This window comes from Oratosquilla oratoria, chromosome 5 (assembly GCF_046742065.1).
Source record: "Oratosquilla oratoria isolate Oo_2021 chromosome 5, ASM4674206v1, whole genome shotgun sequence".
NCBI lineage: Eukaryota > Metazoa > Arthropoda > Malacostraca > Stomatopoda > Squillidae > Oratosquilla > Oratosquilla oratoria.
In genome coordinates this window covers 1,693,879-1,765,967 of record NC_134781.1, presented here as the reverse complement: position 1 = coordinate 1,765,967, position 72,089 = coordinate 1,693,879, and the positions used below count along the sequence as shown (strand labels likewise).

The following is a 72,089-nucleotide window of genomic DNA, read 5'->3' as shown; positions in this document are numbered from 1 at the left end:
AAATGGATGAAGGATAGGAATGGAATGGGTGGGGGGTGGGTTCATGCATTGGCTGGATACATCCCCCTCACAATAGGGGGAAAGAAGCCTCCCGGTGTGTCACACACACTCACAAACTACTAAGGTCAATGAAAGTGGCATTTGAATACTTGGATGAAGAAATGAGAAATCAAATATTAGTCACATTGATTAGACCAAAACTAGAATCTGCAGCGACACAATGGACACCCATTACTAAAAAGAATATAAGGAAACTAGAAAGAATACAGAGAGCAACAACAAAGTTGGCACCAGCTCTTTCTGAATTAACATACGAATAAAGGTTATCGAAACTAGAACTACCAATATTAGAGCAAAGAAGAGAAAGAGGTGATCTACTGACCATATATAAAATCATGAAAGGAATGGAAATCCTTGACAGAAAAGATTTACTAAAAATGACAATGGAAAAACAAGAGGTCATGAAAAGAAACATGAAAAGGACAACTATAGAAAAGATAAGAACAAGAATAGCTTCCCACATAGAATGATGGATATATGGAATAACTTAGGTGAAAAAACAGTGTGTGCAAATAGTATTCACGATTTTAAGAATAAACTTGCTGAAATATACAGAGGTTACCACGAGCATAGCTCCCTTCCCGTATAATACAGGTAAAAAAAAACAAAAAAACAAGAGGACATGCAATGAAACTCAAAAAGGATAACTACAGAAGAGTCCTGAAAAAGAACAGCTTCCCACATAAGAGTGATAGATGCATATATATATATATATATATATATATATATATATATATATATATATTATTTGGATGATGGAGAACATAAACACAGGGGAAGGCTCGGAACCCTAAACACTCTAGGTTTATGTTCTCCCTCCTCCAAATAATTTGTCTAAAATACTTATCAATCGATATATATATATATATATCTATATATATATCTATATCTATCTATATATATATATATATATATATTCTATGCAGTTTTTCAGGAATCTGTAGCGAAGTATACAGCTCTCTTACGTGTACGAAACTCCATCCAAACAGATTCCGGCTGCTTACCACCACTCGATATGCTGAGGTGTGAAGACAGAATGAGTGGTAGGGTAGATAGTTAGATAGATAGACTTTATTTGGCAATGAATTTATGTACATGAAGTGCAAATAATGACAAGGACACATAGTTCGGAATAATAATTGCAAATTGCCGAGGATAACACAAAAAGCATGTACGCTTATTTCCATTGTGGTGAGTTTAAACGCCAAGAATCCGTTGAAGTTTTATTTCTGACGTTTCGTCCAACTAGGACTACTTCAGAGTATACACAAATAAAACAACGACAACTTATATAATCGCACAGCTCACCCTGTTCCTCCCCGGTGAATGTTGTTGCCATCTCGCTTTCGTCTTGCCCCGTGGATAATTAGGCCGCTTGCTACACTCGCCAACTTGACAAAACCGTCCCGATGATTGCTACATGGGAGTGAGGTAATATACGCTGCCTCAATTGTCCTCCTTTCCTTTTTGTTAAGTCCACTATGGAGGATGGAGTTTCGTACACGTAGGAGAATTGACAGCTGTATACTTCGCTACAGATTCCTGAAAAACTGCATATATATATATATATATATATATATATATATATATATATATATATATATATGTATATATAAACTCCACTTCATCTAATTCTTAATACTCCTTTGTAATAATCTCCACATGATCAGATACCATTTACTACCACGTGCAATAGGTCTTAGTGTATGACAGCACTGAATATTACTGTTAGTACCAGCAGTCTATATCTATATCACAAGGGCTTTCGCTCTTTACTAGAGGGGTAGCTAAGGTCAAAAGGTATATACTCTTTGCTCATTCTCATCTTAGCTCCTCATGGATGACGGGGTTATCCCTGTATCCCGTCCACTGCCCTGGGTCAGAAGCTATGGAGCAATACACAGCACATCAACAGCAAGGCCGCTTCATTTAATTGGCGACCCCCCCACTCTCCGTCCCCTCATTAAAAAAAAAAAAATCCTTCGGGTTGTGTCAAAATATCATTCCCACACAACCACTTCCTAACACCCCCCCTCCCTTCCTTACACGACAGCATCATCTATATAAAAAAAAAAAAAAAAAAAAAAAATGGTGGCCGTAAATAGTAAGCCTAATTGATGACAGAATCGTGGTTCATAAAAAAAAAAGTAAATGTCTGCCCCTGTTAATAATGTGGCCTGGAATACTAAAGACGAAAACGTCAACTGATATAGATAAATGTGCAGAGTCGTTTGGAGAGGAGCCAGTGCAGCAAAAGGCGGGAAGCTCATCCGTTTTACATCGGAGTCTTTCACTGTAGAAGATCTCTGTCAGTGGGTCCTGTCTGTCCTTCAGGTCCTCCTCGACAAAGAGTGCGGTAATTCTTACGAGTTTAAACTTAATATAGGTTACACGTGATAGGATGGAATGTGTGTTTAGGGTTACTCAGTGTTATTTTCCTCCCCCACAAAAATAGGATAATTCCTTACTCCTAATCCTCTCCCCCAATGGTAAAACGGATGTTTATTTACAACCCCCAACCTTTCACTTCAAGATATGGCAGATAAAGATAAGGCAGATATAAAAATGACACGTTAATCCAGGGTTAGTCATGATAATATAACAAAAAGACAAGAGTAAGATATGCAAGATAAGGATTATTACCAAGTTGAATTGCACTAACCTTCTTATTGTCGAACTGAATCTAGAGATTCAAAGTGCAAGGAATAATTGGCACAAGACTTTCAGAAGACTTCGGAAAGATCTGTATCAGAGCAACTAAGAGCATACGAACGAGGCTGGGTAAGCCAGGGCTGGGCAACCTTTCTAAAGTGTGGGTGCCAAAATCAGCCAAGCATATGATACAAATTTTTCTCGCGTGCGAAGTAGAATGATGGGGCCACAAACGTGCATGGGTCCCTTCGTTTCCTTCACCTCCCAGGAGGTCCACAATCCGCCGCCCAGAAGAGCAGACGGTTACCCATGGTCGTACAAAGGAAGCTGGAGAGTTATTAGTTATTTTTTAAGATGAGCTCTGGGTTTCGCGTGTCAGGTTTTGCACGCGTGCCAAGGGTAGCTCTCCCCTGGGGTGGGCTGCGTTTGGTTGGATCTGGAGAAGACTTTCAATAAGATACTTCACAAAAGACGAATGTGGACAGTGCAACATACCGGTGGCGTCGTCATCCATAAAAAAATCACAACACGGGAAATTTCTTTCTATTATTGTGAATCTCTTAAATTCTGATATATCCAACATTTGGAATGAATGGTTACGAAATATGTTTTCGTTTTGAATATTGGAAATTTCTTAATTTGAGTGATCCTAATCGAAAGAGTGCAGTGAATTTATCTACCGACAATATTTTACCATAACCCCCCTAAAAAACAACAACAACAACATAAAATTAAGGAATATAAATTTTGGCGAAACGCTGTTAACACAAACAAGAAAAATGCATACATACGTACATACACCAACGGCTTTTCCCCTTTACAAGAGAGGTAGCCAAAGTCAAAGGTATAAACCACCCCCACCCATTTCATCCCCACATACTCCACTCCCATTCACCACCCCTCCCTCCCTCTTTTCTTGGCTCCTCCTGGATGATAAGTCATCCCTGCATCTCGCCCACTGCCCTGAGTCAGAAGCAATGTAACAAGACACAGCATATCCACAGCAAGGCCGCCTCATTTAATCGGTGACCCCGTCCCCTCATGCAGAAAAAAAGACGGGGAGAAATCCCTTCGGGTTGCGTCAAAATATTGTTCACACATACTCCCTCATCCCACCCCATCCCCCACTCACCCCCTTCCATTCACAACCATTCTCCACTCACCCCTATCTTCTGTCTTCTCACTTCCTTCCTCAACAGACATTCCCCTTTTTTCCCAATGTCCCTTTTACCCCCCTCCATCCATCTCATCTTTGGTCTCCCACTCACGTTCACCTCCCCCACTGCCTTCCACACCTCTTTTACTGACAAAAGTTCATAAACACACACCAAACTATCAACATAGCCGTAAAAAGTGAAAAGTTCAAGAGAGCAAAGTACACATGTACAAGTAACTCGTTTATCTGTTCAGTTTCCTGTCGATTAAACATGACTGGGCACAGGCGCCTTCGCAACCACCAAGCGAGTCACTTTGTGCTGAGGTATAGCTTTATGACGTGCAGCAGTCAGTACCCCTTTTTTATCAATATAATTGTCATTATAATAATAATAATAACTATAATAATAATAATCATAATAATAATAGTAATAACAATAATAATAATAATAATAATAATAATAATACATACATACATACATATACCAAGGCTTTTTCCCCCTTCCAAGGGAGGTAGCCAAAAAGGGAAAGGCATAAAAACACTCCCATCCATTTCATCCCTAAATACACTCCACACCCCTCCCACCCTTCCTCTCATCTGAGCACCTCCTGGATGACGGGTCATCCCTGCACCCTGCCCACCGCCCTGGGTCAGAAGCAGTGTCGCAGGACACAGCACATCCACAGCAAGGCCGCTTCATTTAATCGGCGACCCCCCCTCTCCGTCCCCCCTTGCATATAAGGAGAGGACGGGGAGAAATCCCTTCGGGCTGCGTCAAAACTCACTCACACACACTACCCCCACCCCCCACCCATTTCTCCCCATGCAGTCACAACATCATCCATATACAACCATTCTCCACTCACCTCTGTCTTCCGTCCTCTCCCTTCCTTCCTCAACAGACATTCCCCTCTTCCCCAAAGCCCCCTTCACCCCATCCATCCACCTCATCCTAGGACGTCCCCTCATGTTCACTCCCTCCACATCTGCCTTCCATACCTCTTTTACTAGTCTTTCTTCACTCATTCTTTCCATGTGTCCAAACCATCCTAATATTCTTTCATCAACCCTCTCTCCCAAATCCTTTTTCACCCCTGTTCTCCTCCTCACCTCCTCATTTCTCACTCTATCTAGCCTAGTAACCCCCACCATACTTCTCAGACACCTCATCTCAAACACATTCAAACTCCTTCTCTCTTCTTCTCTTATGTTCCACGTTTCTACCCCATACAGTGCTGTTGGCACAATCACTCCTTCATACAGTCTCCTCTTCACATCCATTCCCAAATGTCTATTTCTCATTACACTCTTTAAACCACCAAGGCATTTACTCGCTTCTCTCAATCTACATTCTACCTCCACCTTCACTCCACCTTTTCCTGCTACACTTGCACCCAAGTATCTAAAACTATCCACTTCCTCCAGTCGCTCTCCCTTAATGTTCACTTCCAGTCTACTGCCACTTTCACCCCTTGTACATCTCATCACCTTACTTTTACCCACATTTATCTTTAGCTTTCTTCTATCACATACTCTCCCAAACTCTGCCACCAGCTTCCTCAATCCCTCCTCCGACCCTGCCACAAGCGCAGTGTCGTCCGCAAACAACAGCTGGCTCACCTCCCACTTTTCTCCATTTTCTTTAACCATCTCCAATCCCTGACTCACTACCCTAGCATTCACCTCTCGCACCACCCCATCCATGTATAAGTTGAACAGCCAGGGCGACATAACGCATCCTTGACGAAGTCCCACCTTTACTTCAAACCACTCACTCTCTCCATTTCCAATCCTAACACATGCTCTACTAATAATAATGATAATAATAATAATAACAACACCAGCAACAATAATAATGATAATAATAATAATAATTCAATGCAGCTTGAAGGGATTTCTTCCCGTCTTTGTTTTTTACGATAAAGTGAAGCGGCCTTACCGTGGATTTACTGTGTCTTACTGCATTCCTTCTGACCCAGGGCACTGGGCGGGAGTCAGGGATAACTCTTCATCCACGAGGAGCTAAGATGCGAGTGTGGAAGGGGTGGTGGATGGGAGTGGAATGGGTGAGAGTGGGTACGTACCTTTTGACGTGGCAACCTCCCTTAATAGGGATGTCGAGGTGTGAAGCCCTTGATATATAGGTAGATTATTATCATTATTATTATTATTATCATTATTATCATCATCATCATCATTATTATTATTATCGTTATGACCCGTCATCCAGGAGGAGCCAAGACGAGAGGGAGCGAGGGAGGGGATGGTGGTAAATGGGAGTGAAATGGGTGGAAGTGGAATTATGCCTCTTGGCTTTGGCTACCTCCCTTGTAAGGGTGAAAAAGCCCTTGGTATATGCATTTATTATCATCATTATTGCCATTGCTGTTATTTTTAGTAGTACCAATGCTATAGAGACAAACTTTCTAAATTTTGTTCTGGGCAATGTTAGAAGATTTCATTCAGTTCGATGTTGCGAGCTTATTTATTTATATATATATATATATATATTATATATATATATATATATATGCATCCGACCTAGTTATGGACCAAAAGGTCTCCTGTCGGCATGCTCTTCCTTTGTAATCCTTTGGAAAGAAAAGGTGTCGGTCGATCGAGCCCAAACTGAAGTGAATGGTCTTGAAGAAGCCAAAACAAACATCCACGAGTATGAAATACGTCGCGCACACATAGAGAATGTGTGTGTATTTCCCTAACTGTAGTATGCAAGAATGGAGCAACGATCGTGGGGCCCCGTATCCTACTCTCGAATTAATCATACCTAGCCTCAGATTCATGCGTGGTTCCTTAATTTTCGATTATCATACTTAGATTTCAATCCATGTATGGTTCTAGCTTGGGTTTTATCACGTGTGTGTATATGCCTGTGTGTGTGATTCACTATGGTCTTGGATCATGTGTTGGACTCGTGATTGACAATTATTTCCCTCCTGGAAGAGAGCTCAGAGCTCATATATGATCGATCTATGGGTACTGCTGTGACTTTTACACGCATACACCCTCCCAACTCCCCGCCCACGAGAGTTGGAGTAACGACCCGTGGCGCAGCGATACTGAAATTATTTCAGCCCTGTTTGTCTATGTTTACCTAATTGTAGTACACTGGAGGGGACTAATGGCCATGGACTCACGTCTCTTTTTTTTTCCACCATACCTAACTTGAAATTAGTCCATGGTTTTAAACTGGGCAGACTATCCCAGGAATTGACGCACCTGTTAAAAAAAGGGATCCTTTAGACGCCAAAGAAACCTATTTATTATCTTTTATATAACCTCGTGACAACATACCAAGATATTATTTTCTGTCTATTTATCCACACTTTTCATAGACCTAAACACCCTCTCACCTCTTTCTCTTCTTTCTTTCAGTGATGGCTAGTCTAGACTCTTGTCCCTCCTCGTGTGGTTTATCTATAAAGCTAGGAACCCATTTGGTCGCTGCTCCTTTATTATTATATTTTTAATTTATACTTTATTATTATAATTTTTATTCATTAGCATTATCATAATTTTATTGTTTATTTATTCATCTATATTCTTATGTCACCCGCCCGGACCTTAACCTTGTGGTGGTTCGGAACAGTTCGCACATGTCCAGAGGAGGTCAGGAAGAGAGAGGGGGCAACCCCTCATCTTCAGGCGGCGCCAGGGGGAGGGCGTGCCCCCAAGAAGCTGAGGGTTGCCTCGGAAGGGGAGAAGGGGAGGTGCCGCGCCACCCATGCCGAGGTGAGTAGCGGGTTGCGATCTAGGCGAAGTATGGCGGAGACTCTTCACTCCAACAGGTAGTGGTAGAGGGGCTGTTGCTCCACCGTTCATATTGTTTGGTTTGTGCAGAGAGCACTTCAAGGCTGCAGATTCCAATCTAGGGTGGATAAGACATTCCACTTTTTTTCATTCCGTTTCTGTTGTGAGAAAACAATTTCAAGGTTGTGAACAAAGTGTGCATCACCAGCGTTCTTGTTGGTGTATGCTGAGTGACTGACAAGTTCTCCGTGCCCAGCCCTCCCACATCTCTCCTGCTTCTGTAACTGTCTCATTTCTCACCGATTAATTAATTGGCCATTTATTTTTTAACTTTTCCCATTTCCAATACTTTGCGTTTTTATATGCCTTAGTGATCACGCGCTGGGCTCATGATCGACAACTATCGCCCCTCCAGTTGAGAGCTTAGAGGTTGTAGATGCAGCGCGCTCGCACACACATACATACATATACCAAGGCTTTTTCAACCTTACAAGGGAGGTAGCCAAAAAGGAAAAGGCATAAAATCATTCCCACCCATTCCATCCCTAAATACACTCCACACCCCATCCACCCTCCCTCTTATCTTAGCACCTCCTGAATGACGGGTCATCCCTGCACCTTGTCCACTGCCCTGGGTCAGAAGCAGTGTCGCAAGACACAGCACATCCACAGCAAGGCTGCTTCATTAAATCGGCGACCCCCCATGCATAAAAGGAGAAGACGGAGAGAAATCCCTTTGAGCTGCGTCAAATTTTGCTCACACATACTACCTCATCCCCCCACCCATTTCACCTCATGCATCACATCATCCATATACAACCATTCTCCATTCACCCCTGTCTTCTGTCCTCTCCCGTCCTTCCTCAACAGATATTCCCCTCTTCCCCAAAGCCCCCTTCACCTCATCCTAGAACGTCTCTTCATGTTCACTCCCTCCACATCTGCTTTCCATATCTCTTTTACTAGCCTTTCTTTACTTATTCTTTCCATGTGTCCAAACCATCCTAATACTCTTTCATCTACCCTATCTACCAACTCCCTTTCCACCCCTGTTCTCCTCCTCACCTCCTCATTTCTCACTCTATCTAGCCTAGTAACCCCCATCATACTTCTCAGACACCTCATCTCAAACACATTCAAACTCTTTCTCTCTTATGTTACATGTTTCTGCCCCATACAGTGCTGTTGGCACAATCACTCCTTCATATAGTCTCCTCTTAGCATCCATTCCCAAATGTCTATTCCTCATTACACTCTTCAATCCACCAAGGCATTTACTTGCTTCTCTCAATCTACATTCTACCTCCACCTTCACTCCACCTTTTCCTGCCACATTTGCACCCAAGTATCTAAAACTATCCACTTCCTCCAGTCTCTCTCCCTTTATGCTCACTTCCAGTCTACTGCCACTTTCACCCCTTGTACATCTCATTACCTTACTTTTACCCACATTTATCTTTAGCTTTCTTCTATCACATACTCTCCCAAACTCTGTCACCAACTTCCTCAATCCCTCCGATCCTGCCACAAGCGCAGTGTCGTCCGCAAACAACAGCTGGCTCACCTCCCACTTTTCTCCATTTTCTTTAACCATCTCCAATCCCTGACCCACTACCCTTGCATTTACCTCTCGCACCACCCCATCCATTTATAAGTTGAACAACCAGGGCGACATAACGCATCCTTGACGAAGTCCCACCTTTACCTCGAACCACTCACTCTCTCCATTTCTAATCCTGACACAAGCTCTACTACTCTCATAAAAACTCTTGACAGCTCCTAGAAGCTTTCCTCCTATCACGTATATCTGCATAACCTCCCACAGTGCCTTTCTGTCTACCCTGTCATAAGCCTTTTCCAGATCCATTTAAGCCAACAAAACATCCTTCCCCTTTCCTATAGCTTTCTCACATATCTGTCTTACCACAAAAATCTGATCTACACAACCTCTGCCCGATCTGAATCCACACTGTTCCTCACCAATTACTCCTTCTGTTCCTCTCCTAATCCTCAATCAAGATCCTCCCATAAGCCTTCCCAACTACACGTAACAAACTAATCCCTCTGAAACTACTACATTCACACTTGTCCCCTTTTCTCTTGTGAAGTGGAACTATACAGGCACTCATCCAGTCCTCCGGCACTCTACCCTCTCTCCAGCAAACATTAAATAACCTCACCAGCCAGTCCACCATCACTGTACCTTTTTTTTTTTTTAGACATTCTGCGTGACATCCATCCAGACCAGGTGCCTTACCTGCTCTCATCATCTTAACTGTCTTCACTTCCTCCTTCCTTATTTCTCCTCAATTTTCCTCACTCATCACTCTCATTTCCTTAGCATTTCCCACTGCAGCTATCTTTCCCTCCCTATCCTCCTTCACATTTAGCAACTCCATAAAATATTCTGCCCATCTTCCCCTTAATGCCTTCTCTTCCATTATCATCTCTCCATCTGCACCTTTTACCTTTTCTTCTCTACTTGATTCACCTCCTCTTCCTCTCTTAATTTCTTTCCAAAACACCTTTTTATTACTTTCAAAATTTTCTGTCATACTCTTATCCCATTTCACATCTGCTCTCCTCTTTGCCTCCTTTACCTTTTGCTTTACTTCTCTTTTCTTTTCTTTGTACCTCTCATATGACTCCCTCGTCCTATTTTGTAACCAAACTGTGAAAGCTCGCTTCTTCTCTTCTACAACCTTCTTTGTCTCATCATCCCATCATTCACTACCCTTCCTTCTATTTCCTCCAGTCCCTCTTGTTCCACACACCATTCTTGCACACTTTGTGGCTCCCTCCTTGAACCATCCCCATTCCTCCTCCACACCTAGCTCTACTCTATCCTTCACTCCCTCCCACTCCTCCTTCAGCTTCTTCTTGTACTCCTTCTCCTTTAAAGAGTTCACTCTAAGCACCTCCCTACATTTTGCCCCTTTCCTCTTTCTCCATCTATCCTCCACTCTCAACTTACCTTCCACCAAAAAATGATCTGATATTCCCCCACCTTCTCCCCTTAGCACATGTACATCCTTAACTCTTCCTATCATAATCCTATTTACCACTACATAATCCATTAACGCTCTATCTACCACCCTTCCATCCACCATTCTCTCCCATGTGTACTTATGCTTGACTTTCTTCCGAAACACTGTATTTGCTATCATCAACTCTCTTTCTAGACACATTTCCACCATCAACTCTCCACTACGATTCTTTCCTGGAACTCCACATTTCCCAACCACTCCATCAATTGGACCATTTCCTACCCTAGCATTAAGGTCTGCCAGTACTATTACATTGACATTTCTCCCTAAATTTTCTATGCACTCATTTAAATCTATCCAAAAGGCCTCCCTTTCTTCAACACATACAAAAAAAAAAAAAAAAAAAAAAAAAAAAAAAAAAAAATACAAACACCGATAAGGCCAAAATTGGAATATGCAGCGATAATATGGTCACCCAGTACAAAAAAGAATATAAGAAAACTAGAAAGAATACAAAGAGCAACGACAAAGATGGCCCCAACACTTTCAAACTTGACATATGAACAAAGACTGGCCATACTGGAATTGCCGACCCTGGAACAAAGAAGAGAACGAGAGGACCTACTAGCCATCTACAGGATTATGAAAAGCAAGGAACGCCTTAATAGAGAACTTATTAAGGTGGGACAGAGGAAAAACAAGAGGACATGCAATAAAATTAAAAAAAAAGGACAGCTACAGAAGAGACCTGAAAAAGAACAGCTTCCCACACAGAGTGATAGATATTTGGAACAAACTGGACGAAAAAATAGTGTGTGCAAACACCATACAAGAATTTAGGAACAAACTTGATCTTCTTAGATACAAAAACAGGTCATCACGAGCATAGCTCCCCTTCCTGTAAAATACAACTAGGTAAATACAAACACACCTGCTCGACGGTGCCGTGGTACCGTTCTCAATCGCTATCTCGGTGATCAGAGTTCGAATCCTGCCCAGGACTGAAATAATTTCAGCATCGCTGCACTACGAGCCAGCACTCCAAATCTGGTGAGCATGGAGTTGGAAGTGCATGTGCTTGAAAGGTCACAGCATTACTCATGGATCGGGCCATATATGCGCTCTGAGCTCTCATTCGGGAGGGTAATAGCTGTCGGTCACGAGTCCAACACGTGGTCTAAGACCATGAGGAATCAAACCCATCTTGCTCATGGGGACAGTAACAGTTGCAGTATTATGTTACTTTCCAAGCCCTGCGTGTGTTCGTACGCGCGCGTTACAAGAATTGTATAATGTGCGTGAGCCTCGGAACATAGCAGGCGGTGCTTCACGATCCGAAAATAAATTAAAAAATATATTGAAAAACGGGGCTCTATAACAATATCTGAAGTACTGTTGGTGAAGCATTTCATGTGACGTGGCAAGCCCTCAGGCGTAGACGTGGCATTTGCTTCTATTGTTATTTCTGTGCAGCGCAAAACTAAAGCCACCCCTTCCATTCTCCAGTTTGATATAAAAGAAAATGGTCAAACGAAGCGTAGACGATAACAATGTAGGTCTTTCAGATTTTACATCCATCGGATCCCCTCCCCCCAAATTTTTGCCTTTAACATCCCAATGTCAGAGAACTATTAGCTATTTTTTTTTTAAACTGACCCTCCTTTTAATATATATCTAACGTATTTCGGATTTAATTTACTGTCCGAAGGCCGAACCGGACCTGCAAGTATTCATATTCATATTATTATTATAGCGTCATGGTGGTGTTGGAGCGTAAGGGTTGATTCACACTATCGGTCCGGTCGCGCTCCGCTCTCGGTTCTGAGGTATTCAGGGTTGATACACACTATCGGTCCGGTCGCGCTCCGCTCTCGGTTGAGGTATTCACACTATCGGTCCGCTCTCGTTCCCGTCATCCCTCCTCCCTCGACACCAGTAGAAGTCTTACCATCAGTTACGAAGGATGTGTGACTTTTCTGATGCCGAGTTGGCAATAATCGCTATTGCACTTGATGAAGAAGAAGGAAAACAAAATAGAAAAAGAAAGAAATTGTAGGTTCATCCTATGTTGCAGGATAGGAAGACTGGAGAATTTCATACTCTATATCCTCGTCTTGTTGATGATGAGAGTAAATTCCACAGCTATTTCAGAATGAACAAAGGAATATTTGAGAAAATACTATCCAAAATTGAGAATGGCCTGAAATGTACAAGAAGATGCTGCACTTCCTGGCACTGATGTGCTTGCACCATACGTTATAGTGGGAGATGAGGCTGAAGAGAAATTTGATGAGGCCCTACCCAGGTTCACAGACTGAACATAAGGTAGAGAACAGGATTTTTAATTATAGATTATCTAGAGCCAGGATGATAGTTGAGTGCACATTTGGTATTCTAGTGAAAACCTTCAGAAAATATTTAAGGAAACATAAAGCTATGCCTTCTGACGCTAATGCAATCATTACAACAACATGCATACTTCACAATCTGATACACCCAAATGCTGTTGCATTACCAGATACTGTTGTCATGCCTCCATCAAACACAGTACGTCCAATGAGAGGAAGAGGGGGAAATGCTACAAAGGAGGCTTTTGGCGTGAGAGAAACACTGAAAGATTATTTCAGCTCCCCAGCTGGTTCAATGCCTTGGCAAACTGATGAAATATAAGTAGACAAACAAACTTGCGTAGGAATATTTGTTGAGTGAGCTAAGGAGATGCATTTCAGCAGTGGATAATAGGTTATTATACATATGGAATTTCTTTCTTCAGTTAATAATGTGTATTTTTTTTCTCTCAGTACCTTGGCAATATGATAAGTATGCAAACATTATTGTATAGGAAAATTGTTTAGTGAGGATAGGAAATGCATTTCCACAGTGGACATTAGGCTATTGTATGGAATTTCTTACCTTCACAACCCAGCTGCCTGCTTATTTCAACACAACTTCTTTTTTTCGCCACGTTATCAATGTAGTGCAGCGAAGTCAGGTTATACAGCTCTGGTTTACCTTTTGACTAATTCTATTATATTTTATTCAGTTGGTGCTTATGTATATCCTCGCTGTACGCATTGTCATTGTATCAGTGATAAATAAAAAGAAAACGTATTTTCATTTTTCTAACTTTTTCATGATCCCATTGTGGTGTTTCCTTTGGATTATCCATGGTTTGGTAGGACAGAAGGTAACACTACTTGCTTATATGAAGGCTGAATCTCGACTGGAGTGGAGCAGGAGGAGCAGGACCGTGGCAACTGAGTTCACACTGGCGCTCACGGTCCGGTCACGCTCCGCTCTCGCTCCAGTAAAAATATCTTTTGACGGAGCCGTGACCGGAGCGAGAGCGCCAATGTGAATGCTTCCATTGAAATTAATGAGACAATATTGGACCGGACCGAGAGCGGAGCGCGACCGGACCGATAGTGTGAATCAAGCCTAATTGATCTTTCGTCGGTTTCAGTTAGAGCATCGTACGATGGCAATGAATGCTGATTGGTCGAGGTGATCTCGTACGATGCTGTAGCACAACGCTGGGAAAGTGGGATGGGAAAACTTGAAGTGGCAATGTGGTACAGAGTGCGAAAGCGTGCGCGTTGTGCGAACGAGAACTCGGTTGTTGCGATAAAAGTGAAAACATTGAAGAAACACCATGGGTCAAAAATGCCTCAACGGCCTTGCGCTGATCGCAGTGTGTAATGGAAATTAAAAAAAAAAAAAAAAAAAAAAAAAAAAAAAAAAAAAAAAAAAAAAAACAGGAGGTTGATGTTTGTGCGACCTATCATCACCAATGTTACAGTATATGAAATACATGAAATGCGGTTAACACTTTCATAGGTTTTTGTTTATATTTATTTTATTTTACTTTTTGCCATACTTGTATTCTACTTTTCAGGAAGAGCCATGTATGTGCGTGTGTATAAAGTTTTTTTTTTTACTATTGCAACCTAATTCATTGACCATTTCCTCAATATACCTTTTCAAATAGTTTAAAAATGCTTCTAAAATTTTTCACATTTCAAATCCCCCAGCTGATTCGGGTCGCTTCTTCGCTCGCTTCCCGCTCATACTGTACATAGTTCAGAGCCCCCCCCCCCCCCCAAAAAAAAAAAAATATATATATATATTCTGGATACGCCAATGACCCTCCCTTAATGGATTCTGGTTTTAATCTTCTGCCAACCCCAACAAATATTAATAAGATTAAATAATGCTACATGTCACCGAAGTCCATGGACTACTTACTGCATAAAAATGATGTAGTAAGTACCCTAGATGTTGGTCCTTTGTATTAGCAAATACAATATACTACCAGTCAGGACAAGAGATTGAAGAGGACTGTGACCTGGACATAAGAGATCTAACCTGATCCATACCTTGAAATCTTGTAAAGTATCATGAGGTGCATAGGTTTTTTTCTGGAGGAATCAACAATACCAACCTCTAACTGGTTGTCCTGTGACTTTAGCAATATCCTTATGGATCCAAGTGACATAGCATTCTTTCATGAATTGAAAATTAATTGCCTCTCAATGAGAAATGCTAATAACTTTTAACTCTCTGACTGACTGATTTGGTTTAATGTCACCAACTCCCCCCCTATCAGGAGGCTAGGACAGTACCCCTTACAGAAGACTTTGTAGTGTGGAATTTAATGAACCTTAATGCCCTTGGTCCAACTCACTGGTGGCAGGGTTCAAACTGCTATCACCTCAACCATCAACACAAGTAATGATGCTTTAACCTGCTCAGCCAACATGCATCCAAAAATCCTACTACTCTCATTAAATCACCATCATTATCTCTTAAATGTATTATTATCCCCAGATTGATGATTATTGACAATAAAATGTAATCTTCCAGAGGAAAAAATACCAGACATTGTTCTACGACATTCTTTATTTCTTAAGATGAACTGTAATCCTTCTGTAAAATAAATGACACCTAAATATGCATCCTTTAACCATCTCCTTTGCAGGGTGACATGCTTTACATATTTTTTTCTTGCTACCACCCCCTGTGGTGGGGGGAAAGAATACTACCACCAAGTATTCCCACTTGAGTTGTAAGAGGCGACAAAAACAGGACTGGGATTAGGACTAGGCATCCTTTTCCCTGTAGCCCCAAAGGGGACATTCCTATAAAAAGTAAAGGCATAAGAGGGCCTAGGAATTTTCCAACCAGTACTGTAAGGTTTGGGTCTTTTAATGTGCATGGATGTGGTACAGATGAGAGTAAAAGGGAAGAGAAAGGCAGTATGTTTGTGAGAAGAAAGATGGATGTGTTGCCATTGAGTGAAACAAGTTGAGAGGGAGGGGGTGAATGTGAGTAGTAAAAAGATAGGTAAGCATGTAGTGGAGTGGAAGGAGGTTTCTTCAAGGTTAATGTGGATGAAGATGAAACTGGGAAGGGAGATATAGGTTTTTGTAAGTGCATATGGGCCTGGTAGTGAAAAGAGTGTGAAGGAGGGGGAGGCTTTTTAGATGGATTTAAATGAGTGTATAGATTGATTAGAGAGAAATGTCAATGTAGTGGTATTGGGAGACCTTAATGCTAGGGAATGAAATGAACCAATAGATGGAGTGGTTGGGAAGTGTGGAGTTCTAGGAAAAAATCGTAGTGGAGAGTTGATGGTGGAGATGTGTCTAGAAAGAGAGTTGATGATAGCAAATACAGCGTTTAGGAAGAAAGTCAAGCCTAAGTACACATGGCAGAGGATGGTTGATGGAAGGGTGGTAGATAGAGTGTTAATGGACTATATAGTGGTAACCAGGAGTTTAGTGGGGGGGAGTTAAGGATGTATATGTTCTAAGGGGAGAGAGTGGGGGAATACCAGATCATTTTTTGGTGGAAGGTGGGTGGAGGGTGGGTGGAGGAGGGACAAGGATGGGGGTGGGGGGTGCTTAAAGTGAACTGCTTGGATGAGAAGGAAAAGGTGAGGGAGTGCAGGAGGAAGCTGAGAGAGGAGTGGGAGGGAATGAAGGGCAGAGTAGAACTAGGAGTGCAGGAGGAATGGTGGTGGTTCAAGGATGGAGTCACAGGGTGTGTGGAGATGGTGTGTGGAACAAGGAGGACAGGAGGAAGTGGAAGAAGGGGTGGTGAGTGGTGGGATGAGAAAGCAAAGAAGGTTGTTGAAGAGAGGAAGCGAGCTTTCACAGATTGGTTATAAAATAGGGTGAGGGAATCATATGAGAGGTGCAAAGAGGAGAAAAGAGAGGTAAAGCATAGGATGGGGGAGGCAAAGAGGAGAGCAGATGTGAAATGGGGTAAGAGTATGACAGAAAATTTTGAAAGTAATAAAAGATGTTTTGGAAAGAAGTTAAGAGAAGAAAAGGAGGCAAATCGGGTAGAGGGGAGGAGGTAGGGGTGCAGATGGGGAGATGATGGTGGGAGGGCAGTGGGAGGAAGATGGATGGAGTATTTTGGGGAATTGCTGGATGTGGAGGAGGATGGGGAGGGGAAGGTAGCTGCAGAGGGAGGTGATAGGAAGGTGACTGTGATGGGTGAGGAAAGTGGAGGAGAAATGAGGAAAGATGAAGTGAAGGCAGTTGTTGAGATAATGAGAGCGGGTGGGGCGCCTGGGTTGAATGGATGTCATGCAGAATGTCTGGACAAGGGAGGTGCAGTGGTGGTGAGCTGGCTGGTGAGGTTATTTAATGTTTGTTTGAGAGAGGGTGGGGTGTCAGAGGACAGAAGGAGTGCCTGTGTGGTTCCACTTTGCAAAGAAAATGGGGACAGGTGTGGGTGTGGTGGTTTCGGAGGAATCAGTTTGTTGAGTGTGGTTGGGAGGGCTTGTGGGAGGGTCTTGATTGAGAGGATTGGGAGAGGAACAGAGGGAGTGATTGGTGGGGAGCAGTGTGGGTTTGGGACAGGTAAGGGTTGTGTAGATTAGATTTTTGTGGTAAGACAGATATGTGAGAGAGCTATAGGAAAAGGTAAGGATGTTTTTTGGGCTTTTATGGATCTGGAAAAGGCATATGACAGGGTGGACAAGTGGGCACTGTGGGAGATATTGCGGATGTATGGGATAGGAGGAAAGCTGTCAAGAGTTTTTACGAGAGTAGTAGAGCCTGTTAGGATTAGAAATGGAGTGAGTGGTTTGAGGTAAAGGTGGGACTTCATCAGGGATGTGTTATGTCATCCTGGCTGTTCAATTTATACATGGATGGAGTGGTACAAGAGGTAAATGCAAGGGTAGTGGGTAGGGGATTGGAGATGGTTAGAGAAAATGGAGAAAAGTGGGAGATAAGCCAGCTGTTGTTTGCTGATGACACTGCTTGTAGTAGGATCAGAGGAGGGATTGAGGAAGTTAGTGACAGAGTTTGGGAAGGTGTGTGAAAGAGGGAAGTTGAAGATAAATGTGGGTAAATGTAAGGTGATGAGATGTACAAGGGAAGAAAGTGGCAGCAGACTGGAAGTGAGTATTAAGGGGAGAGAGACTGGAGGAAGAGGATATTTTTAAATATTTGGGTGCAAATGTGGCAGGAAAGGGAAGAGTGGAGGTGGAGGTAGAATGTAGATTGAGAGAAACAAGTAAATGCCTTGGGGGATTAAAAAGTGTAATGAGAAATACATATTTGGGAATGGAGGCTAAGAGAAGATTGTATGAAGGAGTGATTGTGCTGACAGCATTGTATGGGGCAAAAACATGGAACATAAAGAGATGAAGAGAGGAGTTTGAATGTGTTTGAGATGAGGTGCCTGAGAAGTATGATAAGGGTTACTAGGTTGGATAGAATGAGAAATGAGGAGGTGAGGAGAACAGGGGTGGAAAGGGAGTTAGAAGATAGGGTTGATGAAAGAGTATTGGGATGGTTTGGGCACATGGAAGGAATGAGTGAAGAAAGACTAGTAAAAGAGGTGTGGAAGGCAGAGGTGGAAGGAGTGAACATGAGGGGGCAACCTAGGATGAGATGGATGGATGGGGTAAAAGGGGCATTGGGAAAGAGGGGAATGTCTGTTGAGGAAGGATGGGAGAGGACAAGATAGGGATGAATGAAGAATGGTTGTGCATGGATGATGCTGTGATGCATGAAAGGGAATGGGTGGGGGACGGGAGGGTGAGGAAGTATATTTGTGAAATAAACTGACACAGCCCAAAGGGATTTCTCTCCATCTTCTCCTTTTCTGCATGAAGGGATGGAGAAGGGGGAATCCTGCTTTAATGAAGTGACCTTGCTGTGCATGTGCTGTATCTTGTAACACTGCCTCTGGCCCAGGGCAGTGGGTGAGATGCAGGGATGACCTGTCATCCAGGAGGTGCCAAGATAACAGGGAGGGAAGAGGGTGGAGGGAAGTGGAGTATGTTTAGGAATGGAATGGTTGAGAGTGGTTTTTTATGCCTTTGTTTTTTGGCCACCTCCTTTGTAAGGGGGAAAAAACCTTTGGTATATGCATGTATGTACCCTCCAACAATTTTTTTCAGACTAAGGGACACTACCAATTAATCCATTGCCCATGCAGATGACCCACAGTCTCCAGGAAACCAGCAACAGCCACTGCTGGGATCATAATTCACTTACAGAAGAGATATTGTTGTTGTTGTTTGGGGATTGTTCATGTGGGGCATTACTGTGTGAGGTACTCTATGTCTTCTGTGTGATGGTTGCATCTGGGGCAATTTGAAACTGTGGCCAGGCCTATTCTGTGGGGGTACTGTCTTTATGCCAGGTGTTGTCCTATACACAGGCATGCTAGTGTGGCTCTTGATAGAAGTGGGAGGGTTTTTCTCTGTGGGACACTACAATTTCCAAGGGGTTAAATCAACTGGTAAATCCTTGTGCCTACGACATCATTGTGAGTTATTTCTTCTAATGTTATACTCAGTAATTTCATTATCAATTTTTTTTATTATGTTCAAATGAATCATTTATGATTTGTCTGAATGCTTAAGGAAATTTTTTACCATAGCTTGAAGGTGCTCCTTGAGTAAGGTGACTGTCTTATCTTCAAGTTCAACCTCTTTCCCAAATCCTTCCATGTTCCCCATCTCTCTTTGCTCTTTCTCACCATTTTCTATTACATCAAATGTCTCAACATATCTTGAACCTGTATCAGATCTGCTATGTGCTGCATCTGCCACAAGGGATCCTTTCACCCCTTCACTGTTACCAATGTCCCTATTTACAGAAGAAGTTGCTGAGGAAGATGCAAGTATGTCTGAAAATGTGGAGACTGAAAGATTTTTTGTTTGATTACTGGATACTGGTTCTGGTTCATGCGAGGAACTTGAAAGGCTGATATGTGGTAGTTGTAGTGCTGATATGGTACAATTTGACGAAGATGTAGGAAACAAAGCTGTAGCAAGAGAGATGAGTTCACTGGCAAGGTGATATATTGTTTGTTCTTTCTTTTGGGACTTATTCATTGTTACTTGTACCTGGAAAAAATGCATGGACAAAGGTTAGAAGCACAGGAACAATTACACAATATAAAAAATAATGAGGACAGCAGTAATGATTGTATATATACTATCTACCTACATATCAAGGGCTTCCTCCTCTTATAAAGGAGGTAGCCGAATCAAGAAATGCACTCATTCCACTCCCATCCACCACCCCTTGCTTGAAGAAAAAGTATATACATACATATACCAATAGCTTTTTCCCCCTCACAAGGGAGGTAGCCAAAAAACAAAGGCATAAAATCCACTCCTACACCATCCCCACATACTCTACTCCCATTCACCCCCCTCCCTTCTTCTTATCTGCATCTTGCCCACTGTCCTGGGTCAGAAGCAATGTAGCAAGACACAGCACATCCATGTCATATAATTGGCGACCCCCCATCCCCACATTCAGAAAAAGAGAAGATGGGGAGATATCCCTTCAGGCTGCATCAAAATATCATTCACACATACTCCCTCACCCCTTATCCCCCACCCACTCCCTTCCATGCATTATCCATACACAACCATTCTCCACTCACCCTATCTTCTGTCTTCTCCCTTCCTTCCTCAACAGACATTCCCCTCTTTCCTTTTTCTCATTGCCCGTTTTATCCTATCCATCCATCTCATCCTTGGTTGACCCCTAATGTTCACTCCTTCCACACCTCTTTTACTAATCTTTCTTCACTCATTCTTTCCACCTTGCTCTCCTCCTCATCTCTTCATTTCTCACCCTATTCTGCCCAGTAACCCCTACCATACTTCTCAGGCAATTCATCTTAAACGAAAAATATGAAAAAGATGTCATAGAAAAATGTAAAGATCAACCAAAACTATTTTACAGATTTGTAAACAACAAACTGAAAAACAAACAAGATTTGGAGAAATTAAGACAAGGAGGAGTTGAATACACAGAGGAAATAGAAATGGCGGAAATTATGAACAAGCATTTTAAATCAGTGTTTACAAAGGAGAACATACAACCGGAAGAGATCAAATGGAAAGAGAAAGTCCCCCCTATGAAAGAAATAGAAGTAACAAAGAATGAAATAATGAAACACTTGAGTAATCTTGATGTCAGCAAATCGCATGGACCAGATGAAATAGCAAACTGGATTTTGAAAGAATGCAGGAATGAACTGGCAGACAAAATACATAGCATAATAAATAGTTCCTTGAAAGAAGGAAAAGTTCCAGAAGATTGGAAAAAAGCGAATATAGTACCTATATATAAAGGGGGAAATAAAGAAGACCCTAACAACTATAGACCAGTCTCTCTAACAAGTACAATAGCAAAAATTTGTGAAAGAATTATCAAAAGTAGATGGGTAAAAGATTTAGGAAAAAAAAAAAAAAAAAAAAAAAAAAAGAGCGTGCTAAATCCAAGGCAATTTGGATTCAGACAAGGACGATCATGCGTCACCAATTTAATATGTTTCTATTGAAGGCTAATAGATATAATACAAGAGATGGTTGGGCTGATTGTGCATTTCTAGACCTAAAAAAAGCTTTTGACAAAGTACCACATAAGAAGTTGCTTAAGAAATTAGAAACTGAAGGAGGAATACAGGGCAAACTGCTTAAATGGATGGAAGACTTTTTGCAAGAAAGAAAAATGAGAGTAGTGATAAGAGACAAACGCTCAAAATGGGATGAAGTAATAAGCGGTGTTCCACAAGGAACAGTTCTGGCCCCAATAATGTTTGCTATATATATTAATGATATGGAGGAGGAAATTGAAAGTTATACGAGCTTCTTTGCAGATGATGCAAAACTATTAAAAAAAGTGAACACGAAAGAAGATTGTGAGTCACTACAGAGTGATCTAAATAAAGTATGGGAATGGAGTAGGAAGTGGGAGATGGAGTTCAACACTAAAAAGTGTAGTATAATGGAATTTGGAAAAAGCAAAAACAGAATAGCAGGATCATATAAATTGGGAGAAGGAATAAAAAAAGTAGAAAATGAGAAGGACCTGGGAGTCATTGTTATGAATAATACGTCACCTGAGAAACAAATAAATAAGATTTTTGGAGAAACTTATAATTTAATAAGAACAATCAAAGTGGCATTTATATACCTGGATGAAGAAATGGTGAAGAAAATTCTAATCACTCTGATAAGACCAAGATTGGAATATGCAGCAACGATGTGGTCACCAAGTAAAAAAAAATGTATAAAAAAAACTTGAAAGAATACAAAGAGCAATTACAAAATTGGCACCAACACTCTCAAAACTATCATATGAAGAGAGACTAGCAAAACTTGAACTACAAACACAAGAGCAAAGAAGAGAGAGAGGAGATTTGATAGCTATTTACAGAATCATGAAAGGCATAGAAATTATTGATAGAGAGAATCTGATAAAATGGGATGATAGAAATACAAGAGGACATGGAAAGAAAATCAAGAATGACAGCTATAGAAGAGATCTGAAAAAGAACAGCTTTCCTCACAGAGTAATAGACAGTTGGAACAAGTTAGATGAGAAAGTGGTGTGTGCAAAAACAATGCATGAATTTAAAAATAGTTTAGATAAAATGAGATATGAAGACGGGACACCATGAGCATAGCTCCCCTTCCCATAAAATACAACTAGGTAAATACATTTAAACTCCTCCTCTCTTATGTTTTATGTTTCTGCCCCATTCAGTGCTGTTGGCACAATCACTACTTCATACATTCTCCTCTTAGCATCCATTCCCAAATGTCTATTTCTCATTACACTTTTCAATCCACCAAGGCATTTGCTTGCTTCTCTCAATCTATATTCTACCTCTACCTCCACTCCTCCCTTTCCCACCACATTCACACCCAAGTATCTAAAGCTATCCACTTCCTCAGTCTCTCTCCCTTAATACTCACTTCCAATTTGCTGCCATAGTCTTCCTTTGTACATCTCATCACCTTACGTTTACCCATATTTATCTTCAACTTCCTTCTTTTCCACACCTTCCCAAGCTCTGTCACTAATTTCCTTAAGCCCTCCTCTGATCCCACCACAAGTGCAGTGTTGTCAGCAAAGAACAACTGGCTTATCTCCCACTTTTCTCCATTTTCTTTCACCCTCTCCAATCCCCGTCCCATTACCCTTGCATTTACCTCTTGTGCCACCCCATCCATGTATAAATTGAACAGCCAAGGCAACATAACATATCCTTGATGAAGTCCCACCTTTACCTCAAACCACTCACTCTCTCCATTTCTAATTCTAACACAGGCTCTACTACTCTCATAAAAACTTTTAACTGCTCTTAAAAGCTTTTCTCCTATCCCATATATCTGCAATACCTCCCACAGTGCATTCCTGTCTACCCTGTCATAAGCCTTTTCCAAATCCATAAAGGCCCAAAAAAACATCCTTACATTTTCCTAAAACTTTCTCACATTACAAACAAAAACAAAAGGATTACAAAGGCGGAGCATGCCGACAGGAGACCTTTTGATCCATATCTAGGTCGGATACAAAAAAAAAAAAAAAAAAAAAAAAAAAAATAATATTAATAATAAATTAAAACTATAATAATGTAAAAATAACAAATAAAATACATAAAGAAATGCATAGGTATAGTTGAATAACAAACAAAAAGGTAAATAGTAAATGATTATAAATTGACATATAACTAATAATAAATCAGACAGACAAATTATAACAAAACAAAAACAAATAATATAACATAAATTATAATCATTACAGCATCTTACTTAGGTATTTATCTAAATGATTCTTAAAGCTTCGAACTGAACTACATTGCACTACCTGTGCAGGAAGTTTATTCCATTCATTAACTACACGGTTGGCAAAGTTGTTTCTACCTACTTCCAAATTGAATCTATTTCCGGACAGTTTGAGACCATTGTTTCTTGTCTGATTCTCATTCAATGTGAAAATTTGGTCACTTTTGATGTTGCCAATTCCCTTTAAAATCTTAAAGACCTGTATCAAGTCACCTCTGAGTCTACGCTTTTTTAGGGAAAACAGATTCATGTGCTTAAGTCGATTTTCGTATGATTTATTTTTGATATTTGGAATCAGTTTTGTGGCTCACCGTTGTACTTTTTCCAGTCTGTCAATGTCTTTAATGAGATTCGGTGACCATACGGAAACAGCATATTCCAAATGTGGACGAACTAACGATTTATATAGCTTGTTAATGAGTGATGGACTTTTGAAATCAAAAGATCGTGCAATCAATCCCAGAATCTTATTTGCTTTCTCAGAGGCTGAAATACACTGCTTGGATGATTTGAGGTCGTTACTGATAATTACGCCGAGATCTTTTTCACTATCCACTTTTGTTAACGAATTTCCAAATAACTTGTAATCGTACTTACTGTTATTTTTACCTATGTGCATTACCTTGCATTTACTTGTGTTAAATTTCATTAGCCATTTTTCAGACCATTGCTGTAATCTATCTAAATCTTCTTGAATATCTAATTGGTTTGAGTGATCATTTGCCACTCCGCACAGTTTTGTATCATCAGCAAATTTGGAAACAGTAGATTTTAGTCCATGGTCTATATCATTTATATATACTATGAATAGAAGTGGCCCAAGAACGGAACCCTGAGGAACTCCACTTGCAACACTTTTCCATCCAGAAGTTTTTCCATTTAAAACAACTCTCTGTTTTCGACCTTTCAACCAATTACTAGTCCAACCTAATAGGCTACCACTTATTCCATGCAAAGCTAATTTAGTAAGTAGTCTTTCGTGTGGGACGGTATCAAAAGCTTTTGCAAAGTCTAGATATATTAAATCTATATTGTTTCTTTTGTCATAATTCGAGATAACTGTGTTGTAGAATTCGAGTAAGTTAGTCACGCAAGAACGTTTCCGTCTGAAACCATGCTGGCTATCATTTATCAAACGGTTACTTTCTAAATGATATTCGATATCATCTCTGATGATAGTTTCCATTATTTTTCCTACGATCGAAGTCAAACTTATAGGCCTATAGTTATTTGGTTTCTTTTTGTCACCTTTTTTGAATATGGGAGTAACGTTAGCTAGCTTCCATTCTCTTGGGACATCTCCGGATATGATGGATTTCTTGAAAATAATTTCTAATGGAACAACAATCTCATTTTTCATTTCCTTTAAGATTCTTGGATGCCAACCGTCAGGCCCTGGTGTTTTATTAACTTTGAGTTTGTCTATACACCTTTTAATTTTTTCTTTTGTTATATTTACCGTAGTGAGTAAGTTTACCCCAGACTTTTCACAGGTTTCAGTTTGGAATTCACTTTGAGGTGTTTCGTTTACGAATACCGAGCTAAAACAATTGTTTAAGATATTACACATTCCTTCATTTGAATATTCAAGTTGACCGTCAGCAGATAATAGTGGACCAATGTGATTCCTAACAACCTTTTTATCTCTTACCACAAAAATCTGATCCACGCAACCCCTACCTGTCCTAAACCCACACTGTTCCTCATCAATTACTCCTTCTGTTCCTCTCCTAATCTTCTCAATCAAGACCCTCCTATAAGCCTTCCCAACTACACTTAACAAACTGATCCCTCTGAAACTACTACACTCACACTTGTAAAGTGGAACTATACAGGCACTCCTCCAGTCCTCAGCACTCTACCCTCTCTTAAACAAACATTAAACAATCTCACCAGCCAGTCCACCATCACAGTACCTCCCTTTTTTAGATACTCCACATAAAGATGAGAGTGATACTTAGAGACAAAAATTCGAAATGGGAAGATGTAAAAAGTGGTGTCCCAAAAGGCTCTGTTTTGGCTCCCCTAATGTTTGCCATATACATAAATGATATGGACAAAGGTGTAAATTGTTACATGAATTTTTTTTGCCGATGATGCTAAATTACTCAAGAAAATGAAGACAGAAGATTGCAGATTGCTATAAGATGACCTGTACAAAGTATGGGAATGGAGCCAGAAACATGAGATGAATTTCAACATCAAGAAATGTAGCATAATGGAATTTGGAAAAGGCAAAAATAGAGTTTCGGGAAAATATACAATGGGAAACAAAGTAGTAAAGAAAGTAAACTCAGAGAGGGACCTAGGAGTAATCATCTCAAGTGACTTGACACCCGACAAACATGTAAACAAGTTATTCGGAGAGACCTACAATTTATTAAGATCAATGAAAGTGGCCTTCGATTACATGGATGAGGAGATGGTTAAGAAATTAATTGTTACATTGATAAGACCGAAATTAGAATATGCTATATCAATGTGGGCACCTAGCACAAAGAAAAACACAAGGAAATTAGAAAGAATCCAAAGAGCGGCAACAAAGATGGCACCCACACTATCAAATTTGACATATGAACAAAGATTGGAAAAATTACAGCTGTCAACATTAGAGCAGAGAAAGGAAAGAGGTGACTTGTTGACCATTTTCAGAATTATGAAGGGGATGGAAGCTATTGATAGAGATGACCTATTAAAATGGGACAAAAGAGAAACAAGAGGACACGTAAAGAAATTAAAGAAAGACAGTTACAGAAGAGACCTGAAAAAGAACAGTTTCCCGCACAAAGTGATCAATGTCTGGAACGGGCTGAACAGTGAAACAGTAAATGCCAGAACTATACACGATTAAAAACTACAGTAAACTGGACGTGGAGAGATACGAAAACGGGTCACAACGAGCATAGCTCCTGTCCCATGAAATACAACTAGGTAAATACTTGGAACAAACTGGACAAAAAAATAGTGTGTGCAAAAACCATTCATGAATTTAAGAGCAAACTAGACACTGCGAGATACAAAGGTGGGACACCATGAGCATAGCTCCCCTTCCTGTAAAATACAACTAGGTAAATACACACCCAACTCCTTGCCCACCAGAACTGGAGTGCTGGCTCATAGTGCAGCAATGCTCAAATTTTCAGCTCTGGAGGGACTTGAACTTGGATCAGTGAATTAACTATTGAAGGTAGCTTTGACTTGGCTAGCCCCCTCATATGGGGAAAAGAGCTTTTAGTATGTATGTATGTATGTATCAAAGGCTCTTTCTCCTTTATAAAGGGAATGACCTAGTCATAGCACTGACACATATCATACATGTAATGACATTTCCTCTCTTTCTATTACTTTCAACTGATGACACAGAAACAGTTCCACAACAGTACAATGCAGACATCAGTCCAAAGTTTCTTCCTAGAGAAATCTAAGAAAAGAAGAAAGGACTGTTGCCAGCTGCTGTGGGGTTGTGGGTTTCCAGTCGATGAAACTCAAAGTAACTGTTGAATTCAACAGAGGTGGCTCAACCACAGAATCCTAAGTAAATCCAATTGTAATATCTTTCCAATCAGAAGTTCAATCATTTATAACAACACATTATTCATCCCTCTGAATCCTCTCTCCCCTGAGAAGACTGAATTTACATGACCCGACTGTGATGCAGCCACCATCCAGCCCTTATAAGTTTCCAGAAGAGGCTGGATGTAACACTTCACTCCATACTATACAACACATTATGAAAGACTGCTGTACACAATCATGCATGCCAACAACACAATATCCACTCTAAAGGGGATTTGTAGTAAAACCCCATTCCAGATGTGGTGTTCCCAGAAAGATGGGACTGTTTGGCCTGACAGTTTAGGGAACAACAACAACCCATTGTTCATAAATGCTCATCCAATTGATAATCCAGTTCTGCAAGTTGCCTTATTCCATGCAATGTGAGTTTAGTTAGTATCCTCATGTTCTCACTCTGTGGTAAACAAATATCAGCCACCCGCTCTATAAGGGGGAAAAGGCCTTTTGGTATATTTGTTAAAGAAGCAAAACATCTATCTGTACAAAAATTAATTCAATTTCTACTTAGGATGACTGTACAATTACCTGTGTGGAAGGTAGAGTCTGGAGTAAGTCACTTGCTCTGCTAAGAATCCTCTGGGGAAAAGTTGTCACTTTAGCTAGGGCCAATCCATAATGCTGTGCCTTTGTAACTCCACGACGAACAACGTGAGTCAGGTGGAGTCTTCCATTATTTTCTTGGTTCTCACTGTCCATGCAGTAGCTGCAATGAATAAAGGAACATTTGATAGTGAAGCTGCCTTGCTGTGGATGTTCAGTGTCCTGCTGCAAAATGATACATGGGCTCAGATATTTACCTTATTAGGACAAGCTTAGGCACCTTAATTTACACCCTCTGGAAAGATGCAGTGTGGGAAGATCTATTAGAGGTGTTCAAGTGGATCAAGGGCTTTTAATAAAGGGGATGTAAACAAGGTCATCATATTAAGACAACAGGGCAGGACTTGCAGTAATGGATTTAGATTGGACAAATTTAGATTTAAGAAGGAAATAGGCAAGAACTGGTTTACCACTAGAGTGGTCAATGAATGGAATAGACTTAGTAACCATGTTGTGAGCACTGAAACTATTGTTTTTTTTTTAAAGAAAAGGTTAGACAACTTTCTGGATGGGGATAATAGGTGGTAATGGACATGGAACTACCTAGTGTAGCCCTTATAGTCGTTTCCCACATTTTTATATTTTTATGTATTGCTTCTCCCCATCTGATACTTTAGGGTCTATATGGGATGCCCCCTACAGACCAGAACCACACATCATTTTGTCTGTGATGGAGGAAATCTCTGTTCATATGTCTTTGGTGGGTCTAATCAAAGTGTAAGACTACAACAAAAGTCTATTAATGTTTGATTACAGCAGCAGACCTTCCTCGGTCCACTTCCACCTACTGACTGCCAGTTCCCTCTCACTGCTGGCAATCTCACAAATGATTTACAATTTATCCTAGTGATAATAGTTTTGGACATTAGTATATGATAAAATATTTTCACTATAAGGATGTGTAGTTGTTTCTTGTGATTTAATTATTATGGTTATTAGTCTAAGTTATGGAGTATAGTGTGTATGAGGAAAAGGTGTTCTTCGGAATCAAGGGTATTTTAATATTTGGTCATGTGAAGAAAGAGCTTAGGGGCGTGTGTATTTACCTAGTTGTACTTTACGGGAAGGGGAGCTATGCTTGTGGTGTCCCGTCTTCATATCTCATTTTATCTAGACTTTTTAAATTCATGTAATGTTTTTGCACACACCACTTTCTCATCTAACTTGTTCCAAATGTCTATTGCTCTGTGGGAAAAGCTGTTCTTTTTCAGGTCTCTCCTATAACTGTCTTTCTTGATTTTCTTTCCGTGTCCTCTTGTATTTCTACTATCCCATTTTATTAGATCCTCTCTATCAATAGTTTCTATGCCTTTCATGATTCTATAGTTATCAAGTCTTCTCTCTCTCTTCTTTGCTCTAGTGTCTGTAGCTCAAGTTTTGCTAGCCTCTCTTCATATGGTAGTTCTGAGAGTGTTGGTGCCAATTTTGTAATTGCTCTTTGTATTTTTTCAAGTTTTGTTGTACATTTTTTTGTACTTGGCGACCACGTCATCGTTGCATATTCCAATCTTGGTCTTATCAAAGTGACTAGTATTTTCTTCACCATTTCTTCGTCCAGGCATGTAAATGCCACTTTGATTGTTCTTATCAAATTACAGTATAAGTTTCTCCAAAAATTTTGTTTATATGTTTCTCAGGGGACATATTCATAACAATGACTCCCAGGTCCTCATTTTCTACTTTTTTTATTTCTTCTTCTCCCAATTTATATGATCCCATTATTCTTTGTTGCTTCTTCCAAATTCCATTACACTACACTTCTTAAGATTGAATTCCATATCCCACTTCCTACTCCATTCCCATACTTTGTTGTGAAGAGATAGGTAAACATGTAGTGGAATGGAAGGAGGTTTCCTCGAGGATAATGTGGATGAAGGTGAAACTGGGAAAGGAGATGTGGGTTTTTGTAAGTGCATATGGGCCTGGCAGTGAGAAGAGCGTAGAAGAAAGGGAGGCTTTTTGGATAGATTTAAATGAGTGCATAGAGAATTTAGGGAGAAATATCAATGTAATAGTACAGGGAGACCTTAATGCTAGGGTAGGAAATGATCCAATTGATGGAGTGGTTGGGAAATGTGGAGTTTCAGGAAAGAATCGTAGTTGAGAGTTGATGGTGGAAATGTGTCTAGAAAGAGAGTTGATGATAGCAAATAGAGTGTTTCGGAAGAAAGTCAAGCATAAGTACACATGGGAGAGGGTGGTGGAGGGAAGGGTGGTAGATAGAGCATTAATGGACTATATAGTGGTAAATAGGATTATGATAGGAAGAGCTAAGGATGTACATGTGCTAAGGGGAGAGGGTGGGGGAATATCAGATAATTTTTTGGTGGAAGGTAAGTTGAGAGTGGAGGATAGATGGAGGAAGAGGAAAGGGACAAAAGGTAGGGAGGTCCTTAGAGTGAACTCTTTAAATGAAAAGGAAAAGTAGAAGTACAAGAAGAAGCTGAAGGAGGAGTGGGAGGGAGTGAAGGATAGAGTAGAACTAGGTGTGGAGGAGGAATGGGGATGGTTCAAGGAGAGAGTCACAAAGTGTGCCAAGATGGTGTGTGGAACAAGGACAGGAGGAAATAGAAGGAAGGGTAGTGAATGGTGGGATGAGGAAACAAAGAAGGTTGTAGAAGAGAAGAAGCGAGCTTTCACAGATTGGTTACAAAATAGGACGAGGGAATATGAGAGGTACAAAGAAAAGAAAGGAGAAGTAAAGCAAAAGGTAAAGGAGGCAAAGAGGAGAGCAGATGTGAAATGGGGTAAAAGTATGACAGAAAACTTTGAAAGTAATAAAAAGATGTTTTGGAAAGAAATTAAGAGAGGAAGAGGAGGCGAATCAAGTAGAGAAGAAAAGGTAAAAGGTGCAGATGGAGAGATGATAATGGAAGAGAAGGCAGTAAGGGGAAGATAGGCAGAATATTTTAGGGAGTTGCTAAATGTGAAGGAGCATAGGGAGGGAAAGATAGCTGCAGTTGGAAATGCTAAGAAAATGACCGTGATGAGTGAGGAAAATGGAGGAGAAATAAGGAAGGATGAAGTGAAGGCAGTTGTTAAGATGATGAGAGCTGGTAAGGCACCTGGTCTGGATGGATGCCATGCAGAATGTAAAAAAAAAAAGGAGGTACAGTGATGGTGGACTGGCTGGTGAGGTTATTTAATGTTTGCTGGAGAGAGGGTAGAGTGCCGGAGGACTGGTGGAGTGCCTGTATAGTTCCACTTTACAAGGGAAAAGGGGACAAATGTGAATGTAGTAGTTTCAGAGGGATTAGTTTGTTAAGTGTAGTTGGGAAGGATTATGGGAGGATCTTGATTGAGAGGATTAGGAGAGGAACAGAGGTAGTAATTGGTGTGGATTTAGATTGGGTAGAGGTTGTGTAGATCAGATTTTTGTGGTAGGACAGATATGTGAGAAAGCCATAGGAAAGAGGATGGATGTTTTTTGGGCTTTCATGGATCTGGAAAAGGTTTACAACAGGGGAGACAGAAAGGCACTGTGGGAGGTTTTGCGGATATACGGGATAGGAGGAAAGCTTCTAGGAGCTGTCAAGAGTTTTTATGAGAGTAGTAGAGCTTGTGTTAGGATTAGAAATGGAGAGAGTGAGTGTTTGGAGGTAAAGGTGAGACTTCGTCAAGGATGCGTTATGTCGCCCTGGTTGTTCAACTTATACATGGATGGGGTAGTGTGAGAGGTAAATGCAAGGGTAGTGGGTCAGGGATTGGAGATGGTTAAAGAAAATGGAGAAAAGTGGGAGGTGAGCCAGCTGTTGTTTGCAGACGACACTGCACTTCTGGCAAGATCGGAGGAGGGATTGAGGGAGTTGGTGACAGAGTTTGGGAGAGTGTGATAGAAGAAAGCTAAAGATAAATGTGGGTAAAAGTAAGGTGATGAGATGTACAAGGGGTGAAAGTGGCAGTAGACTGGAAGTGAGCATTAAGGGAGAGCGACTGGAGGAAGTGGATAGTTTTAGATACTTGGGTGCAAATATGGCAGGAAAAGGTGGAGTGAAGGTGGAGAAGAATGTAGATTGAGAGAAGCGAGTAAATGCCTTGGTGGATTAAAAAGTGTAATGAGGAATAGACATTTGGGAATGGAGGCTAAGAGGAGACTGTATGAAGGAGTGATTGTGCTAACAGCACTGTATGGGGCAGAAACATGGAACACAAGAGAAGAAGAGAGAAGGAGTTTGAATGTGTTTGAGATGCGGTGTCTGAGAAGTATGATGGGGGTTACTAGGTTAGATAGAGTGAGAAATGAGGAGGTGAGGAGGAGAACAGGGGTGGAAAGAGGGTTGGGAGATAGGGTTGATGAAAGAGTATTAGGATGGTTTGGATACATGGAAAGAATGAGTGAAGAAAGACTAGTAAAATAGGTATGGAAGGCAGATGTGGAGGGAGTGAACATGAAGGGACGTCCTAGGATGAGGTGGATGGATGGGGTGAAGGGGGCTTTGGGGAAAAGGGGAATGTCTGTTGAGGAAGGACGGGAGAGGACAGAGGACAGGGGTGAATGGAGAATGGTTGTATATGGATGATGTTGTGATGCATGAGGTGGAATGGGCGGGGGGATGGAGGTGAGGTAGTATGTGTGTGCAAATTTGATGCAGCCCAAAGGGATTTCTCCCCGTCTTCTCCTTTATGCATGGGGGGAAGGAGAGGGGGGTCGCCGATTTAATGAAGCGGCCTTGCTATGAATGTGCTGTGTCTTGCGACACTGCTTCTGACCCAGGTCAGTGGAGAAGGTGCAGGGATGACCCGTCATCCAGGAGGTGCTAAGATGAGAGGGAGGGTGGAGGGGTGTGGAGTGTATTCAGAGATGGAATGGGTGGGAATAATTTTATGCCTTTTTCTTTTTGGCTACCTCCCTTGTAAGGGGAAAAAAGCCTTGGTATATGTATGTAGCTAAGTCAAAGGCATGCACCCACTCCCACCCATTCTACTCCCATCCACCACTCTTGTTTCCCTCTTATTTTAGCTCTGTATGAATTAATTACCAAGCTAAAGCTATGCGCTAACACCTCATGGGAGCAGTGGCGGCGCCAGGGGGGGGCTTGGGGGGGCTGTAGCCCCCCCAACTGAAATAAGCAAATTGAAAATTTAAAACACTCATTGAAATAATTTTATTAAGTGGAATTTTTAATTGCCAGGGCTAAAGATTTGTCAGCCATCAGTGCTAGCCCAACCATTAACCCCCTCCCCTTCTGAAATGAGGATAATATATGTGTATTATCATATTACTATTAGCCCCCCAGAAATTTGCTCAGCCCCCCCTTAGCCTCCCCAACTAAATATTCCTGGCGCCGCCGCTGCATGGGAGAAAAATACAGAAAAGGAGATCTCCAGTCCTCACACTCTGCCCCATTTAGTTACCTTTTTACATCATGCATAAGAACATAGTGCAATAAATTTTCACATACTTGATGACCTGTGGGTACAGCTTGGACATGTTTGTCAGGAAGATAATATGTGTAGCAATGATGACAACAGGACGTGCTTGAATAAGGTATTCAATGACTGCCCAAGCAATGGCACCTCCCTCTTCAATACTTGTAGCAGATCCAATTTCATCCAACACCATCAGAGCCTCAGGCCCCACACATGATAACATGTAATTTATATCAATCATCTGTTGGTGCAGTGAAATATAATGAAAATTTGTGTCATAAAGACACTAATGATAACAGAAAAATACATACATATCAATTAAATAAGCCATCCTGAGTCCACTACTGAACAAAGGCCACCTTCATAGCACTTCATGACTCACACGACCGCACCTATCTGAGAGTTGACACCTTGACGTGGTGGATAGGTTTGAGAATCTTAATTATTACAAAAACTATGTCGATAGAGGAAATCTCTGCAGGGTGACCCATATCAAACAGGTTTTGTAAGAAAGATGAGACAGAGCAGCTCACACAAATGGTCACAGGACCCACTGCTAACTGGCATATCCCTGATGGCAAACAGGGAAATTCTTCATAGATATATGGGGTACCATCATAATGATGATGTGGACCATTGAGCACCCTATAGATATGGGGCTTCACCGAGTATAAAGAATAAGGTGACACGAGAGAAATATCTCACCAGAAACCAGTTGGCACAGAGGTGAGATTACTGCCAAAAAAACCCTTCATGGCAATATACATATACCAACAGCTTTTTACCCCTTACAAGGGAGGTAGCCAAAAACAAAGGCACAAATCCACTCCATTTAATTAGCAACCCGTCTTCTCCATCCCCTCATGCAGAAAAAGGGAAGACGGATAGAAATCTATTCGGGCTGTGTCAAAAAACAATCGACACTAATGATAACAGAAAAATAACATAGAAATAGCAGAAACTGTGATCATTATTACATATAAACAAATACTGTATAACTCCATAGTATTGATCCATGCTAATGATAAACTAATTTCTTCTTGAAATACATGCCATCAAGAACTATACCCCCTGCAACATATGAATCAACCACACTGTTCTCATCCATCCTTATGCCCTATAAACTGTGACTCCTTCAATTCACTCCCTACCTTTGGATTTGTATCCTCTAACACCACAATTTTTTCTCCCACTTTAAACATTTCAATGCACACTAAGCTTCAATCAAAAAGACTTTCCCTCCTTTTTCTCTTGTGCTTATGGTGGATATACACTCATAATTACCAATTTTATACCACCCATTCTCACTTTTCCATTCATGTGCTAATACATTTCCTGATTGCACAAGGACCTAATGGGTAATGTTTGGTCAATGCTACACAATTTCATTCAGCTGAAGGACTCCTCTGTCAATAAGCAAAATAATAATTACACTTACATATATCAGAAGACATTTTCCCCTTTTATAAAGAGGGTGTTCTTATTATTTAATTATACAATCAGCAATTTGAAATAAATCCAAACCTACCTGTAGTTGAAAGGTTGAGGTATTACTTTCAGGCGAATCATCTGAACCCAGATGAGTAAATATCTGGTTAACAATGCGAATACAGCCATAGTCAGCTGGTATAAAACAACCAATCTAAAAAGGATGATTCATACTTCATGTGTTTTGACTATTTCTCTTAGATATTTTCAGTTTATACTACAAAGTGGAAATGGGTAGTTGACATTACCATGACTGTTTGAACACAAAACTCATGAAAACAGTAAATTGGTCTTCAAAAACTTGTGATGCAAAATAACATATTCTCATGGCAGAATCTAACCTCTCACCTGTGCTAGTATGTGCAATAATGCTATCTGCCTTAAATAAGTGCTCTTGCCACTCATATTTGGACCAGTCACCATCAATACACGATGCTCCTCATTTATGAACTGAAAAAATAAAAAATAAACTGTCTGCAACTTCTGCTGTTACACCCTGCTGTGGAGGACCTGTGTCTTGCTGCATTGCTTTTGATCTTGACAGTGTGCACGGAGCATGGGTAGTCTTTCATCCATTTAATACTTACAACAGAACCTGAGATAATCGATAATATCATTTACAAAACTCCGATAGGAAAAAGTGACCATGTACTAATAGAAATGGAATTGAAAGAACAACCAGACCAAAGCAAAAATGTTAAACACAGAATAAGAAGACCCATGTATAACAAAACAAACTTTGAGAAACTTAAAACATTCTTTCGCAATGCAAACTGGGAAAAATTCCAAAACAAAGATACAGGGATAGAAGAAAAATGGAACATACTAAAAGAAATTTATAATGAAGGAGTGGACAAATTCGTACCACAACAAAAAATGGAAAAGGCATACATAAAGAACTGGTACAACAAAAGATGTAGTGAAGCAAAGGAAAAAAAGGGACAAAGCTTGGAAAAAATGGAAAAGAGATAAGAAACAAAGCAAATGGCAAACATACATCAAACTAAGAAACGAATATGTAAAAATACGCAGAGATGAAAAGAGAAATTACGAAAAAAAGATAATAGACAAATGTAAAGAAGAACCCAAACTATTTTACAAATATGTAAATGGAAAACTGAAAAACAAACAAGAAATAGAAAAACTGCGCCAAGATAAAAAGGAATTTACAGAAGAACTGGAAATGGCTGAAATAATGAACAACCACTTCAGATCAGTATTCACAATAGAAAACTCGCCTAACAGTGAAGTTAGAGAGAGAGAATTATCCCCAGCAATGAAAGAAATAAACGTAACACAAAAAGAAATCAGTGATCAAATTAAAACCCTGGATGTCAGAAAATCACATGGCCCAGACGGAATAGCAAACTGGATACTGAAAGAATGCATGGAAGAATTAACTGACAAAATATATGATATAATTAAATCATCAATTAAAGAAGGAAAAGTACCATTGGACTGGAAAAAAGCAAACATTGTACCAATTTATAAGGGAGGTGATAAGGAAGATCCATCTAACTACAGACCGGTCTCACTAACAAGCACAATAGCAAAAATTTGTGAAAGAGTGATCAAAAACAGATGGGTTAAGTACCTGGAAGAAAAATCTATACTGAACCCAAATCAATTTGGATTTAGACAAGGGAGATCCTGTACAACAAATCTGATTTGCTTTTACTCAAGATTAGTAGACATAATAGAAGAAAGAGATGGATGGGCAGACTGTGGTTTTCTGGACCTGCAAAAGGCATTCGATAAGGTACCTCATAGGAAACTAATAAATAAGATAGAGTCAAAAGGTGGCATCAGAGGAAAATTATTGGAATGGATGAAAGACTTCCTGATTAGGAGGAAAATGAGAGTTGTAATTAGAGAAAAATTCTCCAACTGGGAAGAAGTAAAAAGCGGGGTCCCACAAGGATCAGTACTGGCACCGATCATGTTTGCTGTATACATTAATGACATGAATGAAGGCGTGGAGTGCTATATAATTTTTTTTGCAGATGATGCAAAATTACTTAAGAAGGTAAAAACGGAAGAGGACTGCAACTCATTGCAACAAGATCTGGACACAATATGGAATTGGACTAAAAAATGGGAAGTAAAATTCAATATTAAGAAATGCAGCATAATGGAATTTGGAAAGAGTAAAAATAGAATATCAAAAGATTACAGAATTGGGGAAGAAAAAATAAATAAAACAAACTATGAAAAAGATCTTGGAGTGATGATTGGAAAGGACATGAAACCAGATAAGCATATAAACAAGATGGTTGGAGAAACCTACAACTTATTGAGAGCAATCAAAGTGGCATTTACCTATATGGACGAAGAAATGATAAGGAAAATACTTACTACACTAATAAGACCAAAACTTGAGTATGCAGCATCACTTTGGACACCCAGTACCAAAAAGAATATTAAGAAACTAGAAAGATTACAAAGAGCGACAACAAAACTAGCACCGACACTCGCCGAACTAACATATGAGCAAAGACTATCCAAATTGAACCTACCAACTCTGGAACAAAGAAGAGAAAGAGGAGATTTGCTAACCATCTACAGAATAATGAAAGGAATGGAAGTTTTAGACAGGAACGACCTATTAATGTGGGACAACGGTAAAACAAGAGGACACGGAAAAAAATTGAAAAAGGATAGTTATAGAAAAAACTTGAAAAGGAACAGTTTCCCACACAGAGCGATAAATACATGGAACAAATTAGACAACAAAACAGTATGTGCTAACACTATACAAGATTTTAAGACATCTCAATAAATTATAGTGCACATCAGGACTATACACACAATTACCTGGCAGATTTGAGCTGGCAGTGTTGTAAGTCTATCTATATACCAAAAGCTTCTTCCCTCTTATAAAGGGAGATAGCCAGCCAGTGGATGGACCCACCCCTGCCTATTCCACTCCCATCTGTCACCCATTTGATTCCCTTCTGCAACTTAAAACAATGATTTCTCTGTATGTTTACCCAACAAGAAATCATTATTGTAACTTGTAGGAACTTTATCATCAACTAGACTACAACTGTTCTTATGACCACAGGAATCTCTGACTCAGACCTTTGTCCATATGGTCTATTAGAAGACCCATGAACACATCCTGAACAAGTGTAACATTATGGGACCTCCCTGTCCATTAACCGACTTACACAACCTAGTGGCCTACCTAACCAAATGCCAATTTTGACAACTTAGACTGTTGACATATGATATAATAATAACCACTGTTTCACATACTGTGTTGTTGGCTACTGGTGGAATAGATGACAGCTGGTCCAATATGGGATGTCTCCCTTTACGGATAGCTATGGTGTTGCCTAATTCAGGCTTCACCCAGTTTCTGAGTGATGAAGCATGTGCTAAAGCTACAATCACATCCAGATTGCTGACGGTTTCACTAAGGGCACACAGAACTCCAAGGCACTGTCGTACTTCTTGCATTACTTCCATCACAATACTTGGAACACAAGAGTAATATAAATAATGTGAGGCAATGTCCTAGCTTCTTGATAGGGTGTTTTGCAAAGTTTAACTGAACCATCATATACATATTAGAAAAAAAATTGTGATAGGATTCTAAATCATCAGTTCATTACTCACATTATATAAATCAAAGCTTTGATCAAAACATTTTCCTTGTTTTGAATGAATTCATTATATAATTTTCAGAAACATTTTCCTTTCATACTTACACATTACTCATGAGAAGTATTTCTTTCACCGTTTCTCGAGATCTTTGGTCCAACTGATATAAAAGTTCAGTTGTGCATGTGAATCCTTTTTTAATATGTTGTCTCTGAAGTGAATTAGAATAAATCTAAATACAAGCCATATATATATATATATATATATATATATATATATATATGCACAGTGTGAATGTGGCAGGAGGGGTGGAATGGAGGTGGAATGTAGATTGAGAGAAGCGAGTGGGTGCCTTGGTGGATTAAAAAGTGTAATGAGGAATAGACATTTGGGAATAGAGGCTAAGAGAAGAGTGTATGAAGGAGTGATTGTGCTAACAGCACTGTATGGGGAAGAAACATGGAACATAAGAGAGGAAGAGAGGAGTTTGAATGTGTTTGAGATGAGGTGTCTGAGAAGTATGGTGGGGGTTACTAGGCTGGATAGAGTGAGAAATGAGGAGGTGAGGAGGAGAACAGGGGTGGTAAGGGAGTTGGGAGATAGGGCTGATGAAAGAGTATTAGGATGGTATGGATACATGAGTGAAAAAAGACTAGTAAAAGAGGTATGGAAGGCAGATGTGGAGGGAGTGAACATGAGGGGGCGTCTTAGGATGAGATGGATGGATGGGGTGAAGGGGGCTTTGGGGAGGAGGGGAATGTCTGTTGAGGAAGGATGGGAGAGGATAGAAGACAGGGGTGAATGGAGAATGGTTGTATATGGATGATGTTGTGATGCATGAGGTGGAATGGGTGGGGGGATGGGGGGTGAAGTAGTATGTGTGAGAAAAATTTGACGCAGCCTGAAGGGATTTCTCCCTGTCTTCTCCTTTTCTGCATGGGGGGACGGAAAGGGGGGGTCACCAATTTAATGAAGTGGCCTTGCTATGGTTGTGCTGTGTCTTGCGACACTGCCTCTGACCCAGGGCAGTGGACAAGGTGAAGGGATGACACGTCATCCAGGAGGTGCCAAGATAAGAGGGAGGGTGGAGGGTGGAGGGGAGTTGAGTGTATTTGGGGATGGAATGGGTGGGAGTGGTTTTTATGCCTCTTTCTTTTTGGCTACCTCCCTTGTAAAGGGGAAAAAGCCTTGGTAAATGTATATATATATATATGTAAGGGGGGAAAAAGCCTTTGGTATATGTATGTACTAAATCATGCAATGCAAAGACACAGCACATCCACACCAAGGCCGCTTCATTTAATTGGTGACCTCCCCTTTCTGTCCCCTCATACAGAAAAAGAGATGACAGGCAGAAATCCCTTCAGGCAGTGTCAAAATATCATTCACACATAACCACTCCCTAACTCCCCTCATCCCCCATCTATTTTCTTCCATGCATCACAGCATCATCCTTATACAACCACTCTCCACCCACCCCTATGTTCTGTCTTCATCCTTCCTTCCTCAACAGACATTCCCCTCCCTCTCAACGTCCCCTCCTATCCCATCCATCCATCCCGTCCTCAGTCGTTCCCCGTTCATTCTATTATGGATATTTTAAGTGGGATTAACATATATGGAGTGGGGGATAAAAATACCACTACTGTGCTTCCATGTATGTCATGGAAGGCAGTTAAATGGAATGGGGGGGGGGCTAGGAATCTCCCTGATTTTAAGTTCTCTTCAAAGACTCAAGACAAAAATGGGTCTGGGAGGAATCTTTGAATGTGCATGGATGTGGAAAAAGTGAGAGGTGTAGGATATGGTAGATCAAAGAGTGCTGAGATGGTTTGGGTATATGGAAAGAACAAGTGAGGAAAGACAACCAAAAAAAGTGGAAAGCAGATATGGACAGAGTGAACTTCGAAGACCAAAAATGAGTTGGATAGATGGGAGTAAAAGGATGCTATGAATGCAAGAGATACATCTGTTAAATAAGGAGGAGTGAGTGAAAAAGGTAGGAATGCATAGAGAATGTCTGTAAGTAGACAAAGAAATGCCTCATCCCAGTGGTTCTTCTAGTCCACTACATGAATTTTTTGAATGGATGAGGGGGAGGGTTGCCATATAATGAAGTGGTGGGGTTAAACCATCTCTATCTATTGGGCCCTGCTGTGGAGGCTCCATGAATTGCATTGCCTTTGATCCAAACAATGTTGTGGGAGACAGGGACAATCCTATATACATGAAGTGCTTAGATGTGAGGGGAGATGAATGAGTTTTGGATAAGTCTGGGTTGTATGTGGAGTGGATGTATGCTCTGACAGAGCCACCACCCTTTATGATGAGTAAAATGTCCTTTGGTATGTATGCATGTATAAAAATTCCATGATCGTTTTCCAAAACTAAGTAAGAATATCTGACATAAAGCATAAGCCTGTCTTTACCTGAATGAATACTGGAGGCAACTGTGGAAACCCTGCTTTCTTACCAACAGGAACAACAATATGAAAACCAAGAGATGTGCTGTACCCAACCTGGAGTTCAAGGTTATATTCTTTGCATAATTCCTCAACATAATCTGAAATAAAATAGTTATTTTATGTCCTGGGCCCAAATGTTTGTACAAGTGATGATTGGTTAGTGTTGCATTAACCTCTTCAATATGAGTCAAATACTTAAGTGTACATTAGGCTGCCTGATGTATGGTGATGCATTGCAATACGTGCATTATAGAATAAAAAGTTACAGCTATCATATTCATTCTCTTTCACCCTCTTATATTCTAATTCTGTTAGCATTATGCATAGATGTACTATACAACGAAAAATTGATGCATCATTGTCTGTATGTAAGTACAGTAAAAGCTCTCTTATCCGACATCACTGGGACCAAAGGCATGCCGGATACTCGAAAATTCCGGATACTTGAAGGGGTTGCTAAAGTAAGTGAAGGGGTACTGAAATATGTCTACAATCACCCCCTTTACTCACTATTAATGTCAGTTAACATATAGTATCACATACCGTAACATAAACAAAGCATCACATGATTGCGGCGTCAACACCTCACTCGCCAACATACAGTTCATCACTAGACACTAACCTTCTCTGTACTTTTCTGAAGGGGTTACTAAAATAAGTGAAGGGTTACAAAAGCAATGTCCAGCTTCCTTATTCCATGCCGAGTCTTGGATCGGTGTAGCCAACCATTTGAGAACTGACATGTTTCCGCTTCACTCATCTTCTTTGCTAGGTCGCGTCCTTTTTCTTGCAGCATGGGGCCTGTTATTGATACTCCTTCGGATTTTTGAGGCAAAACCACTCGTACAACACTTTGTCAATCATGTCCCCACGCTGATATTGTAAAGTGTGACGGTTTTCAGCAGCTTTTGGGGTATCTGTCTACTTCATAAACTCGCGTAACTTCTTCGATTGGGCCTTAATATCGTAGATGGTTGATGAGCCTATACCGAATTCGTCCATGAGTATTATTCTGTTTTCCACTTTCTCTAAACGTTTGCAAATATCCACCTTCTGCCTCAGTGTAAGCACAACATGTTTCTGTTTATCAACTTTGGGCATGATGGAAGTTTACAGGGGAACACTTGAGGAAGAATGTAGCTGAACTGAGCGGAGACAAACATAAACGTGGCACATGTGAGACTGAACAGCGTGGGCAGTGGGCTGTGGCGGGTGACGTGAACCTGACCCAGACAGTGGTGCACTTTGGTGACGGCGGGAACAATTAAAGCCTCGCGCTGGAAATTTTATCGATTTGTATTGATTTCATATAGATTTTTATAGATTTTAATGCTCCGAAAAAATATGCCGGATACCTGAATGCCGGATAAGAGGGCTTTTACTGTACATGTGTTAGCGGGTGTGAATCTTCTAGAACAATCAAATTGCCATTTCTGTTTACATTAATTATCATTTTATTCTTGTATGCAAAAGTTGAATGAATGGGAGATAGATTAGTATATTATTAAAATTTAAATCATTATATATTTTTAGTATATGCTAATTTCTGTGTGCAAGGAATGATTGTGGAAAATTTAAATAAATAGGCAACTGTTTTGGGCACGCGAACAGCATGAAAGTGTCATGCAGGCAGTCACGAGCGAGCGGGCATTGAATTCAGATCATGTGTGAGAGAGTGAGCCAGTGAGAACTTATATTGTAAATTCTCTGTGAAATTACACTTTGAAAATACCTTCAGTGTTTTCCTCTCCACCTTATTGGACAACCAATAAATGGTGGCAAAAACAGTGGGATATGAACTCCGAACATTAGATGACAAGTGCATTTCCCTCCCACCCGCCCTAACCAATGGCAACGTCTGTTCAGTATTATGTGGTTCAACTATTTCAAGCTTCTGACGCTGTTAATCTGCCTTCTACTATGTGACCACTATTCAATTGCAACTCCAAGAAATTCTCAGCCCTGCAAAAACAGCATTCTACAGTTGTCTAGGGTCACCACCGCGTCCACAACCACATTCATCAAGTAGCAGTACAAGCATTGTACTTACCTTCTCTCAGCTCTCACTCTTGCTTGCCCTCCACTACCCAACAAACAGGGAATGTCCATCACCCGACAGTAAGCTCACAACACCGGATATCGCTGTCAATCAAACGAGTATGTCCAGTCGAAATTCTCCACTCGTCCACTACATCTCAAAGTGGATTCCCAGCCAAGCAGCATTGCCAACTTATCCACTCCAGTTCTCAAGTGGATTTCCAGCAATGAGCATTGACATTAACACTCTTCCTCCTTCGACACGTCCATCACGGTAATTCATCCCTGCTGACCGTGACCCCCTCTATGGCTCCCCCTCCACCGACCCTACCGCGAGCCAACTCTATGACCCCAACCACCTCCACCAGCAGTGGGCACCAAAAATCCACTTGCCTTCCACTCGCTGGACTCCTTCGCTCACCTGCACCCACCACAGTCTCCCGTTGGTGCCCCTCTCCTCCACTCACCGGCACCCGCACAAGTTCGTCTTGCTACGCGACGATTCCAGTCAGTTCAGTGAGCCCTTCATTTATCAGTGATATTAATTGAACTTAATTAGTAACTTGTGTGAATTACAGTGCAGTATTATATTGTTTTCACAGACATTCCAGTGATCGTGTTTTGTCATTAACAACCAATAACCCAAAATGTTTATGACCATAAAAAACACCATCAAACCTGTTCACAGAATACAGGGGTCACTCAGCTACAACTACAAAATATAATCAGGACACTGATGTCAGCATCCTTGTATAATTCACACCTCATGATGCCTACTTACCTAGTTGTATTTCACGGGACGAGAGCTATACCTGTAGTGACCCATTCTCGTATCTCTCCGCATCAAGTTTATTCTTCAAATCTTGTATAGTTTTGGCACTCACTTTTTCTCTGTTTAGTTTGTTCCAGACATCAATCACTCTTTGTAGGAAGCTATTCTTTTTCAAGTATCTTCTGTAACTGTCCTTCTTTAGCTTCTTTTCGTGTCCTCTTGTTTCTCTTCTGTCCCATTTTAATAAGTCGTCTCTATTGAGAATTTCCATCCCTTTCATAATTCTGTAAATGGTCAACAAATCACCTCTTTCTCTTCTCTGTTCCAGTGCTGATAGATGTAATTTCTCCAATCTTTGTTCGTATGTCAAATTTAATAGTGTAGGTGCCATTTTTGTCACTGCTCTTTGAATTCTTTCTAATTTTCTTATGTTCTTTTTTGTGCTAGGTGCCTATAGTGTTGCAGCATACTCTAGTTTAGGTCTTATTAGTGTAACCATTATTTTCTTTACCATTTCTTCATCCATGTAGTTGAAGGCCACTTTCATTGATCTTAATAAGTTAAAAGTCTTTCCAAATGATTTATTGATATGGTTATCAGCTGTCATTGTGTTCTTGGAGTTTAGAGACCTAAGTGTACCAACATGAGACGGTCCTTCAAGAAGGACATAAGAGAGTAATCTCCCTACCGCCCATCTTCAAACCATATCAACTTCCTACTTTCTGTTTTGAGGTACAAGCCTGATGGCCTGGCATTCCATCTTTGGACTGGGCCCATGATGTACATGCACACATATACCAATGGCCTTTTCTCCCTATATTCCTCTCTTCATTTCTTCACAATCTCACTTTATTCACTATCATTTTTTGCACTCTACCCTATTTTACCAAACTTTTTTAATGTATAGTATCACCAATAAAAAGCTTACCTGTGATGTCATCTACAATCTCAGAGTATATTTTCCTTGCAATATCTAACAGGTCATTGATGTGGGGTTTGATGGCAAAACAACATTGATTTCTCATAGCAGCAGTCCCTTTAGTCAGGCGGGCATCTTCATGTAGAACCCCTCGCAGTGTTTCTAGCAGCACTTTTAAGCTTGGAGCGTTCATCTCCTACATGTATTCATAATTAAATGTGAATCAAATAGATACTATAATTTTTGTGACAAAAAACAATGTTATGTACCCATTTATAACTACAATATAGGATAGAACCTCAGTTTTTGATCACAATCCATTCTAGAAAACTGTTCCAGAACAGATTTGGTCAAGGACATAATAAAGTTTAGTGATATGCTGGATACAGCTTTATCAGTGTGATATTTTTCTACAAAACTTTGAAGCCTGCCCATTTTCCATTTTTCTCCATTCAGGTTGGTTAAGAACTATTATTATGGATGAATCCCAGAGCAAAAAAATTATATACAGTATATATATATTTTGGTCAAGGACCAATTTGTTCAACTTGTGAGACATTTCAGAACTGAGGTTCTACTGTTTATTTACATGAGTTCAAGAATGAAAATCCAGATTGATAAATAGTTCCTATCTATTCTATATAGCACGGGCTTCTTCCCCTTTACAAGGGAGGTAGTATACATATATACAGTTCCAATGAAGAAAAATATACCTTGTGGAAGGATGACAGAAGTGTATTCTCTGCTGTAGAGAGGGCATTAACTAAAGGTGAGACAAGTTCAAGGGTATTCTTCAAAGCAAGGACGTGGCTCAGATGCTGTTCACATCGGACCTCCGTTTCCTAAAATAACAATTTCCTCCATAGGTTATTTGTTATACTTCTTTCAATGTTATTATATAAAACAACTTAATCAGTATGCTGATCCCACATTTGCTTAATTACAGGTTTGAATCCTACACTCTTTTCCAATTCCCAGCAGTGAGTGTTATCCATCCCAACAGTCCAAGAGCATTGGTCAAAGGTGAGGGTTTCAACAGCAACTATGCACCTCCTGGCATAAGTTCTTCATTTTAATCAGGAACTAATGATGGATATCTGTTTATGCTATTCATCTTGCAAGAACACCAAAAGCAGGTAACCATCATTGGTTCCCCAACTCAAGAAATAGCCTACAAGATGAAATAGCCTAAGCTAAATCTATTTGTAAATCTAAAACTAAGTATATTTGGAGGAAAAGGAGACAGGACCCCACAAGAATAACTTCTTTCCTGTATATTACAATTATGTAAATACATACATATACCAAAGGCTTTTTCCCCCTTACATGGGGGGTCGCCAAAAAGAAAAAGGAATAGAAATCACTCCCACCCATTTCATTTCCCATATATTCCACTCCCCTCCACCCTCTTCCCTCCCTCCTATCTTGGCACCTCCTGGATGACGGGTCATCCCTGCATCTTGTCCACAGCCCAGGGTCAGAGGCAGTGTCGCAAGACACAGCACATCCACAGCAAGGCCGCTTCATAAATTTGGCGACCCCCCCTCTCCGTACCCTCATGCAGAAAAGGAGAAGACGGGGAGAAATCCCTTTGGGCTGCGTCAAATTTTTTCTCATACATACTTTCTCACCCCCCATCCCCCACCCACTCCCCCCCATGCATCACAGCCTCATCTGTACACAACCCTTCTCCATTCACCCCTATCTTCTGTCCTCTCCCATCCTTCCTCTACAGACATTCCTCTCTTTTGTAAAGCCCCTTTCACCCTATCCATCCATTTCATCCTAGGACGCCCCCTCATATTCACATCCTAGGACGCCCACCCCCTCATGCAAATACACTAGCACAATAATACAAAAATGACAACACTGCAATATTTCTTCCCAGCCACTGTGGGGCTGCTGGTTTCCAGTCAGTGAAAGTCAAGGCAACAGTTACAGTCACACTAATGCAAGATGATTTCATTCATCTGTGAGGAACTTTTATTCCCAAAAGTTATCAATATCAATGAAAATATAACTAATCTTGAAAATATAAGTGTTGGATAGAGAGCATCACTAAAAACCTAGCATGGCTTGGAAATCGAACCCAAGATCTCCCACAGTTGCTTCCATTGACCACTCACACATCTCCCTTCCCTGGGACACCTCCTCTGAGGGCCAGTCTGGGAGTATGCACCACTTTAGGAACATCCTCACTGTGCCATATTGGATATGGAGGGTCACTGCATAGCTGGAACCACCTGGGAATCCAGCCTGGGATTTCCCACTGTGGAGGTAGGCCTGCTTACTGATTACACCACGGTCTCCTCCAGAGACTTCTCACACAATATCTATGAAAATATTACTAATTTTGAAAGAAGTAGGTATGATATTTTCATTACGCTAAAACACCTATTTCTCACCTCTTTGGGTACCTGGATGCTCATTGCAAGCAACCAATCAAGATCTGGAAAACGCCCAAGGATTGACTGGAAAGAGAAAGAACATCCATGAAAAAAAAAAAAAAAGAAAAAAAAAAAAAAAAAAAGAGAAAGCCTTTGACAAGGTAACTTACAATATATTACTATAGGAATTGTAGCATACTGGAGTACTTTGAGGTAAGCTACCTGATTGGGTGAAGGATTTCTTGAAAGATTTGCACATGAGTGCCAGTACTGACAAGGGTTAGTACTGGCACCCATAATGACATAAATGACATGATAGATAGTGCAACAAGCTGTATTTACATGTTTGCAGACAGAAGAATCCTGCCACCGACAAAGTTGAACCAAAGGCATGGTTCATTAAATTCCACACTACAAAGTCTTCTGTAAGGGGCACCGTCCTATCCTTCCAATGGGAGGAGTTTGTGACATTAAACCATATCATCATCATCTATATAGCTAACTGCAGAAATTTAACTTCAGTGCCAAAAAAATGAAAAGTATCGAATAATGATGATTCAATTTAAGGAAGCGTTGCCAGTGATCCTTCGAAAAATTCTGGTACACAAGTGAATTTTAGGTAAACATTTCAAAATAATCTCTATGATGGTGGCAACACTCATACAAAGTTATACAGCTGTATTTCATTTCTATTTTTTTACAGCATAAAATATTGGCAACCCCATTGCACAAAAAAGTCTATATTGAAATAGCATCAACATTTCTATAGCTATTTTGTTTTTTGCTACAGAATTGTGTTTATGGAGATACTTGGCAACTCCTTCCACCAACATACCCCACAAACACAGTGGACAGGGCATCAGTACTTTTGAAAATGTCAAAGGTGACGTCACTCCTGGTGCTCTCACAGTATGCCACAATTTTGATTCCTCGCCCTGTATTACTGCTGCGATCATGGGAAAATTAACAAGAAACAAGAGAGTGAAGCGGCAGAATACAGAGAGGGCCCGTGAGTACCTGAAATAGAAACTGGAAGGAAAAAAGAAAGAGGAAAAAAACATCACAGCTGCACCCAGCAATCCACAAGCATTTACTAGCCATGCCCACCTTACACCTCCTCCACCCATACCACACCACTCACCCTCACCTCACACCTCATCAGCAAAGAAGGGGAAATTGAAGATTTGCTATACATCGCAACCATCAAACAAATGGTTGTGAAAATTTAAATCCTCCATCCTGTAAAGTTTATGTTTTTGTTCTTTCTGTTGTAATATCTTTAGTGGTTTATAGATTTTTGTAATTTTTGTTTAATTTGAAAGAAAACATCATGATCTTTATTTTCTACAGTAAAAAATAAAAGAAATTTGATTTTTTTTTTATGAAATCTGAATTTTGCAGCATTTTTTAATTATTCAGAAAAAAAAAAAAAAAAAAAAAAATCGGAGGTATTGGTTTGATAAAGTGTATTCAATAATTTTTGTTCCCCAGACTCTAAGCTTTCATTTCATACCAAGCTGAATGATGTGGAAGGATTTTTCATTAAGTAATTAGAGCTTCACAATGCCTTATATATACATGGGAGGAACACAATACCCTGAAGAATTATACACTAATGTAAGGGGTAATTATACCTAAAATCATTATATACATATTTGAAAATTTAATTTCCCCTACTCTATAAAGCAATGCGACACTCCCTTAACCTCTTCACTCCGGGGCACATCGCACGTCTGGCAGCATTAGGTGCCCGACGTGCGATGTTGCGTCATAATAATCACATTATAAAAAATAAAGTCAGTGCTCAATTGTTCGTTCTCTTTCATCCATGAATTTTGATAACCATAGAAAATATGATGAAGCCAGTTTAGAGAGAATGGACGTTACGTAGGTATGACTACAATAAATATAATCAAGATGCTGACGTCGGCATCATCGCGTACCCACATGCTCCTCATGACGTCTACGTAGGCGTCACCGTATGGAAGTGGTTAACACCACAAACTCCTCCCTATAAGGGGGCTAGGACAGTGCCCCTTTGCAGAGGACTTTGTAGCACAAAAATTTAAACCATGCCCTTGGTCCAACTTGCATGTGACAATTTGAACCTCCATTGCAAGTAGCAACACTCTAACCTGCTTGGCAAAAAGCTCAAATGGAGAGAGAATAGTGACACTATTCTGTAAGTGCAGGGAGAGGGAGGATTAGAAGCACAAATCTTCAATAGTCTAACCTGAAGAGTATGAAATAAGTCTTGATGAGATGCAACATACTGTAGAGCTTCTAGTCTTGCTTCAATAATGTCTTTGTTAGCAGGTGGTTGCAACAACATGGCACGCAGGAGTCTTGTGCCTCCTCGAGTTCTTGTGTGGTGAAGTGTCCCAAATAAGGATTCTTCCCAACGTCCATTAGTACTTGAGACTAACTCTAATTTATGGATTGATCCAATGTCTACAAAAGAAGAGGAATCATGTATATACATACATACACACACACAAATCATATAAGATAATAGGTTGCTCACTCAAAGAAGGAAAGGTACCACAAGATTGGAAAAATGCATATAATGTACCAATATATAAAGGGGGAGATAAAGAAGACCCAACAAACTATAGAACAGTCTCCCTTACAAGCAATGATAACTAGAATATGTGAAAAAGTTATCAAAAGTAGATGGACTAAACATCTGGAAGAAAATATACTGGAAGAAAAAAAAAAAAAAAAAAAAAAAAAAAAAAAAAAAAAAAAAAAAAAAAGGCTTTAGACAAGGAAGGTCATGTGCCACAAACTTTATTTATTTTTATTCAAGGTTAATAGATATAATGCAAGAAAGGGACAGATGGGTAGATTGTGCTTTCCTGGATTTACAAAAGGCATTTGATAAAGTTCCACACAAAAAGCTATTAAGAAAACTCAAAATAGCAGGTGTACAAGGAAATTTATTGAAATGGATGGAAGATTTCTTGCATGGAAGAAAAATGAGGTTGGTACTTAGAGATAAAAACTTGACCTGGGAAGAAATGATAAGTGGAGTCCCACAAGGTTCTGTATTAGCTCCAATAATGTTTGCTATATATATAAATGACATAGATAAAGGTGTGGAATGTTATTTGAACTTCTTTGCAGATGGCGCAAAACTACTAAAGAAAGTATGTACAGAAAAAGACTGAATGACTGCAGAGACCTGGACAAAGTTTGGGAATGGAGCCAAAAGTGGGAAGTGAACTTCATCATCAAGAAATGTAGTATAATGGAGTTTGGAAAAAGTAAAAAAAGAATATCAGAACAATACAGAATTGGTACAAAGGAAGAAAAAAAAAAGTTAGCTCTGAAAAGGACCTAGGAGTAATTATGAACAGACATGTTACCAGACAAGCATATAAACAAAATAGTTGGAGAAACCTACAATTTACTAAGATCAATAAAGGTGGCTTTTAATTACTTGGATGAAGTAAAGGCAAAAAAAAAATATTAGTCACACTGAGAAGGAGAAGGAGTACAAGAAGAAGCTGAAGGAGTGGGAGGGAGTGAAGGATAGAGTAGAGCTAGGTGTGGAAGAGGAATGGGGATGGTTCAAGGAGGGAGTCACAAAGTGTGCAAAGATGGTGTGTGGAACAAGAAGGACTGGAGGAAATAGAAGGAAGGGTAGTGAATGGTGGGATGAGGAAACAAAGAAGGTTGTAGAAGAGAAGAAGTGAGCTTTCACAGATTGGTTACAAAATAGGACGAGGGAGACATATGAGAGGTACAAAGAAAAGAGAAGTAAAGCAAAAGGTAAAGGAGGCAAAGAGGAGAGCAATGTGAAGTGGGGTAAGAGTATGACAGAAAATTTTTAAAGTAATAAAAAGATGTTTTGGAAAGAAATTAAGAGAGGAAGAGGAGGCGAATCAAGTAGAGAAGAAAAGGTAAAAGGTGCAGATGGAGAGATGATAATGGAAGAGAAGGCAGTAAGGGGAAGATGGGCAGAATATTTTAGGGAGTTGCTAAATGTGAAGGAGCATAGGGAGGGAAAGATAGCTGCAGTGGGAAATGCTAAGAAAATGACCGTGATGAGTGAGGAAAATGGAGGAGAAATTAGGAAGGATGAAGTGAAGACAGTTGTTAAGATGATGAAAGCAGGTAAGGCATCTGGTCTGGATGGATGCCATGCAGAATGTCTAAAAAAAGGAGTTACAGTGATGGTGGACTGGCTGGTGAGGTTATTTAATGTTTGCTGGAGAGAGGGTAGAGTGCCAGAGGACTGGAGGAGTGCCTGTATAGTTCCACTTTACAAGGGAAAAGGGGACAAGTGTGAATGTAGTAGTTTCAGAGGGATTAGCTTGTTAAGTGTAGTTGGGAAGGCTTATGGGAGGATCTTGATTGAGAGGATTAGGAGAGGAACAGAGGGAGTAATTGGTGAGGAACAGTGTGGATTTAGGACGGGTAGAGGTTGTGTAGATCAGATCTTTGTGGTAAGACAAATATGTGAGAAAGCTATAGGAAAGGGGATGGATGTTTTTTGGAATTTTATGGATCTGGAAAAGGCTTAGGATATGGTAGACAGAAAGGCATTGTGGGAGGTTATGCAGATATATGGGATAGGAGGAAAGCTTCTAGGAGCTGTCAAGAGTTTTTATGAGAGTAGTAGAGCTTGTGTCAGGATTAGAAATGGAGAAAGTGAGTGGTTCGAGGTAAAGGTGGGACTTCGTCAAGGATGCATTATGTTGCCCTGGCTGTTCAACTTATACATGGATGGGGTAGTGCGAGAGGTAAATGCAAGGGTAGTGGGTCAGGGATTGGAGATGGTTAAAGAAAATGGAGAAAAGTGGGAGGTGAGTCAGTTGTTGTTTGCTGACGACACTGCGCTTGTGGCAGGATCAGAGGAGGGACTGAGGAAGTTGGTGACAGAGTTTGGGAGAGTATGTGATAGAAGAAAGCTAAAGATAAATGTGGGTAAAAGTAAGGTGATGAGATGTACAAGGGGTGAAAGTGGCAGTAGACTGGAAGTGAGCATTAAGGGAGAGCGACTGGAGGAAGTGGATAGTTTTAGATACTTGGGTGCAAATGTGGCAGGAAAAGGTGGAGTAAAGGTGAAGGTAGAATGTAGATTGAGAGAAGCGAGTAAATGCCTTGGTGGATTGAAGAGTGTAATGAGGAATAGACATTTGGGAATGGATGCTAAGAGGAGACTGTATGAAGGAGTGATTGTGCCAACAGAACTGTATGGGGCAGAAACATGGAACATAAGAGAGGAAGAGAGAAAGAGTTTGAATATGTTTGAGATGAGGTGTCTGAGAGGTATGATGGGGGTTACTAGGCTAGATAGAGTGAGAAATGAGGAGGTGAGGAGAAGAACGGGGGTGGAAAGGGAGTTTGGGTGATAGAGTTGATGAAAAAGTATTAGGATGGTTTGGACACATGGAAAGAATGAGTGAAGGAAGACTAGTAAAAGAGGTATGGAAAGCAGATGTGGAGGGAGTGAACATGAGGGGATGTTCTAGAATGAGGTGGATGGATGGGGTGAAGGGGGCTTTGGGGAAGAGGGAAATGTCTGTTGAGGAAGGACGGGAGAGGACAGAAGACTGAGGTGATTGGAGAATGGTTGTATATGGATGATGTTGTGATGCATGAGGTGGAATGGGCAGGGGGATGGGGGGTGAGGTAGTATGTGTGAGCAAAATTTGACGCAGCTCAAAGGAATTTCTCCCCATCATCTCCTTTTATGCATGGGGGGACGGAGAGGGGGGTCGCCGATTTAATGAAGCGGTCTTGCTGTGGATGTGCTGTGTCTTGCGACACTGCTTCTGACCCAGGGCAGTGGACAAGGTGCAGGGATGACCCGTCATCCAGGAGGTGCTAAGATAAGAGGGAGGGTGGAGGGGTGTGGAGTGTATTCAGGGATGGAATGGGTGGGAATGATTTTATGCCTTTTCCTTTTTGGCTACCTCCCTTGTAAGGGGGAAAAAGCCTTGGTATATGTATGTATGTATGATAAGACCAAGACTGGAGTATGTTGTGGCACTATGGATACCCAGCACAAAAAAGAATGTAAAGAAATTAGAAAGAATCCAAAGAGCAACGACAAAGATGGCACCAACATTTTCAAAATTGACATATGAACAAAGATTGTCTAAACTAAAACTACCAACCTTGGAACAAAGATGAGAAAGAGGAGATGTATTGGCCATTTACAGAATCATGAAAGGCATGGAAGTCCTTGACAGAGAAGACTTATTAAAATGAGATAAAAGAAAATCAAGAGGACGTGAAAAGAAACTAAAAAAGGATAGTTATAGGATAAAAAAAAAAAAAGAAAAAAAAAAAAAAAAAAAAAAAAAAAAAAACCACACACACACAGTGTTGGATGTCTGGAACAAATTGGATGAAACAATAGTGTGTGTAAAAACCATACAAGAGTTCAAGAACAACTAAATACTGAGAGATACAAAGATGGGTCACTATGAGCATAGCTCCCCTTCCTGTAAAATACAATTAGGTAAATGTGCACACACATATAGACATATATATATATATATATATATATATATATACATACACTGAATGGTTCCCAATGAACAGATTAACATCTTTTCAACCACAATTCACTTTTAATTCCATATCATCACAGTTCTGACTAATGTGGAGCTCGAAGGAAGCATATGTTGGAAATTGAAACGTGATCAAGCCAAGGACTCGAACTCAGCTCGAACATGAGAAAGTGTCAGTGACTTAGCCCATTGCACAATGGGCTAAGTCACTGACGCTTTGTCACATCCAAGCTGAGTTCAAGTCCTCGGCTCGACCACGTTTCAATTTCCAAAGTATGCCTTCATGCTCTGTGAAGTTCTTTAAAACCCTGGAGTTTACCTTCTTATAAGTCCACACAAAAAGAAAAGAAGAAAAAATGCAAATATTCTGAGCAAAATACAAGTTATGGTGAAAGTAATGTGCATGGGACAGGTTTGAAAATGGGAAGCCTACCAATGATCACTGAATTCTCCAAAGTTTGCAAGTCAATATGGAGAGAACCAGCAGCATACTTGACATGATGGGCATATTCAATGTATTTCATTAAAGCTGCTGCAGCTGCCAAACAGTAATACCTATCAAAAATAAGAAGATACAATGACAAAAGCAATTCATGTCTAAAACTGAGATTATCATATATTCAAAAGGCATATGAAAAAAGTGTATATGATAATGATGGGGAAAAATCATATTCAAAAGTATGCTCTGACATCTTGCTTTGAGTGTAACAGGTGCTGTGAGGGAACAAACATCTATATCATAAACAAAACATTCAAACATCCCTCACATATCAGGACCTTAGGGATGAAGAATTGTCTCTGTCCCCCACCATCTACTTGGGTCAAAAGTAGTGCAGCTAGGCAAAGCTCTTCCTTATCAGGGCCTAAAAGCTGAGGCTGGTTGTTGTTGTTCTTGTTGTCTTCATTCCCTAAACTGACTGGCTGAACAGTCCCATCTCCCTGAGGAATGCCATGGCTAGAAGAGGGTTTTCCCTCAAATCCCTTATAGAGTACATGTTGTGTTGTTGGTGTGCACAGAAGTAGTTATCAGTAATGAAATACTACCAGTTCCTCTCATGCAGGAGACATACCTTTAAGAAACTGGCCAAAGCCACTGATTCAGCCCATAAATCACTCTGTGAAGAGATTATATACATCTGCTTGGAGCAAATAGGTGTAGGATAGTGCCACTTTCCAGTATGCTGGAAAGTGGCAAGTGGCAAATATATATCAACCACAGAAATATGTAAAAGTGCACAGAGAGGAAAAAAGAAACTATGAAAAATATATCATAGAAAAATGTAAGGATCAACCTATGCTATTCTATAGATGTGTGAATGGTAAACTTAAAAATAAACAGATGGTGAAACTACATCATGGAAATATAACCAGAGGATATATAAATGGCTGAAGTCATGAACAATCACTTCAAGTTGGTTTTCACTAGAGAAAAAGTACACCACCGAGAAGAAAGGAACAAAGTGTGATCCCACCCCATGGGGGAAATAAAAATAACACAAAAAGTAATATTGGATCAATTAAGGGGGTACGCGACACCTGGAGGTCATTTTCTAAAATATTTAGAGTAATGAGCTGAAACTTCTCAGGTAAATAGGTATCCATATTGCCTACATTTTAGGTGAAGCAGAATGATGTATGTACACATGTACACATGTACGTATACCAGTAGCGACATTTAAAAGTGCACAGCACCATAATACGTGGACCAATTTGTTTTATATTTTGGCTATGATTAGTCAGTAGGCACACCTAGGGCCGGTCATTGAGTAATTGAACAATTTCCTTTATACTTTTGCATACAGGCATTTCAATTTTAATGTCTGGCAAAAATCGTGAAAAATACAATTTTTTTTGCTCGTTTCCATTATTACTCCAAACTCTTTCATCCTATTCAAAATATTCGAACGATCGGCCCTAGCAGTTACTAAAAGTAATATTCCCTGTAAGTTTCATCTAAATCTGATGTATATTAGATTTTTTATGATTAAAAAAAAGTAGAAAAATATCGAACGGAGATATGGCAACTTGAAATATGAATATATCTGTAACTTGCTTATAGTTTCACCAATTTGACTGATTTTTTCATGGCTTAATTCTTATTATATAATAAGTAAGTACAGTAAAAATTATCAACATATTTTAATTATAAGTACTTTGAATACTGAAAAACTAAAGTATAAGTATGTCACAGTAGTGACGACGCACAGACGATAACATCATATAATTTGCTTTTTTGCACCTTTGGCGGTTTCTTCATATGAAACCTCTCTGCTGGGGGTCTTCAGGGTATCTAAATCATTGGAAAGAGGTTTATTTTCCAGTAGTGGGCGCCTTCTCTTTCCTCATCAGATTCCCCTCGCCAATCTATGTTGGTAGGGCACCCCCTCCAGCATCATATGATGTCCCTTCTTCTTTCTTCTTCCTGTATAGCCTTGATCTTTTTCCTCTTGCTTTCTTCTTTGGATTTAATCTTCCTCTTTGAATTGTTTAATCTAATGTTGTCCTTTACCTCTGTCACCGTCACAGAGGTGCAGGTGAGGGCGGTGGTGGAGTGAGAGGTGGTGAGATCTTTAGTCGTCTTTGACTGCTTGCCATCTTTAACTGCTGTTTTTTGTCATTGTGATGTTCTTTTGTTCTTTTTGCTACCCATGATGACTGTACTAAAGAGTAATATGTACTAGCTAAAGTAATAGATTGCAATGAGAGCTCATGAGACATGCGTACTTCCCTTTTCAGAGCTAGCCGGGAACTAACGCTTAGTTTCGCACAAAGTTGGCGAAATATTCTCCCTCCACCTTCCTCCCTTCCCCTCCACAATTGTATTGGCCGTTGATACACTGGGCGAGTGTAAATTCAATCAAATTTCAACGTTATTCGCTGCGCCTGAAGGTCCTAAGTGGCACGCCTCCCTCTAGTGTGGGTTGCGCCTTTAAATCTGTCCCTTTAAACCTCACCCAGGACCTTTAAATTGCGCGCGGCTGGAAAATTATTTGTCGGGATTTATTTCTAAGTGGTATACGAACATTTTGAACACAGTTTTGAAAAATGCCATATCTTGACCAAATTCACCCCTCCAGGTGTCGCGTACCCCCTTAACGAACCTTGATATCAGGAAATCACACGGCCCAGACAGAATAGCAAACTGGATACTAAAAGAATGTAAAGGAGACTTAATAGCCAAAATATATAACATAATAAGTTGCTCACTCAAAGAAGGATAAATAGCAAATGACTGGAAAAATGCCAATATTGTTCCAACATATAAAGGAAGAAACAAAGAAGATCCAACAAATTAAAGAAAGGTTTCCCTTACAAACACTGTAGCCATAATTTGTAAAAAGGTTATTAAGAATAGATGGATAAAACATCTGGAAGAAAAGAATATAACAAACCCAAGACAATTTGGATTCAGACAGGGAAGATCATGTGCCACAAATTTAATCTGGCGGGAAAGGGAGGAGTGGAGGTGGAGGTAGAATGTAGGTTGAGAGAAGCGAGTAAATGCCTTGGGGGATTAAAAAGTGTAATGAGAAATACATATTTGGAAATGGATGCTATGAGGAGATTGTATGAAGGAGTGATTGTGCTGACAGCACTGTATGGGGTAGAAACATGGAACATAAAACAGGAGGACAGGAGTCTGAATGTATTTGAGATGAGGTGCCTGAGAAGTATGATAGGGGTTACTAGGCTGGATAGAGTGAGAAATGAGGAGGTGAGGAGGAGAACGGGGGAGTCAAGAGAATTGGGAGACAGGGCTGATCAAAGAGTATTGGGATGGTACGGACACATGGAAAAAATGAGTGAAGAAAGACTAGTAAAAGAGGTGTGGAAGGCAGAGGTGGAAGGAGTGAACATGAGGGGGCGACCTAGGAGGAGATGGATGGATGGGGTAAAAGGGGCATTGGGAAAGAGGGGAATGTCTGTTGAGGAAGGACAGGAGAGGATGGAAGATAGGGGTGAATGGAGAATGATTGTGTATGGATGATACTGTAATGCATTAGGGGGAGTGGGTGGGGGATGGGGGGGTGAGGGAGTATGTGTGAAAAATAAACTGATACATCCCAAAGGGATTTCTTCCTGTTTTCTCCTTTTCTGCATGAGGGGATGGATAGGGGGGTCGCTGATTTAATGAAGCAGCCTTGCTGTGGATGTGGTGTGTCTTGCAACACTGCTTCTGACCCAGAGCAGTGGGCAAGATGCAGGGATGACCCATCATCCAGGAGGTGCCAAGAAAAGAGGGAGGGAAGGGTTTGGATGGGAGTGGAGTATGTTGTGGTTGGAATGGTTGGGAGTGGTTTTTATGTTTTTTGGCTACTTCCCTTGTAAGGGGGAAAAAACATTTTGTATATGTATGTACTCAAGACTAATAGATATAATACAAAAAAGGAATGGATGGGCTGATTGAGCTTTCCTAGACTTAAAACTACTAAACTGGATGGAGGATTTTTTGCATGGAAGGATAATGAGGGTAGTGTTCTGAGAAAAAGAGTTCAGCTTGGGAAGAGGTGATTATTGGAGTTCCACAGGTTGTGTATTAGCTCAAATAATGTTCGCTATTTATGTGCATGACATGGATGAAGATGTGGAATGTTACATGAATGTCTTTGCAGATGACGCTAAATTGCTGAAGAAAGCAAATACTGAAACAGATTGTGAATCACTGCAGAGAGACCTGAACAAGGTTTGGAAATGGAGTCAGAAGTGAGTAGACCTCAACATCAAGAAATGTAGCATAATGGCACTTGGAAAAAGTAAAAAAAAGAATATCAGGACAATATAAAATCAGAACAAAGAAAATAAAGAATGTGGGATATGAAAAAACCTGGGAATAATCATCACAAATGAAATGTCCCCTGATAAACAGATAAACAAAATTGTTGGAGAATACTACAATTTGCTAAGATCAATAAAGGTGGCTTTTACCTATTTGGATGAAGAAATGGTAGAAAAAATACTAGTCACACTAATAAGGCCTAGACTGAAATATGCTAAGACACTATGGTCACCCAGTACCAAAAAGAATATAGAGAATATTGAAAGAATCCAGAGAGCAACTACGAAGATGGTCCCAACACTTTCATACCTGTCATATGAGGAGAGGTTGTCAAAAGTGAATTTACCAACTCTAGAACAAAGAAGAGAAAGAGGTGACCTTCTGACCATCTACAGAATCATGAAAGGCATGGAAGTCCTTGATAGAGAGGACTTACTAAAACTGGGATAAGAGAAATACAATGGGACATGAAAAGAAACTCAAAAAGGACAGCAAGAGAAGAGACCTGGAAAAAAAAGTTTTCCACACAGAATGGTGGATGTCTGGAACAAATTGGATGAAACAATAATGTGTGCAAATAGAATGAATTTAAGAGCAAACTAGACACTGCAAGATACAAAATGGGTCACCACAAGCATAGCTCCCCTTCCCGTAAAATATAACAAGGTAAATAATACATGCCTTTACTTTTTTTAGGAATGTCCCCTTTTGGGGCTACAGGTAGCAGGACTCCTAATCCCATTCCCCGTCCCGTTTTTTTTATCACCTTTTACGACTCAAGTGGAAAGACTTGGTGGTAGCATTCTCTTCCCCCACCAGAGGGTAGGCAAAAAAAAAAAAAAAAAAAAAAAAAAAAAAAAAGGAAATGAATATTCAGAGAAATAGTACAGGACAGTAACAAGGGGTTGGGGGACAGCATAACGGAGGGACAGTTGTAGTATAAAAGTGTCATCATTTCTCTATGAACAGAGTTTTCCTCTATTACAGACAAAATGATGTGTGGCTCTGGTCCATAGGGGCACCCCATATAGACCCTAAAGTATCAACTGCATGCTACTTTGTCACAATAACATGGTTCAAGTAGGGAGTCATAAGGTGTGCAAAGATGGTGGGAGGAAATAGAAGGAAGGGTAGTGAGTGGTGGAATGAGGAAGCAAAGAAGGGTGTGGAAGAGAAGAAGCAGGCATTCATAGATTGGCTGCAAATTAGGACGAGGGAATCATATGAGAGGTACAAAGTAAAGAGAAGGGAAGTTAAGCATAAGATAAAGGAAGCAGAGGAGAGGAAATGTGAAATGGGGAAAGAGTATGACAGAAAATTTTGAAAGTAATAATTTTGGAAGGAAATTAAAAGAGGAAGATGAGGCAAATCAAGTAGAGAAGAAAAGGTAAAAGGTGCAGATGGAGAGATGATAATGGAAGAGAAGGCAGTGAGAGGAAGGTGGGCAGAGTAGTTTAGGGAGTTGCTAAATGTGAAGGATAGGGAGGGAAAGGTAGTTGCAGTGGGTAGTGCTAAGAAAATGAGTGATGGGTGAGGAAAATGGAGGAGAAATAGGGAAGGATGAAGTGAAAGCAGCTGTTAAGATGATGAGAGCAGGTAAGGCACCTGGGTTGGATGGATGCCATGCAGAATGTCTGAAGAAAGGAGGTACAGTTATGGTGGACTGGCATGTGAGGTTATTTGATGTTTGTTTAAGAGAGGGTAGAGTGCTGGAGGACTGGAGGAGTGCCTGTATAGTTACACTTTACAAGGGAAAGGGGGACATGTGTGAGTGTAGTAGTTTCAGAGGGATCAGCTTGTTGAGTGTAGTTGGGAAAGCTTATGGGAGGGTCTTGATTGAGAGGATTAGGAGAGGAAAAGAGGGAGTAATTGGTGAGGAACAGTGTGGGTTTAGGACAGGTAGGGGTTGTGTAGATCAGATTTATGTGGTAAGACAGATATGTGAGAAAGCTATAGGAAAAGGTAAGGATGTTTTTTTGGTTTTATGGATCTGGAAAAGGCTTATGACAGGGTAGACAAGAAGGCACTGTGGGAGGTTATGCAGATATACGGGATAGGAGGAAAGCTGTTAAGAGCAGTCAAGAGCTTTTATGAGAGTAGTAGAGCTTGTGTTAGGATTAGAATTGGAGAGAGTGAATGGTTTGAGGTAAAGGTGGGACTTCGTCAAGGATGTGTTATGTCACCCTGGCTGTTCAACCTTTACATGGATGGGGTGGTGCGAGAGGTGAATGCAAGGGTAGTGAGTCAGGGGTTGGAGGTGGTTAAAGAAAATGGAGAAAAGTGGGAAGGTGGGCCAGTTGTTGTTTGCTGACGACACTGTGCTTGTAGCAGGATCGGAGGAGGGATTGAGGAAGTTAGTGACAGAGTTTGAGAAGGTGTGTGAAAGAAGGAAGCTGAAGATAAATGTGGGCAAAAGTAAGGTGATGAGATGTACAAGGGGAGAGAGTGACAGTAGGCTGGAAGTGAGCATTAAGGGTGAGAAACTGGAGGAAGTGGATAGTTTCAGATACTTGGGTGCGAATGTGACAGGAAAGGGAGGAGTGGGGGTGGAGGTAGAATATAGATTGAGAGAAGCGAGTAAATGCCTTGGTGGATTAAAAAGTGTAATGAGAAATAGACATCTGGGAATGGATGCTAAGAGGAGGTTATATGAAGGAGTGATTGCGCGAACAGCAATGTACAGGGCAGAAACATGGAACAAAAGAGAGGATGAGAGAAGGAGTTTGAATGTGTTTGAGATGAGGTGTCTGAGAAGTATGATAGGGGTTACTAGGCTAGATAGAGTGAGAAATGAGGAGGTGAGGAGGAGAACAGGGGTGGAAAGGGAGCTGGGAAATAGGGTTGATGAAAGAGTATTAGGATGGTTTGGACACATGGAAAGAATGAGTGAAGAAAGATTAGTACCGTATTTTCCGGCTTAAAATGCGCATCGGGTTATAATGCGCACCCATGCACTTCGTTATCCCAGTACACAGATAGCACGCACCAACGTATAACACGCATGCCCGATCGCCATCTAGCGAGAGAATCGAGTCGGAACTACATGTACCGGTATATGACTCATTTTATATCTTGAGGAAATAATTCGTCTTTACCATTTTTTATTTAATACTGAAACAAACTACAGACCGTTTCGTTTTAGCTTTGAACCTGCAATGACAGTGGTGAAATAGGACAGTCTCTCATCGAGGTGATGTTTAGTTAATATAACTCCCGAAAGAGAGTGTTGTAGTCAGGTGTTTGACACGAGTTTATGAACGGCCGCAACGGAATTTATACCATACCTAAAGTGAAGCAACAAAGCCAACATAAAAATTCAAACTAGGATGCTGTGAACATGGGCAAATATCATGAATATTGATCATGTTTCATGGTGTTTAGGCCTATCTAAACATGAAAAATAAGATTCGATAGATACCTACCAATACCAAATATTTATATACGGTAGCCCATGCTGGCGTATTCTTTCATGTCACCATGGCTGTTCTTCTTGTTCTCACGGAACGTCACGGAGAAGTGTGCCGTCCTGACTTTGTGACGGCCAACATCGTCACGTTGTTGTGAAAAAAAATTACACACAGCCGCAGAATTTTTATCGTAGGCCGTAGATAATGCGCACCCCCCATTTTTAGGCCCTTCCAACGTAAAAAAGTCGCGCACTATACGCCGGAAAATACGGTAGTAAAAGAAGTGTGGAAGGCAGAGGTAGAAGGAGTGAATATAAGGGGGCGTCCTAGGATGAGATGGATGGATGGGGGTGAAAGGGGCATTACAAAAGAGAGGAATGTCTGTGGAGGAAGGATGGGAGAGGACAGAAGATAAGGGTGAATGAAGAAGGGTTGTGTATGAATGATGCTGTGATGCATGAGGAGGAGTGGGTGGGAGATGGGGGGTGAGGAAGTATGTATGAGAAAAAATTTGATGCAGCCCGAAGGGATTTCTCCTCGTCTTCTCCTTTTCAGCATGAGGGGCCGGAGGGGGGGTCGCCGAATTTATGAAGCGGCCTTGCTGTGGATGTGCTTTGTCTTGTGACACTGCTTCTGACCCAGGGCAGTGGACAGGATGCAGGGATGACCCGTCATCCAGGAGGTGCCAAGATAAGAGGGAGGGAGGAGGGTGGAGGGGAATGGAGTATATAGGAAATGGAGTGGGTGGGAGTTATTTCTGTGCCTTTTTCTTTTTGGCTAACCCCCCATGTAAGGGGGAAAAAGTCTTCGGTATATGTATGTAAATAATACATTTAGTGTTTGTTATAGGGAAGGATGAAGTGCCAACATTGCTTCAGTGTGGGGTGGTGACCCAAATTCAGGTATTTTAATGCAATTCTTGCTTGTCTTGGGAGTGACTTCTCTGCTGAGCCAATCTCTGGAGGATTCTACTGAGGAGCTATGCTTTCGAATGGACCCCAAAGGAACAACAGCCCCCGGAGAGGAACCATCCACCAGTCCACCATCCAGAGCAGCTTAAAAGAACCCTACCTCCACCTGGAGGAACATCCCCAAAAGGCCAATACCTCATCTGCAGAACTCAAATGAAGACTTGTTATTGCCCTCTATAACCTGTGAATGTTGGGCAATTCAAGACAACTGTTGAATTTTCTGTGTTATGTATCTGGGATATGTTGTGTCTATTTCCTGGCTGGTTCTGTGTTGATGCTATTTTAGTAGAGTGTGGTAAACTGACTGTAAGTGGGTTAACATGATTCCTGTGTATCTTAGAAGTATTTTATTTTCTGAAGGTACTTGGTTTAGGAGTGATTGTGCCAACAGCACTGTATGGGGCAGAAACATGGAACATAAGAGAGGAAGAGAGAAGGAGTTTGAATGTGTTTGTGATGAGGTGTCTGAGAAGTATGATTGGGGTTACTAGGCTAGATAGAGTGAGAAATGAGGAGGTGAGGAGGAGAACAGGGGTGGAAAGGGAGTTGGGAGATAGGGTTGATGAAAGAGTATTAGGATGGTTTGGACACATGGAAAGAATGAGTGAAGAAAGACTAGTAAAAGAGGTATGGAAGGCAGATGTGGAGGGAGTGAACATGAGAGGACATCCTAGGATGAGGTGGATGGATGGGGTGAAGAGGGCTTTGGGGAAGAGGGGAATGTCTGTTGAGGAAGGATGGGAGAGGACAGAAGACTGGGGTGAATGGAGAATGGTTGTATATGGATGATGTTGTGATGCATGTGGTGGAATGGGTGGGGGGATGGGGGGGGTGAGGTAGTATGTGTGAGCAAAATTAGATGCAGCCCAAGGGGATTTCTCCCCATCTTCTCCTTTTATATATGGGGGGACGGAGAGGGGGGGTCGCCGATTTAATGAAGCGGCCTTGCTGTGGATGTGCTGTGTCTTGCAACACTGCTTCTGACCCAGGGCAGTGGACAAGGTGCAGGGATGACCTGTCATCCAGGAGGTGCTAAGATAAGAGGGAGGGTGGAGGGGAGTGAAGTGTATTTAGGGATGGAATGGGTGGGAGTGATTTTGTGCCTTTTTCTTTTTGGCTACCTCCCTTGTAAAGGGGAGGAAGCCTTGGTATATGTATGTATGTTCTTGGTTTAGTGTAAGTAGTGAACATGAGGGAGTGACCTAGGAGGAGATGGATGGATGGGGTACAAGGGGTATTGGGAAAGAGGGGAATGTCGGTTGAGGAAGGACAGGAGAGGACAAAAGCTAGGGGTGAATGGAGAATGGTTGTGTATGGATGATGCTGTGATACATGAGGTGGAGTGGGTGGGGGATGGGGGGTGAGGGAGTATGTGGGAGAAATAAATTGACGCAGCCCAAAGGGATTTCTCCCCATCTTCTCATTTTCTTCATGAAGGGACAGAGAGGGGGTCACCGATTTAATGAAGTGGCCTTGCTATGGATGTGGTGTGTCTTTTGACACTGCTTCTGACTCAGGGCAGTGGGTGAGATGCAGGGATGACCCTTCATCCAGGAGGTGCCAAGATAAGAGGGAGGGAAAAGGGTGGAAGGGAGTGGAGTTTGCTAGGGATGGTATGGGTGGGAGTGTTTTATTTTATTTTATTTTATTTCCTTTTTTTTTTTTTACCTCCCTTACAAGGGGGAAAAAAGTCTTTGGTATACGTAGGTATGTACTTGATTTAGTATAGAAGTGCTTATCATGTAGTGTCACTACTTACTTAGAGGCAACCTGTTGTTCAATATATGCACAATGTGGGGCAGCAAGGTGCTTGATGACAGCCATTCCTCTCTGGTCATTGAAGTATTGCCTTTGCACAGCAGTTAGAACCACTTCTGGCAGTGCTTCCTTAATAGCACGAACTAATCCTGTTGCTTCATTTCCTATAACAGTCCTTGCTGTTATTAACTGAAATTAAATAAAAATTATCATTCACATAACTTAGTAATATATATATACATGATACAACACTGAATTTACTTCTGTGAATTTTCTAATAGTGATTTACCTGATATTAATGCCGATTTAATAAAGTGGCCTTGCTGTGCATGTGCTGTGTCTTGCAACACTGCTTCTGACCCAGGGCAGTGGGCGAGATGCAGGGATACCCTGTCATCCAGGGGGTGCCAAGATAAGAGGGAGGGAAGAGGGAGGAGGGGAGTGGAGTATGTTAAGGATGGAATGGGTGGGAGTGGATTTTATGCCTTTGTTTTTTTGGCTACCTTCTTTATACAGGGGAAAAGGCCTTTGGTATATGTATGTATGTAATCCAGATATAGTATGCATAATACATACTGTATACCAAAGACACTTCCCCCTCACAGAGAGGGTAACTGAATCAAATCACACACCCAATTCATACATAGTTAAGCCTCATTTAATAACACCCCTCCAATCTCAGCACCTAGTGGATGAAGGGTACCATCCCTGTCTCCTGCCACATGGCTCTGACTGAATAGTTTGAACAAGAGGGGAATGTCTGTTGCAAAAGATAAGGAGAGGGGCAAGTGGTTATGGTTGTGTATGGATGATATTTTGATGCAGCCTGAAGGGATTTCTACCCATCTTGCTGTACTGCCTCTAACCCAGGCAGTGGACAGGAGACAGGGATGACCCTTCATCCACAAGGATCTAAGATAAAAGGGAAACAAGGGTGGTGGGTATGAGTAGAATGGGTGTGTGTCTTTGACTTGGCTATTTCCCTTATTAGAGGGAAGAGCTCCTTGGTATATAGATAGATTTCTGTACATAAATCTTACCTCCATTGGATTCAACAGCATAAGTCTTGCAAGTGTTGTTGAATATGTGTACATATCTGAGTACTGTGATAGTACCAACATAGGACGGTGAAGATCTATGGCCGCCATGCCAATTTCTCCTCGAGCTTGCCCTCTACCCTCTGACACAGCTGACAATATTTAAACTACATTACTTTTCACACATATGTATCTCACTGTTACATGCAAAGGATAATCCTTTCCAATTTCTGTAAATACATAATCTCATGTATTAACTCATTATACTATGTACTTGATATAACATAATTCCCAATTACAAAAAGTTCTATTTAGTGAACATAAACCCAGAAAAAAAATTCTCTAGTTTAAAGAAAATTTGCTAAAAAGTAGGGATTCTCTTAAACGGTGGTAAGCACGTTTCTTTGATCATGTGTAGCTCTCAGTCTTAAATATTCCTTCTTCAAACAACATACATGCATATACCAATGGCTTTTTCCCCCTTACAAGGGAGGTAGCCAAAAACAAAGTCCTAAAATCCACTCCCACCCATTCCATCACCACATACTCCACTCCCATTCACCCCCTCCCTCTTATCTTGGCTCCTGCATCTCACCCACTGCCCTGGGTCAATCACAAAGTAGCAAGACACAGCAAGGCTGCTTCATTTAATCGGTGACCCCCTGTCTCCATTTTCCCACGCAGAAAAAGAGAAGACGAGGAGAAATCCCTTTGGGCTGTGTCAAAATATCATTCACACATATTCCCTCCCCCACCCACTCCCTTCCGTGTATCACAGCATCATCCATACACAACCATTCTCCACTTACCCCTATCTTCTGTCTTCTCCCTTCCTTCCTCAACAGACATTCCCCTTTCCCAATGGTACTGTTATGTCTAGAATTTTCCAATGATTCACTCAATACTCATAAAACATAATTTGAATAAATAAGAGATATATGAATGACCCCAAGACAAGTTCCCACCTATGATGGTGGAAGGCAGCATGTTTTCCACTCCATCTCTGTGTGGTGTCCATCCTAAAGTTTTTCTTACAGAAGCCAGAGTATTACTTGAAGTGGAACCTGTTCTGCTCTTCTGAATGTTTTGACTTTTCTTTCTTCCGAATGGGGTGGCACTGCTATGTGACCTGGATGGAGTGCACAGCCCCCTTAGCCCCTGAGCTTGGACCATAGGTGTCCTTTTGTCATGAGACTGTGCGAGTTCTTTTTTGTGTTCTTTTGAATAATTTTTTTTTCCAAAGGCAAGTCCCAAGTCTGTGAATGTGAAAAAAGTTAGAATAAGCTTACAATTTTGCATATAAGAGCCACTTTCTAAATATAAGTACAATGAATAAAAGAAAGAAAATTAAAATGCCATCAACAATATCAGTAACCATACATTTTTTCTTACATATTAAAAAAAAAAATTAAGGTGAATAAACATGTTTGTCATTAGCCAATATAAAGTCCATCCACTATGCCACTGAAGCAAAATCATCTTTATCAATAGTCTGTTATATTGGTCTATAGTTGAATGGGTACAATCTATTTCCATTTTCTTGCATTAAAGTACTATACTGGTTTAATTCCTTTTGTAAGGAATGAATTTACATATACTCAATGAATGAATTTACATATACTCAATGGTTTAGTTTCTCTGCAAATCTTTCACCACCTACTCTGAGAATGTACCCAACCCTCTTGTGAAACTCTTTTATTTCCTTTTAATGTTGATTTGAAATAATCAATAGTTATCAATTCACTTACTACTTAGGTAAGTAGTGAGGCATGTCTGAGGGTCACAAATGAGGAAATTGAATGGTCTGAGGTGGATGTGGAGCTGTAATCTCGCCTTGGTTGCTCAGTGTGTAACCTATTTGGATTGGGTAGTAAAGGACTGTGAGCATGTTATGCTGAAGTTTGGATTTGGTGACTAACTATGAGAGCACATAGGATTTAAAGATATCCTGTCCAACATCCTTATTATAGGAGCACAACATGCAAGTTTCTTGCCATTTGTCCCTGTTTATTCATATACTGGTACCTTATAAAACTAATAAAACAATAACATGAGTGGTAAGTGAATAGATATAAAATTGTTTATATATATGAATATTAAAAAAAAAAAAAAAAAAAAATCCTTCTTCCTTACCTGTTGAGGGTCTACTTGATTTATATGATCTTCCTGTTCTGATACTGGATACACTCCAACTTTTCCACACTGAGTTTGCAGAGTTTGGTGTGGAGTTAAATGGAAACATTGCACAAGCCTTACTGGAAATCAGTAAAAAATATAAACAATAAATATGTATGTGTACACATCACAACTATAATGTATTGCATATGACAGTGTTTTCCAACCTTTTTTTTTTCAGGCGACCCCAATATGATCCACGTGATACGATCGCGACCCCACTAATCTCTTTGTATACAGTATGTGTTAATGTATATGACTAGTTGTTGACTGTAAAAAGTAGGGGACAAGTATAATGAATATGTGTGTAAGAAGCATAGTGTGAGGTTATAAAAGACAGTCAACATAATTGTTATTGTATTGAATTCATATAATTAAAAAAAAATATATATATATATATATAGCATACAAGATATCTTGGCAACCCCAGGAAAAACGTTTGGTGACCCCAGTATTGGGAAACGGTGGCATATGACCTGTCAGCCTAACAAGTGTCCTATGCAAGGTTATGGAGTCAATGTTGCGGGAGGAGATAATTAGACATATGAAGGAGAATAAGTTATTTAGTGAGAAACAGTTTGGCTTCATTTCTGGGAGATCAACTACACTACAGTTAATGAAGGTACTGGATGACTGGACTGAGGCAAGGGATGAAGGGTTGGCTGTGGATGTGGTATAGTTGGACTTTATGAAAGCCTTTGACCGAGTACCACATAAACATCTGATGGAAATAATATCAAGCTACAGGGTAGAAGGTAAAATATTAAGATGGATCCAGAACTTTCTAACAGGGAGAAAACAGAGGGTGTTGATAAATGGAGAGGCTTCTAGATGAAAGGAAGTAACAAGCGGAGTCCCGCAGGGCTCTGTTCTTGACTCCACGCTCTTTGTAATATTCATCAATGACCTACCAGAAGCAGCAGTGAATGGAAGTAAAGTGTATCTATATGCAGATGACACTAAGATATACAGGACAATACAAAGCACTGAAGACTGTGATAGGTTACAGTGGGACCTGGATGAACTCAAAGAATGGACAGAGAGGTGGCTCCTAAGTTTTCATCCAGAGAAGAGCAAGTATATGAGGATAGGGAGGACCACAATGGAAGAGAAGGGTTATAGTTTGTACGGCAACATCAGTAAGACAAGAAATGTAAAAGACATAGGGGTGATCATAGATGATAAACTAAATTTCTCCAGCCACTTGGCAGAAAAGATCAATAAAGCCAATATGATAGTAGGGCTAATCAGAAGGACCTTCCAAAATTTAGAACCAAACATTCTCAAGCCTCTGTACACGGCTCTTGTAAGGCCGCACTTGGAGTACGCCAACCCGGTATGGTGTTCCCATCTGGTGAAGAATTTGGAGGCTGTGGGGAATGTACAGCGGAGAGCAACTAAATTAATGCCATCCCTCAAGGAGTTATCTTATGAAGAGAGACTGAGGAAGTTGAACCTGCCCACCTTGGCGTACAGGAGATCCTGGGGGGATCAAATTGAGACCTACAAAATCATCACTGGTGTATATGATAGAGACTGCACTGAGGGTCTCTTTGAATTTAGAGAGGGGTCCAGTACAAGGGGAAATAGTTGGAAAATATTTAAGCCAAGAGCACTGTTGGACCTGAGAAAGTACTCCTTTAACAATAGAGTCATTAATAATTGGAATGAGCTGCCAGAATGGGTGGTGAATGCAGACACAGTCAAAAGTTTTGAGGCAAGGCTAGACAAATTCTGGGAGGAACAAGAGCAAATATATAACTATAGAGCACAAATTAACAATGCACGCGGCCAGCACCAACACCATACTAGAAATCAGGCTGCCACACTGGAGTCACAGGCCACATAAGGCCTCTTCCAGTAAACTTCAACTGTAACTGTAATCAACTGTAAAAATAAATTTCAAAGCCAAAACCAGAGCACCACCTGAATGTACTGAGTCACACTCACAAGTCAAGTGTTCAGGCAAATGAGTGGACAAAATTGGCAGAGATCTCTAGTTTTGGGACGGGAATGTGCCCCGAGGTCATGGGAACAAATTGAAGCCCAAATGTCTACAGAGGATGACAAAAACATAGCCTGCCCTCAGATACATTAACTCCTGAAATACTCGTAACTTGTAGGATGCCCAAGCTACTGTTATACGTGAATTCAAAATTAAGGTGAAACTTGAAATTGACAGGAACCTACGAATGTAGCTTTCCTTTATATCGCAGCTAAATAAATTAAGCAAATACAAACCAGAAGATGATCATGATAAAGATAACGAAAGTAGAGATGAACTGGGAAGTACTAAACATAACTGTTACTATGGAAGAAATATTCGAAACTATGGCAAATCAAGCTAAACATACGAAATAATGTTATTACGAGTAGTACTTACGAGCAAAGACAAATATAGTGAATATCCTTACATTAGGAGTTACTCCCTTTCCTGCAAAAGTCTAATGGCAACTTGTTGGCCACTTGGTAACCCAAAAATCGTCTGATTCGACTTACACGAAAAATTCCCCGCTACAATTTGACGACGACTCGCATTTCAAGTACTTCTCTTCTGGCAGTTGTCGAAATGTGAAGACCCAAATAGCATTATAATGAAAAAATTGATAAAGTTTTTCAGGAAAGTTGTAACTAGAAAAAATTAGCTCTAAACGAGTTGGAAGAAAACAGTATCGTATCAAATGGTTTCAATATTGCCCCTTGTAACTTGTTAGATACTAAGTGGCGCTGGAAGACCAGGAGATAGGTTAACGAGGAGACGTCGACTGTTTGACTTCATTTCACTCTTAATCAGTAGAGATTAGAGAGGCCGGCAGCGCACTGACTACTACAACTACTACAGGTAAGGTGGAGAGGTTGTAGTTGGGGTGGGTAGAGGGATGAGAGTATAGAAAAAGTTAGAAACGGAAGGAAGTAGGTTTTTTTAAGGTTTTAGTTTTTGTTTCGAGGTTGATTGTAGCCTTTGCGTAGGAGCTGGGTTTTTGAGCTTCGGTTTTCCTATCTCTACTTTCTTCTGTAGTCGACGGTAATTGGAGGGGTAAGGAGGATATGCTCATTGGGCGGAGAAAGTAAGTGAGAATTATATTGGGCCCCGCTTCCAAAGGGGGCCCCGCTGGCCAGCGGCGACAGTTACCGCTTGAAGACTTCTGTTATTCTAAGGGGGAATAAAGTTATAAACCACCACTGAAAACGTGAAATGGCGAATGAGAAATTTTCACTACTCATATTATTAATTTATTAAGCATACTAAATTGACAGAATATTGTCGTCATGTCACATCTATCAACAATCAAAAGGTCTTTTCAACTAAAAGGGTATCGGAAGATAGAATTCGTCTGTTTTACGATAAAAACACGTGTTCTCTCATTTTTATAATTATCATACTTTAAATTCTTTTTATATTGTGTAAATGCTCTGTTTTCCTCACGTGAGGTTAGTATCATTGCTCTGAATATTTCGTGTTTTGTTACGTATTTAAGGATATATTGTGTTGTGACAACATAATTTTACAAAACATTAGTGTAGCCTATAAAAAAAAATCGAAACAGAAAGACTGGGCTAATTAGTCATATAAATGACACGACAGGAATGTATGGTTGGCGAATAATCAACTGGTTCAAAATATATCGATTATTTATCGTATTCCATGAATATACATACATACATACACACACACACACACAATATATATATATATATATATATATATATATATATATATATATATATATGTGTGTATTTACCTAGTTGTATTTACCTAGTTGTATTTTACGGGAAGGGGAGCTATGCTCGTGAGGTCCCGTCTTCATATCTCATTTTATCTAAACTATTTTTAAATTCATGTATTGTTTTTGCACACACCACTTTCTCATCTAACTTGTTCCAACTGTCTATTGCTCTGTGAGGAAAGCTGTTCTTTTTCAAATCTCTTCTATAGTTGTCTTTTTTTATTTTCTTTCCGTGTCCTCTTGTATTTCTGTCATCCCATTTTATCAGATTCTCTCTATCAGTAATTTCTATGCCTTTCATGATTCTGTAAATAGCTATCAAATCTCCTCTCTCTCTTCTTTGCTCTAGTGTCTGTAGTTTAAGTTTTTGTAGTCTCTCTTCATATGATAGTTTTGAGAGTGTTGGTGCCAGTTTAGTAATTGCTCTTTGTATTCTTTCAAGTTTTTTTATACATTTTTTTGTACTTGGTGACCATATCGTTGCTGCATATTCCAATCTTGGTCTTATCAGGGTGATTAGGATTTTCCTCACCATTTCTTCATCCAGGTATGTAAATGCCACTTTGATTGTTCTTATTAAATTATAAGTTTCTCCAAAAATCTTATTTATATGTTTCTCAGGTGACATATTATTCATAACAATGACTCCCAGGTCCCTCTCATTTTCTACTCTTTTTATTCCTTCTTCTCCCAAATTATATGATCCTGTTATTCTGTTTTTGCTTTTTCCAAATTCCATT

General features: G+C 40.4%; 1 protein-coding gene across 3 annotated transcripts; it reads right to left on the bottom strand.

Moving 5' to 3' along the window:
• Positions 1–15,544: 15,544 nt before the first annotated feature.
• On the bottom strand, positions 15,545–70,658 carry LOC143025322 (mutS protein homolog 4-like). Of its 3 annotated transcripts, none has more exons than XM_076184799.1 (18): positions 70,005–70,658; positions 67,580–67,701; positions 66,412–66,702; positions 65,450–65,598; positions 64,411–64,598; positions 53,930–54,051; positions 49,203–49,420; positions 46,988–47,053; positions 45,296–45,424; positions 44,592–44,778; positions 40,819–40,952; positions 38,497–38,600; positions 38,042–38,261; positions 35,132–35,233; positions 34,824–34,937; positions 33,328–33,536; positions 27,851–28,028; positions 15,545–20,002 (listed from the first exon to the last, which is right to left on the bottom strand). In XM_076184799.1, the coding sequence occupies exons 2-18, from the start codon at positions 67,686–67,688 to the stop codon at positions 19,493–19,495; spliced, it is 3,030 nt and encodes a 1,009-aa protein (XP_076040914.1). In that variant the 5' UTR covers positions 67,689–67,701; positions 70,005–70,658; the 3' UTR covers positions 15,545–19,492. The 3 variants fall into 3 exon arrangements, with proteins under 3 accessions (XP_076040914.1, XP_076040916.1, XP_076040917.1); XM_076184801.1 differs by having other exon boundaries at positions 70,036–70,658; XM_076184802.1 differs by lacking the exons at positions 65,450–65,598; positions 67,580–67,701; positions 70,005–70,658 and having other exon boundaries at positions 66,412–66,544.
• Positions 70,659–72,089: the final 1,431 nt, after the last annotated feature.

Coding starts and splice junctions, on each gene's coding strand:
- LOC143025322 (XM_076184799.1), bottom strand. CDS start 67,688: ATGTTTCCATTTAACTCCACACCAAACTCTGCAAACTCAGTGTGGAAA. Junction 65,599..66,411: donor GCTGCCTTCCACCATCATAG/GTGGGAACTTGT, acceptor AAATATTGTCAG/CTGTGTCAGAGGGTAGAGGG. Junction 38,601..40,818: donor TGCCTCCAGTATTCATTCAG/GTAAAGACAGGC, acceptor AATTCACTTCAG/AGACAACATATTAAAAAAGG.